This window comes from Hyperolius riggenbachi, chromosome 2, assembly GCF_040937935.1.
Source record: "Hyperolius riggenbachi isolate aHypRig1 chromosome 2, aHypRig1.pri, whole genome shotgun sequence".
In the NCBI taxonomy this organism is placed as follows: Eukaryota; Metazoa; Chordata; class Amphibia; order Anura; family Hyperoliidae; genus Hyperolius; species Hyperolius riggenbachi.
Window position 1 is genome coordinate 9,359,382 of NC_090647.1, and position 72,089 is coordinate 9,431,470.

The window sequence follows — 72,089 nt, forward strand, 5'->3', positions numbered from 1 at the left end:
GTATTGTGGTACACATAGCATCTCTCGCCCTCCTCTCTGACACTCGCCCTCTTTCCTCACACATCACCTGGGGGAGGGATGGGTGGTAATGTTGTGTATGGAGTGTAGTATTGTGGTACACATAGCATCTCTCCCCCTCCTCTCTGACACTCACCCTCTCTCCTCACACATCACCTGGGGGAGGGGTGGGTGGGAATGTTGTGTATGTAGTATTGTGGTACACATAGCATCTCTCGCCCTCCTCTCTGACACTCGCCCCCTTTCCTCACACATCACCTGGGGGAGGGGTGGGTGGGAATGTTGTGTATGTAGTATTGTGGTACACATAGCATCTCTCGCCCTCTCTTTCCTCACACATCACCTGGAGAGGGGTGGGTGGGAATGTTGTGTATGTAGTATTGTGGTACACATAGCATCTCTCGCCCTCCTCTCTGACACTCGCCCTCTCTCCTCACACATCACCTGGGGGAGGGATGGGTGGTAATGTTGTGTATGGAGTGTAGTATTGTGGTACACATAGCATCTCTCGCCCTCCTCTCTGACACTCGCCCCCTTTCCTCACACATCACCTGGGGGAGGGGTGGGTGGGAATGTTGTGTATGGAGTATTGTGGTACACATAGCATCTCTCGCCCTCCTCTCTGACACTCGCCCCCTTTCCTCACACATCACCTGGGGGAGGGGTGGGTGGGAATGTTGTGTATGGAGTATTGTGGTACACATAGCATCTCTCGCCCTCCTCTCTGACACTCGCCCCCCTTCCTCACACATCACCTGGGGGGAGGGGTGGGTGGGAATGTTGTGTATGGAGTGTAGTATTGTGGTACACATAGCATCTCTCGCCCTCCTCTCTGACACTCACCCCCTTTCCTCATACATCACCTGGGGGAGGGGTGGGTGGGAATGTTGTGTATGGAGTGTAGTATTGTGGTACACATAGCATCTCTCGCCCTCCTCTCTGACACTCGCCCTCTCTCCTCACACATCACCTGGGGGAGGGATGGGTGGGAATGTTGTGTATGGAGTGTAGTATTGTGGTACACATAGCATCTCTCGCCCTCCTCTCTGACACTCGCCCCCTTTCCTCACACATCACCTGGGGGAGGGGTGGGTGTGAATGTTGTGTATGGAGTATTGTGGTACACATAGCATCTCTCGCCCTCCTCTCTGACACTCGCCCTCTCTCCTCACACATCACCTGGGGGAGGGATGGGTGGGAATGTTGTGTATGGAGTGTAGTATTGTGGTACACATAGCATCTCTCGCCCTCCTCTCTGACACTCGCCCCCTTTCCTCACACATCACCTGGGGGAGGGGTGGGTGTGAATGTTGTGTATGGAGTATTGTGGTACACATAGCATCTCTCGCCCTCCTCTCTGACACTCGCCTTCTTTCCTCACACATCACCTGGGGGAGGGGTGGGTGGGAATGTTGTGTATGGAGTGTAGTATTGTGGTACACATAGCATCTCTCGTCCTCCTCTCTGACACTCGCCTTCTTTCCTCACACATCACCTGGGGGAGGGGTGGGTGGGAATGTTGTGTATGGAGTATTGTGGTACACATAGCATCTCTCGCCCTCCTGTCTGACACTCGCCCTCTTTCCTCACACATCACCTGGGGGAGGGGTGGGTGGGAATGTTATGTATGTAGTATTGTGGTACACATAGCATCTCTCGCCCTCCTCTCTGACACTCGCCCTCTTTCCTCACACATCACCTGGGGGAGGGGTGGGTGGGAATGTTGTGTATGTAGTATTGTGGTACACATAGCATCTCCCGCCCTCCTCTCTGACACTCGCCCTCTTTCCTCACACATCACCTGGGGGAGGGGTGGGTGGGAATGTTGTGTATGGAGTGTAGTATTGTGGTACACATAGCATCTCTCGCCCTCCTCTCTGACACTCGCCCTCTCTCCTCACACATCACCTGGGGGAGGGGTGGGTGGGAATGTTGTGTATGGAGTATTGTGGTACACATAGCATCTCTCGCCCTCCTCTCTGACACTCGCCCTCTTTCCTCACACATCACCTGGGGGAGGGGTGGGTGTGAATGTTGTGTATGGAGTGTAGTATTGTGGTACACATAGCATCTCTCGCCCTCCTCTCTGACACTCGCCCCCTTTCCTCACACATCACCTGGGGGAGGGGTGGGTGGGAATGTTGTGTATGGAGTATTGTGGTACACATAGCATCTCTCGCCCTCCTCTCTGACACTCGCCTTCTTTCCTCACACATCACCTGGGGGAGGGGTGGGTGGGAATGTTGTGTATGGAGTGTAGTATTGTGGTACACATAGCATCTCTCGCCCTCCTCTCTGACACTCGCCCTCTTTCCTCACACATCACCTGGGGGAGGGGTGGGTGTGAATGTTGTGTATGGAGTGTAGTATTGTGGTACACATAGCATCTCTCGTCCTCCTCTCTGACACTCGCCCTCTTTCCTCACACATCACCTGGGGGAGGGGTGGGTGGGAATGTTGTGTATGGAGTGTAGTATTGTGGTACACATAGCATCTCTCGCCCTCCTCTCTGACACTCGCCCTCTTTCCTCACACATCACCTGGGGGAGGGGTGGGTGGGAATGTTGTGTATGGAGTATTGTGGTACACATAGCATCTCTCGCCCTCCTCTCTGACACTCGCCCTCTCTCCTCACACATCACCTGGGGGAGGGGTGGGTGTGAATGTTGTGTATGGAGTATTGTGGTACACATAGCATCTCTCGTCCTCCTCTCTGACACTCGTCCTCTTTCCTCACACATCACCGGGGGGAGGGGTGGGTGGGAATGTTGTGTATGGAGTATTGTGGTACACATAGCATCTCTCGCCCTCCTGTCTGACACTCGCCCTCTTTCCTCACACATCACCTGGGGGAGGGGTGGGTGGGAATGTTGTGTATGGAGTATTGTGGTACACATAGCATCTCTCGCCCTCCTCTCTGACACTCGCCTTCTTTCCTCACACATCACCTGGGGGAGGGGTGGGTGGGAATGTTGTGTATGGAGTGTAGTATTGTGGTACACATAGCATCTCTCGCCCTCCTCTCTGACACTCGCCCTCTTTCCTCACACATCACCTGGGGGAGGGGTGGGTGGGAATGTTGTGTATGGAGTGTAGTATTGTGGTACACATAGCATCTCTCGCCCTCCTCTCTGACACTCGCCCTCTCTCCTCACACATCACCTGGGGGAGGGGTGGGTGGGAATGTTGTGTATGGAGTATTGTGGTACACATAGCATCTCTCGCCCTCCTCTCTGACACTCGCCCTCTTTCCTCACACATCACCTGGGGTAGGGGTGGGTGTGAATGTTGTGTATGGAGTGTAGTATTGTGGTACACATAGCATCTCTCGCCCTCCTCTCTGACACTCGCCCCCTTTCCTCACACATCACCTGGGGGAGGGGTGGGTGTGAATGTTGTGTATGGAGTATTGTGGTACACATAGCATCTCTCGCCCTCCTCTCTGACACTCGCCCTCTTTCCTCACACATCACCTGGGGGAGGGGTGGGTGGAAATGTTGTGTATGGAGTATTGTGGTACACATAGCATCTCTCGCCCTCCTCTCTGACACTCGCCTTCTTTCCTCACACATCACCTGGGGGAGGGGTGGGTGGGAATGTTGTGTATGGAGTGTAGTATTGTGGTACACATAGCATCTCTAGTCCTCCTCTCTGACACTCGCCCTCTTTCCTCACACATCACCTGGGGGAGGGGTGGGTGGGAATGTTGTGTATGGAGTGTAGTATTGTGGTACACATAGCATCTCTCGCCCTCCTCTCTGACACTCGCCCTCTTTCCTCACACATCACCTGGGGGAGGGGTGGGTGGGAATGTTGTGTATGGAGTATTGTGGTACACATAGCATCTCTCGCCCTCCTCTCTGACACTCGCCCTCTCTCCTCACACATCACCTGGGGGAGGGGTGGGTGTGAATGTTGTGTATGGAGTATTGTGGTACACATAGCATCTCTCGCCCTCCTCTCTGACACTCGCCCTCTTTCCTCACACATCACCTGGGGGAGGGGTGGGTGGGAATGTTGTGTATGTAGTATTGTGGTACACATAGCATCTCTCGCCCTCCTGTCTGACACTCGCCCTCTTTCCTCACACATCACCTGGGGGAGGGGTGGGTGGGAATGTTGTGTATGGAGTATTGTGGTACACATAGCATCTCTCGCCCTCCTCTCTGACACTCGCCTTCTTTCCTCACACATCACCTGGGGGAGGGGTGGGTGGGAATGTTGTGTATGGAGTATTGTGGTACACATAGCATCTCTCGCCCTCCTCTCTGACACTCGCCCCCTTTCCTCACACATCACCTGGGGGAGGGGTGGGTGGGAATGTTGTGTATGGAGTGTAGTATTGTGGTACACATAGCATCTCTCGCCCTCCTCTCTGACACTCGCCCCCTTTCCTCACACATCACCTGGGGGAGGGGTGGGTGGGAATGTTGTGTATGGAGTGTAGTATTGTGGTACACATAGCATCTCTCCCCCTCCTCTCTGACACTCGCCCTCTTTCCTCACACATCACCTGGGGGAGGGGTGGGTGGGAATGTTGTGTATGGAGTGTAGTATTGTGGTACACATAGCATCTCTCGCCCTCCTCTCTGACACTCGCCCTCTTTCCTCACACATCACCTGGGGGAGGGGTGGGTGTGAATGTTGTGTATGGAGTATTGTGGTACACATAGCATCTCACGCCCTCCTCTCTGACACTCGCCTTCTTTCCTCACACATCACCTGGGGGAGGGGTGGGTGGGAATGTTGTGTATGGAGTATTGTGGTACACATAGCATCTCTCGCCCTCCTCTCTGACACTCGCCCCCTTTCCTCACACATCACCTGGGGGAGGGGTGGGTGGGAATGTTGTGTATGGAGTGTAGTATTGTGGTACACATAGCATCTCTCGCCCTCCTCTCTGACACTCGCCTTCTTTCCTCACACATCACCTGGGGGAGGGGTGGGTGGGAATGTTGTGTATGGAGTGTAGTATTGTGGTACACATAGCATCTCTCGTCCTCCTCTCGGACACTCGCCTTCTTTCCTCACACATCACCTGGGGGAGGGGTGGGTGGGAATGTTGTGTATAGAGTATTGTGGTACACATAGCATCTTTCGCCCTCCTCTCTGACACTCGCCCCCTTTCCTCACACATCACCTGGGGGAGGGGTGGGTGTGAATGTTGTGTATGGAGTGTAGTATTGTGGTACACATAGCATCTCTCGCCCTCCTCTCTGACACTCGCCCTCTTTCCTCACACATCACCTGGGGGAGGGATGGGTGGTAATGTTGTGTATGGAGTGTAGTATTGTGGTACACATAGCATCTCTCGCCCTCCTCTCTGACACTCGCCCTCTCTCCTCACACATCACCTGGGGGAGGGGTGGGTGGGAATGTTGTGTATGGAGTATTGTGGTACACATAGCATCTCTCGCCCTCCTCTCTGACACTCGCCTTCTTTCCTCACACATCACCTGGGGGAGGGGTGGGTGGGAATGTTGTGTATGGAGTGTAGTATTGTGGTACACATAGCATCTCTCGCCCTCCTCTCTGACACTCGCCTTCTTTCCTCACACATCACCTGGGGGAGGGGTGGGTGGGAATGTTGTGTATGGAGTGTAGTATTGTGGTACACATAGCATCTCTCGTCCTCCTCTCTGACACTCGCCCTCTTTCCTCACACATCACCTGGGGGAGGGGTGGGTGGGAATGTTGTGTATGGAGTGTAATATTGTGGTACACATAGCATCTCTCGCCCTCCTCTCTGACACTCGCCCTCTCTCCTCACACATCACCTGGGGGAGGGGTGGGTGGGAATGTTGTGTATGGAGTGTAGTATTGTGGTACACATAGCATCTCTCGCCCTCATCTCTGACACTCGCCCCCTTTCCTCACACATCACCTGGGGGAGGGGTGGGTGGGAATGTTGTGTATGTAGTATTGTGGTACACATAGCATCTCTCGCCCTCCTCTCTGACACTCGCCCTCTTTCCTCACACATCACCTGGGGGAGGGGTGGGAATGTTGTGTATGGAGTGTAGTATTGTGGTACACATAGCATCTCTCGCCCTCCTCTCTGACACTCGCCCCCTTTCCTCACACATCACCTGGGGGAGGGGTGGGTGGGAATGTTGTGTATGTAGTATTGTGGTACACATAGCATCTCTCGCCCTCCTCTCTGACACTCGCCCTCTCTCCTCACACATCACCTGGGGGAGGGGTGGGTGGGAATGTTATGTATGTAGTATTGTGGTACACATAGCATCTCTCGCCCTCCTCTCTGACACTCGCCCTCTTTCCTCACACATCACCTGGGGGAGGGGTGGGTGGGAATGTTGTGTATGGAGTGTAGTATTGTGGTACACATAGCATCTCTCGCCCTCCTCTCTGACACTCGCCCTCTCTCCTCACACATCACCTGGGGGAGGGGTGGGTGGGAATGTTGTGTATGGAGTATTGTGGTACACATAGCATCTCTCGCCCTCCTCTCTGACACTCGCCCTCTTTCCTCACACATCACCTGGGGGAGGGGTGGGTGTGAATGTTGTGTATGGAGTGTAGTATTGTGGTACACATAGCATCTCTCGCCCTCCTCTCTGACACTCGCCCTCTTTCCTCACACATCACCTGGGGGAGGGGTGGGTGTGAATGTTGTGTATGGAGTGTAGTATTGTGGTACACATAGCATCTCTCGCTCTCCTCTCTGACACTCGCCCTCTTTCCTCACACATCACCTGGGGGAGGGGTGGGTGTGAATGTTGTGTATGGAGTGTAGTATTGTGGTACACATAGCATCTCTCACCCTCCTCTCTGACACTCGCCCTCTCTCCTCACACATCACCTGGGGTAGGGGTGGGTGGGAATGTTGTGTATGGAGTGTAGTATTGTGGTACACATAGCATCTCTCGCCCTCCTCTCTGACACTCGCCCTCTTTCCTCACACATCACCTGGGGGAGGGGTGGGTGGGAATGTTGTGTATGTAGTATTGTGGTACACATAGCATCTCTCGCCCTCCTCTCTGACACTCGCCCTCTTTCCTCACACATCACCTGGGGGAGGGGTGGGTGGAAATGTTGTGTATGGAGTATTGTGGTACACATAGCATCTCTCGCCCTCCTCTCTAACACTCGCCCTCTTTCCTCACACATCACCTGGGGGAGGGGTGGGTGGGAATGTTGTGTATGGAGTGTAGTATTGTGGTACACATAGCATCTCTCGCCCTCCTCTCTGACACTCGCCCTCTTTCCTCACACATCACCTGGGGGAGGGGTGGGTGGGAATGTTGTGTATTGAGTATTGTGGTACACATAGCATCTCTCGCCCTCCTCTCTGACACTCGCCCTCTTTCCTCACACATCACCTGGGGGAGGGGTGGGTGTGAATGTTGTGTATGGAGTGTAGTATTGTGGTACACATAGCATCTCTCGCCCTCTTCTCTGACACTCGCCCTCTTTCCTAACACATCACCTGGGGGAGGGGTGGGTGGGAATGTTGTGTATGGAGTATTGTGGTACACATAGCATCTCTCGCCCTCCTCTCTGACACTCGCCCCCCTTCCTCACACATCACCTGGGGGAGGGGTGGGTGGGAATGTTGTGTATGGAGTGTAGTATTGTGGTACACATAGCATCTCTCGCCCTCCTCTCTGACACTCGCCCCCCTTCCTCACACATCACCTGGGGGAGGGGTGGGTGGGAATGTTGTGTATGGAGTGTAGTATTGTGGTACACATAGCATCTCTCGCCCTCATCTCTGACACTCGCCCTCTTTCCTCACACATCACCTGGGGGAGGGGTGGGTGGGAATGTTGTGTATGTAGTATTGTGGTACACATAGCATCTCTCGCCCTCCTCTCTAACACTCGCACTCTTTCCTCACACATCACCTGGGGGAGGGGTGGGTGGGAATGTTGTGTATGGAGTGTAGTATTGTGGTACACATAGCATCTCTCGCCCTCCTCTCTGACACTCGCCCTCTTTCCTCACACATCACCTGGGGGAGGGGTGGGTGGGAATGTTGTGTATGGAGTATTGTGGTACACATAGCATCTCTCACCCTCCTCTCTGACACTCGCCCTCTTTCCTCACACATCACCTGGGGGAGGGGTGGGTGGGAATGTTGTGTATGGAGTGTAGTATTGTGGTACACATAGCATCTCTCGCCCTCCTCTCTGACACTCGCCCTCTCTCCTCACACATCACCTGGGGGAGGGGTTGGGTGGGAATGTTGTGTATGTAGTATTGTGGTACACATAGCATCTCTCGCCCTCCTCTCTGACTCTCGCCCTCTCTCCTCACACATCACCTGGGGGAGGGGTGGGTGGGAATGTTGTGTATGTAGTATTGTGGTACACATAGCATCTCTCGCCCTCCTCTCTGACACTCGCCCCCCTTCCTCACACATCACCTGGGGGAGGGGTGGGTGGGAATGTTGTGTATGGAGTGTAGTATTGTGGTACACATAGCATCTCTCGCCCTCATCTCTGACACTCGCCCTCTTTCCTCACACATCACCTGGGGGAGGGGTGGGTGGGAATGTTGTGTATGTAGTATTGTGGTACACATAGCATCTCTCGCCCTCCTCTCTGACACTCGCCCTCTTTCCTCACACATCACCTGGGGGAGGGGTGGGTGTGAATGTTGTGTATGGAGTGTAGTATTGTGGTACACATAGCATCTCTCGCCCTCCTCTCTGACACTCGCCCTCTCTCCTCACACATCACCTGGGGGAGGGGTGGGTGGGAATGTTGTGTATGGAGTGTAGTATTGTGGTACACATAGCATCTCTCGCCCTCCTCTCTGACACTCGCCCTCTTTCCTCACACATCACCTGGGGGAGGGGTGGGTGGGAATGTTGTGTATGGAGTGTAGTATTGTGGTACACATAGCATCTCTCGCCCTCCTCTCTGACACTCGCCCTCTCTCCTCACACATCACCTGGGGGAGGGGTGGGTGTGAATGTTGTGTATGGAGTGTAGTATTGTGGTACACATAGCATCTCTCGCCCTCCTCTCTGACACTCGCCCTCTTTCCTCACACATCACCTGGGGAAGGGGTGGGTGGGAATGTTGTGTATGGAGTATTGTGGTACACATAGCATCTCTCGCCCTCCTCTCTGACACTCGCCCTCTTTCCTCACACATCACCTGGGGGAGGGGTGGGTGGGAATGTTGTGTATGGAGTATTGTGGTACACATAGCATCTCTCGCCCTCCTCTCTGACACTCGCCCCCTTTCCTCACACATCACCTGGGGGAGGGGTGGGTGTGAATGTTGTGTATGGAGTATTGTGGTACACATAGCATCTCTCGCCCTCCTCTCTGACACTCGCCTTCTTTCCTCACACATCACCTGGGGGAGGGGTGGGTGGGAATGTTGTGTATGGAGCGTAGTATTGTGGTACACATAGCATCTCTCGCCCTCCTCTCTGACACTCGCCCCCTTTCCTCACACATCACCTGGGGGAGGGGTGGGTGTGAATGTTGTGTATGGAGTGTAGTATTGTGGTACACATAGCATCTCTCGCCCTCCTCTCTGACACTCGCCCTCTCTCCTCACACATCACCTGGGGGAGGGGTGGGTGTGAATGTTGTGTATGGAGTGTAGTATTGTGGTACACATAGCATCTCTCGCCCTCCTCTCTGACACTCGCCCCCTTTCCTCACACATCACCTGGGGGAGGGGTGGGTGGTAATGTTGTGTATGGAGTGTAGTATTGTGGTACACATAGCATCTCTCCCCCTCCTCTCTGACACTCGCCCTCTTTCCTCACACATCACCTGGGGGAGGGATGGGTGGTAATGTTGTGTATGGAGTGTAGTATTGTGGTACACATAGCATCTCTCGCCCTCCTCTCTGACACTCGCCCTCTTTCCTCACACATCACCTGGGGGAGGGATGGGTGGGAATGTTGTGTATGGAGTGTAGTATTGTGGTACACATAGCATCTCTCGCCCTCCTCTCTGACACTCGCCCTCTTTCCTCACACATCACCTGGGGGAGGGGTGGGTGGGAATGTTGTGTATGGAGTATTGTGGTACACATAGCATCTCTCGCCCTCCTCTCTGACACTCACCCCCTTTCCTCACACATCACCTGGGGGAGGGGAGGGGTGGGTGGGAATGTTGTGTATGGAGTGTAGTATTGTGGTACACATAGCATCTCTCGCCCTCCTCTCTGACACTCGCCCTCTTTCCTCACATATCACCTGGGGGAGGGGTGGGTGGTAATGTTGTGTATGGAGTGTAGTATTGTGGTACACATAGCATCTCTCGCCCTCCTCTCTGACACTCGCCCTCTTTCCTCACACATCACCTGGGGGAGGGGTGGGTGGGAATGTTGTGTATGGAGTGTAGTATTGTGGTACACATAGCATCTCTCGCCCTCCTCTCTGACACTCGCCCTCTTTCCTCACACATCACCTGGGGGAGGGGTGGGTGGGAATGTTGTGTATGGAGTATTGTGGTACACATAGCATCTCACGCCCTCCTCTCTGACACTCGCCCCCTTTCCTCACACATCACCTGGGGGAGGGGTGGGTGGGAATGTTGTGTATGGAGTATTGTGGTACACATAGCATCTCTCGCCCTCCTCTCTGACACTCGCCCTCTTTCCTCACACATCACCTGGGGGAGGGGTGGGTGGGAATGTTGTGTATGGAGTGTAGTATTGTGATACACATAGCATCTCTTGCCCTCCTCTCTGACACTCGCCCTCTTTCCTCACATATCACCTGGGGGAGGGGTGGGTGGGAATGTTGTGTATGGAGTATTGTGGTACACATAGCATCTCTCGCCCTCCTCTCTGACACTCGCCCCCTTTCCTCACACATCACCTGGGGGAGGGGTGGGTGGGAATGTTGTGTATGGAGTGTAGTATTGTGGTACACATCGCATCTCTCGCCCTCCTCTCTGACACTCGCCCTCTTTCCTCACACATCACCTGGGGGAGGGGTGGGTGGAAATGTTGTGTATGGAGTATTGTGGTACACATAGCATCTCTCGCCCTCCTCTCTGACACTCGCCCCCTTTCCTCACACATCACCTGGGGGGAGGGGTGGGTGGGAATGTTGTGTATGTAGTATTGTGGTACACATAGCATCTCTCGCCCTCCTCTCTGACACTCGCCCTCTTTCCTCACACATCACCTGGGGGAGGGATGGGTGGTAATGTTGTGTATGGAGTGTAGTATTGTGGTACACATAGCATCTCTCGCCCTCCTCTCTGACACTCGCCCTCTCTCCTCACACATCACCTGGGGGAGGGGTGGGTGGGAATGTTGTGTATGGAGTATTGTGGTACACATAGCATCTCTCGCCCTCCTCTCTGACACTCGCCCTCTCTCCTCACACATCACCTGGGGGAGGGGTGGGTGGGAATGTTGTGTATGGAGTATTGTGGTACACATAGCATCTCTCGCCCTCCTCTCTGACACTCACCCCCTTTCCTCATACATCACCTGGGGGAGGGGTGGGTGGGAATGTTGTGTATGGAGTGTAGTATTGTGGTACACATAGCATCTCTCCCCCTCCTCTCTGACACTCGCCCTCTTTCCTCACACATCACCTGGGGGAGGGATGGGTGGTAATGTTGTGTATGGAGTGTAGTATTGTGGTACACATAGCATCTCTCGCCCTCCTCTCTGACACTCGCCCTCTCTCCTCACACATCACCTGGGGGAGGGATGGGTGGGAATGTTGTGTATGGAGTGTAGTATTGTGGTACACATAGCATCTCTCGCCCTCCTCTCTGACACTCGCCCTCTTTCCTCACACATCACCTGGGGGAGGGATGGGTGGTAATGTTGTGTATGGAGTGTAGTATTGTGGTACACATAGCATCTCTCGCCCTCCTCTCTGACACTCGCCCTCTTTCCTCACACATCACCTGGGGGAGGGGTGGGTGGGAATGTTGTGTATGGAGTATTGTGGTACACATAGCATCTCTCGCCCTCCTCTCTGACACTCACCCCCTTTCCTCACACATCACCTGGGGGAGGGGTGGGGTGGGTGGGAATGTTGTGTATGGAGTGTAGTATTGTGGTACACATAGCATCTCTCGCCCTCCTCTCTGACACTCGCCCTCTTTCCTCACATATCACCTGGGGGAGGGGTGGGTGGTAATGTTGTGTATGGAGTGTAGTATTGTGGTACACATAGCATCTCTCGCCCTCCTCTCTGACACTCGCCCTCTTTCCTCACACATCACCTGGGGGAGGGGTGGGTGGGAATGTTGTGTATGGAGTATTGTGGTACACATAGCATCTCACGCCCTCCTCTCTGACACTCGCCCCCTTTCCTCACACATCACCTGGGGGAGGGGTGGGTGGGAATGTTGTGTATGGAGTATTGTGGTACACATAGCATCTCTCGCCCTCCTCTCTGACACTCGCCCTCTTTCCTCACACATCACCTGGGGGAGGGGTGGGTGGGAATGTTGTGTATGGAGTGTAGTATTGTGGTACACATAGCATCTCTTGCCCTCCTCTCTGACACTCGCCCTCTTTCCTCACATATCACCTGGGGGAGGGGTGGGTGGGAATGTTGTGTATGGAGTATTGTGGTACACATAGCATCTCTTGCCCTCCTCTCTGACACTCGCCCTCTTTCCTCACATATCACCTGGGGGAGGGGTGGGTGGGAATGTTGTGTATGGAGTATTGTGGTACACATAGCATCTCTCGCCCTCCTCTCTGACACTCGCCCCCTTTCCTCACACATCACCTGGGGGAGGGGTGGGTGGGAATGTTGTGTATGGAGTGTAGTATTGTGGTACACATAGCATCTCTCGCCCTCCTCTCTGACACTCGCCCTCTTTCCTCACACATCACCTGGGGGAGGGGTGGGTGGGAATGTTGTGTATGGAGTGTAGTATTGTGGTACACATCGCATCTCTCGCCCTCCTCTCTGACACTCGCCCTCTTTCCTCACACATCACCTGGGGGAGGGGTGGGTGGGAATGTTGTGTATGGAGTATTGTGGTACACATAGCATCTCTCGCCCTCCTCTCTGACTCTCGCCCCCTTTCCTCACACATCACCTGGGGGAGGGGTGGGTGGGAATGTTGTGTATGGAGTATTGTGGTACACATAGCATCTCTCGCCCTCCTCTCTGACACTCGCCCCCTTTCCTAACACATCACCTGGGGGAGGGGTGGGTGGGAATGTTGTGTATGGAGTATTGTGGTACACATAGCATCTCTCGCCCTCCTCTCTGACACTCGCCCTCTTTCCTCACATATCACCTGGGGGAGGGGTGGGTGGGAATGTTGTGTATGGAGTATTGTGGTACACATAGCATCTCTCGCCCTCCTCTCTGACACTCGCCCCCTTTCCTAACACATCACCTGGGGGAGGGGTGGGTGGGAATGTTGTGTATGGAGTATTGTGGTACACATAGCATCTCTCGCCCTCCTCTCTGACACTCGCCCTCTCTCCTCACACATCACCTGGGGGAGGGTTTGGGTGGGAATGTTGTGTATGGAGTGTAGTATTGTGGTACACATAGCATCTCTCGCCCTCCTCTCTGACACTCGCCCCCTTTCCTAACACATCACCTGGGGGAGGGGTGGGTGGGAATGTTGTGTATGGAGTATTGTGGTACACATAGCATCTCTCGCCCTCCTCTCTGACACTCGCCCTCTCTCCTCACACATCACCTGGGGGAGGGTTTGGGTGGGAATGTTGTGTATGGAAGGTGCATATTGTCTTCCAGGGGTTTCCTGTATCTCCGATGGGATGGGATGTATCTTGTAGAGCTTCAGAGGGGAGACCGGCCCGGCTGGACATACCAGCTACAGGAAGTCCATGTTTGGTTGTCTCCATAACACCACAAAACAATCGAGGACAAAACTTGTCATTAGTATGAATAGGAGGAAGGCTTATATCAGCTTCTGGAGGAGTCGGGAAAGTGCTGGGTTATCTGATACCTTCTCTTGCCCAACTCAGCAGATTACAGCAACTGCTCCTCAGACTGTTCAAGTCTCGCCATCAGAGGCCATATTCACTGACGGCCACATACAGGCAGAGAACGGCCCAATCTGGAGAATGAACCAACTGATCGGAACTGAAAGCAGAGTACCACAATCTCTACTCACTGACCTTTGCAGAACCCTGCCCTGTATTCTGATAGAGAATGTTCTGTCTACAGTTCCCCCTCATAAGATGTAGGAGAAAATCAGAGAAGAGCAGATGAGGAGTGGTGGGAGGAGCAAGTGTAGAGAGGAGGAGTCAGTGTAGAGATATGTAGAGAGGAGCAGCAGATGAGGAGTGGTGGGAGGAGCCAGTGAAGAGATTTGCAGAGAGGAGCAGCAGATGAGTGGTGGGAGGAGCCAATGTGGGAATTTGCAGAGGAGCAGCACGTTAGGAGTGATGGGAGGAGCCAGTGTGGAGATTTGCAGAGAGGAGCAGCAGATGAGGAGTGGTGGGAGGAGTCAGTGTAGAGATTTGCAGAGGAGCAGCAGATGAGGAGTGGTGGGAGGAGCCAGTGTAGAGATTTGCAGAGAGGAGCAGCAGATGAGGAGTGGTGGGAGGAGCCAGTGTAGAGATTTGCAGAGAGGAGCAGCAGATGAGGAGTGGCGGGAGGGGGCAGTGTAGAGATTTGCAGGTAGGAGCAGCAGATGAGGAGTGGTGGGAGGAGTCAGTGTAGAGATTTGCAGAGGAGCAGCAGATGAGGAGTGGTGGGAGGAGCCAGTGTAGAGATTTGCAGAGAGGAGCAGCAGTTGAGGAGTGGTGGGAGGAGCCAGTGTAGAGATTTGCAGAGAGGAGCAGCAGATGAGGAGTGGCAGGAGGGGAAAGTGTAGAGATTTGCAGGGAGGAGCAGCAGATGAGGAGTGGTGGGAGGGGGCAGTGTAGAAATTTGCAGAGAGGAGCAGCAGATGAAGAGTGGTGGGAGGGGCAGTGTAGGGATTTGCGGGAGGAGCAGCACATGAGGAGTGGTGGGAGGAGCCAGTGTAGAGAGTTGCAGAGAGGAGCAGCAGATGAGGAGTGGTGAGAGGGACAGTGTAGAGATTTGCAAAGAGGAGCAGCAGATGAGGAGTGGTAGGAGAAGCCAGTGTAGAGATTTGCAGAGAGGAGCAGCAGGTGAGAAGTAGTGGAAGGAGCCAGTGCAGAGGTTTGTAGAGGGGCAGCAGATGAGGAGTGGTGGGAGGAGCAAGTGTAGAGATTTGCAGAGATCAGCAGCAGATGAGGAGTGGTGAGAGGGGCAGTGTAGGGATTTGCAGAGAGGAGCAGCAGATGAGGAGTGGTGGGAGGAGCCAGTGTAGGAATTTGCAGAGAAGCAGCAGATGAGTGGTGGGAGGAGCCAGTGTAGAGAATTGTAGAGAGAAGCAGCAGATGATCAGTGGTGGGAGGAGCCAGTCTAGAGATTTGCAGAGTAACAGCAGATGGAATGGTGGGAGGAGCCAGTGTGGAGATTTGCAGAAAGGACCAGAAGATGTGGTGGGAGGGGCCAGTTTAAATATTTCCAGAGAAGCCGCTGATAGAATTGGGAGGAGCCAGTGCAGAAATCTGCAGGGAGGAGCATCAGGGGAGTGGTGGGAGGAGCCAGTGTAGAAATTTGCCAGGAGCAGCAGCAGAGGAGGAGCCAGTGTAGCGATTTGCAGAGAGGAGTAGCAGGTAAGAAGTGGTGGGAGGAGCCAGTATTCAGATATACAGAGTGGAGCTCCATCCTGGCTGCCTTACCTTCAGAACTGCCAGATTTGCCCCTGCCACCCACCTTCCCCAACAAGCCACAGCCCCCCCACCTCACCCCATGTGACTTTCCAGAATGAGTCTATAACTCGCACTCTAAACACATCAGACATGTGCGAAAGTCCTTTATAGAAAAAGTGAGAAATGACAATTTCTGTAAACAACTGATAAATATCCATAACAGGAGGCGGCATGATGGGTAATATGGCGCCCTCTGCAGGTAGGTAGATGTCATAACACGTCACAGTCCGAAGATGACCCCCACAAGGAGGGCAGTGACAGTGATTGGTCCAGGGTAAATAGCGCCACCTCTCTACAGACAATGTCTCTGCTCCTCCAATCACATGGCCGGCGGCCATCTTATTCCCATGATGCTCGGAGCTGCAAGATCCCTGAGGTTACAGTACAGAGCTCAGATTGGCTGCATCTGTCCCGGAACAGGACGACCTGGAAATAGACAATAGAGTGTCAGGGGGAAATCTGGTTTATTCAAGTGTTTTGCAAAACAAAAACAAAAAAACATGCTCCAAATGAAGTAACGAGTAACAAAACCCACATCTACAATAAGAAGCAATAACTCTATTAACTGCTGACTGCAGGTATAACAGGAAAGATTCAGAAAACAGAAGAAGTCTAAAGCTAAACTGTGAAGTATGGTGGTGAATTCTTCTATCTCTCAGGGATCTGGTGGTGAGATCTCTGTGCACCTGAGTTCCCAGCTCTGCACACCTGCTGCACCCATTACCAGAGGCTCCTCCCCCTGCTGGATCCTTCTATCTGGTGGTGAGATCTCTGTGCACCTGAGTTCCCAGCTCTGCACACCTGCTGCACCCATTACCAGAGGCTCCTCCCCCCTGCTGGATTCTCCTATCTCTCAGGGACTCTGGTGGTGAGATCTCTGTGCACCTGAGTTCCCAGCTCTGTACACCTGCTGCACCCATTACCAGAGGCTCCTCCTCCTGCTGAATTCTCCTATCTCTCAGGGGCTCTGGTGGTGAGATCTCTGTGCACCTGAGTTCCCAGCTCTGCACACCTGCTGCACCCATTACCAGAGGCTCCTCCCCTGCTGGATTCTTCTATCTCTCAGGGGATCTGGTGGTGAGATTTCTGTGCCCCTGAGTTCCCAGCTCTGCACACCTGCTGCACCCATTACCAGAGGCTCCTCCCCTTGCTGGATTCTCCTATCTCTCAGGGATCTGGTGGTGAGATCTCTGTGCACCTGAGTTCCTAGCTCTGCACACCTGCAGCTCCCATTACCAGAGGCTCCTCCCCTTGCTGGATTCTTCTATCTCTCAGGGGATCTGGTGGTGAGATTTCTGTGCCCCTGAGTTCCTAGCTCTGCACACCTGCTGCACCCATTACCAGAGGCTCCTCCCTCTGCTGGATTCTCCTATCTCTCAGGGATCTGGTGGTGAGATCTCTGTGCACCTGAGTTCCCAGCTCTGCACACCTGCTGCACCCATTACCAGAGGCTCCTCCCCCTGCTGGATTCCTCTATATCTCAGGGGCTCTGGTGGTGAGATCTCTGTGCACCTGAGTTTCCGGCTCTGCACACCTGCTGCATCCATTACCAGAGGCTCCTCCCCTTGCTGGATTCTTCTATCTTTCAGGGGATCTGGTGGTGAGATCTCTGTGCACCTGAGTTCCCAGCTCTGCACACCTGCTGCATCCATTACCAGAGGCTCCTCCCCCTGCTGGATTCTCCTATCTCTCAGGCACTCTAGTGGTGAGATCTCTGTGCACCTGAGTTCCCAGCTCTGCACACCTGCTGCTCTCATTACCAGAGGCTCCTCCCCCTGCTGGATTCCTCGATCTCTCAGGGATCTGGTGGTGAGATCTCTGTGCACCTGAGTTCCCAGCTCTGCACACCTGCTGCACCCATTACCAGAGGCTCCTCCCCTTGCTGGATTCTTCTATCTCTCAGGGGATCTGGTGGTGAGATTTCTGTGCCCCTGAGTTCCCAGCTCTGCACACCTGCTGCACCCATTACCAGAGGCTCCTCCCCCTGCTGGATTCTATCTCTCAGGGGATCTGGTGGTGAGATCTCTGTGCACCTGAGTTCCCAGCTCTGCACACCTGCTGCACCCATTACCAGAGGCTCCTCCCCCTGCTGGATTCTCCTATCTCTCAGGGGATCTGGTGGTGAGATCTCTGTGCACCTGAGTTCCCAGCTCTGCACACCTGCTGCACCCATTACCAGAGGCTCCTCCCCTTGCTGGATTCTCCTATCTCTCAGGGATCTGGTGGTGAGATCTCTGTGCACCTGAGTTCCCAGCTCTGCACACCTGCTGCACCCATTACCAGAGGCTCCTCCCCCTGCTGGATTCTCCTATCTCTCAGGGGCTCTGGTGGTGAGATCTCTGTGCACCTGAGTTCCCAGCTCTGCACACCTGCTGCACCCATTACCAGAGGCTCCTCCCCCCTGCTGGATTCTCCTATATCTCAGGGATCTGGTGGTGAGATCTCTGTGCACCTGAGTTCCCAGCTCTGCACACCTGCTGCACCCATTACCAGAGGCTCCTCCCCCTGCTGAATTCTCCTATCTCTCAGGGGCTCTGGTGGTGAGATCTCTGTGCACCTGAGTTCCTAGCTCTGCACACCTGCTGCACCCATTACCAGAGGCTCCTCCCCCTGCTGAATTCTCCTATCTCTCAGGGGCTCTGGTGGTGAGATCTCTGTGCACCTGAGTTCCCAGCTCTGCACACCTGCTGCACCCATTACCAGAGGCTCCTCCCCCCTGCTGGATTCTCCTATATCTCAGGGATCTGGTGGTGAGATCTCTGTGCACCTGAGTTCCCAGCTCTGCCCACCTGCTGCACCCATTACCAGAGGCTCCTCCCCCTGCTGAATTCTCCTATCTCTCAGGGGCTCTGGTGGTGAGATCTCTGTGCACCTGAGTTCCTAGCTCTGCACACCTGCAGCTCCCATTACCAGAGGCTCCTCCCCCTGCTGGATTCTCCTATCTCTCAGGGGATCTGGTGGTGAGATCTCTGTGCACCTGAGTTCCCAGCTCTGCCCACCTGCTGCACCCATTACCAGAGGCTCCTCCCCCTGCTGGATTCTTCTATCTCTCAGGGATCTGGTGGTGAGATCTCTGTGCACCTGAGTTCCCAGCTCTGCCCACCTGCTGCACCCATTACCAGAGGCTCCTCCCCCTGCTGGATTCTATCTCTCAGGGGATCTGGTGGTGAGATCTCTGTGCACTTGAGTTCCCAGCTCTGCACACCTGCTGCACCCATTACCAGAGGCTCCTCCCCCTGCTGGATTCTCCTATCTCTCAGGGATCTGGTGGTGAGATCTCTGTGCTTCTGAGTTCCCAGCTCTGCACACCTGTTGCACTCATTACCAGAGGCTCCTCCCCCTGCTGGATTATATCTCTCAGGGGATCTGGTGGTGAGATCTCTGTGCACCTGAGTTCCCAGCTCTGCCCACCTGCTGCACCCATTACCAGAGGCTCCTCCCCCTGCTGGATTCTATCTCTCAGGGGATCTGGTGGTGAGATCTCTGTGCACCTGAGTTCCCAGCTCTGCACACCTGCTGTACCCATTACCAGAGGCTCCTCCCCCAGCTGGATTCTCCTATCTCTCAGGGACTCTGGTGGTGAGATCTCTGTGCACCTGAGTTCCCAGCTCTGCACACCTGCTGCACCCATTACCAGAGGCTCCTCCCCTTGCTGGATTCTCCTATCTCTCAGGGATCTGGTGGTGAGATCTCTGTGCACCTGAGTTCCCAGCTCTGCACACCTGCTGCACCCATTACCAGAGGCTCCTCCCCCCTGCTGGATTCTCCTATCTCTCAGGGGCTCTGGTGGTGAGATCTCTGTGCACCTGAGTTCCCAGCTCTGCACACCTACTGCACCCACTACCAGAGGCTCCTCCCCCTGCTGGATTCTTCTATCTCTCAGGGGATCTGGTGGTGAGATTTCTGTGCCCCTGAGTTCCCAGCTCTGCACACCTGCTGTACCCATTACCAGAGGCTCCTCCCCCAGCTGGATTCTCCTATCTCTCAGGGGCTCTGGTGGAGAGATCTCTGTGCACCTGAGTTCCCAGCTCTGCACACCTGCTGCACCCATTACCAGAGGCTCCTCCCCCTGCTGGATTCTTCTATCTCTCAGGGATCTGGTGGTGAGATCTCTGTGCACCTGAGTTCCCAGCTCTGCACACCTGCTGCACCCATTACCAGAGGCTCCTCCCCCTGCTGGATTCTCCTATCTCTCAGCCACTCTGGTGGTGAGATCTCTGTGCACCTGAGTTCCCAGCCCTGCACACCTGCTGAATGCATTAGCAGGCCTACCTGCTGGGATTATTGGCAGTGAGCAGTAGTTAGACAATTTCTGTACCAGGGACACTGACAGCAATATAACACAGATTGGGAGGAGGAGATTTGCTAGGAGGGTTTATGGCTATCTGTGCCTCGCTGATAACATTCCCATCAGTTCCTCCTGAGGACACAACAGGCAGGAAGTCTGAATCTCTGCAGCAGGGCTATAGACAGAAACAGTAGCTTCAACTCCACCAAGATGTGAACAAATGAAAAGACTGAGTTCATGTTTACTTTCAAAAGCAGATAATGTGGAAGTCAAGCCAAAGACTGTACTATATTCATATCTTTAATTAGAACCGCCGTTAATATTTTATTGCCATTCATGACTTGTGGCCAATGGTCCCCTGTATATCCTGTCTGCTGTATTTCCTGTTCCCTGCCCTGTATGTTCTGTCTACTATATTTCCTGTCCCCTGTATGTCCTGTCTACTATATTTCCTGTCCCCTGTATTTCCTGCCCCCATCTTTCCTGTTCCCTGTACATGTATCTACTGTTCCCTGTATTTGCTGTCCCCTGTATTTTCTGCACCCTGTATTTCCTGTCCCCTGTACCTCCTATCCTCTGTATTTTCTGTCCACTTTATTTCCTGCTCCCTGTATTTCCTGTCCCCCGTATTTCCTGCTCCCTGTATTTCCTGTCCCCTGTATTTCCTGTCCCCCGTATTTCCTGCTCCCTGTATTTCCTGTCCCCCGCATTTCCTGCTCCCTGTATTTCCTGTCCCCCGTATTTCCTGCTCCCTGTATTTCCTGTCCCCCGTATTTCCTGCTCCCTGTATTTCCTGTCCCCTGTATTTCTGAGTGACTTGAACATCAGGAAGTGAATGAAATCTCAGTGAGGGCAGAAATGGCAGAAACCTCACATATCCTCCCCTGCTCAGGAGTCTCTATCGCCCTCTGTGTCCCCATGGAGAGGTTTTACCTCACGTCTTGCTCCTGGTGACCAGGGAGAGAGGAGGCTTTCCTCCAAACTCAACGGCAACTCACTCTGTCCAAAACTAGCATTAGGAGGTTCCACTAAGGGAATCCAAAGGTGAGAGGTGTATGGAGGTGCCATATTTATTTCCTGTTAAACAATTACAGATGCCTGGCAGTCCTGCTGATCTCTTTGGCTGCAGTAGTGGCTGAATCACACACCTGAAACAAGCATGCAGCTAACCCAGTCTGACTTCAGTCACTTGATCTTCATGCTTGTTCAGAGTCTACAGCTAAATGTATTAGAAGCAGGGCTATGGAGTCGGTACAAAAATCTTCCGACTCCAACTCCGACTCCTCAGTTTATGAAACCACCAACTCAGACTCCAACTCCGGGTACCCAAAATGGCCCCGACTTCGACTCCTCGACTCCGTACTCTAATACTTAACAGGACTGTGGATTTTAAACAAAAATCATCCGACTCCTCAGTTTATGAAATAAACGACTCCGACTCCAACTCCGGGTGCCCAAAATTGCCCCGACTCCTCGACTCCGACTCCACAGCCCTGATTAGAAGCAGTTCATCTGCAGGACTGCCAGGTAATCTGCATTGTTAAAAGGAAATAAATATGGTAGCCTCCATATGACATTCACCTCGAGTTGCCTTTTAGTTTCTATGTGCCTGAGGGGGGCATCAATCTACAAACGAGCACCTGAGAACAGACATGAAACACGACCACTAGTACCCACCTCACAGTGGAGTTTCTTTTCTGTAGTTAAACCCACATGTGCGGCCCTCAAACTGCAGCTTAATGGCCTGCTTGAGGTGGAGCTGGGGGTCCATGGTGGTGATGGAGATGACTGGAGAGCCTTCTTGGCTTGGTGAAGAAGTCTGGTCACCAGTCTTATGTGGGGAGAACTGGGGGGGTTCCTTAGTGATTTTACTTGGTGAAGACACCCCATGGGATAGTCTCTTAGGAGAGTAAGTAAACTCCACAGGCATTTTGGCAACATAGTCACAACGCTGAGGGGAGGAGACGGGGCTCTGAGTCTTTTTCAGAAGATAAGCAGGTTCCACAGTTTTCTTGGATGGGGAGAAAGGAGCAGGACATTTTTGCACTGGTGTCCCAATGATTTGAGGTGAGGTCACAGGTTTACCAGTTTTTATTGGGGATTGCACCCTTTTTTTGGCTTTCTCTGCAGAGTCCAGGCTCTTTTTGTGGTTCAGGTCCCTTTCTGTGCCAGGTTGGCTGGAGTATCCGGAGCTGCTGGTCTTATTTTGGCTGTCACCATAGTCTGGTGTCCTGCTATATGAAGGAATGGGATTGGCAGTCCTGTCCTCGTGGCGGGCGTTATCTCCCGCCTTGTAACGTGAATAGGTGGGACTTGTGTATTTGGGGTTGGTAAGTATTCCGTTCCTCTTTAGCTCATGGTCGGGAGAGTTTGGGTTTGAAGAATGAGGAGTCATCACCTCCAGTGTATCCAGTTCATGATGTGGGCTGGGGCTATGACTCAGCGCAGACAGAGCCAGCATTGGTGTGGGACTGGAACCAGAAGCAGGTTGGATGCTGAGGACACCAGTGAGGACCATGGCTTGGCGAGAGCGTGAACGAGGAAGAGAGTGTTGCTGTACCTGTTGAGTGAATGTCAGGCTATCTGCTGGCACAGTGGCCTGGGAATGGTAGGTGGATGAGGTTAGTATGGACCCCTTTGAACTCTTCAGAGAGTTTTCCAGTGATTGGCTACCAGTGGAGACAGGAGAGAGGGTAGACCAGCTACCCCTGGTGCCTTCCACCATCTCTTTACGAACCGTGTCTTTCTCGGGAGGCCTTCCCATTATGCCATGGTATGGTGGAACGCCGTGTTTCTCCATAAGATTCACAATGGCAATGTGACCGCCTTTTGCTGCAACTCTTATTGGAGTCCGCCCATAGTGGTCGGCATGAAAGGGGCTGGCCTTTCCCTCCTCCAACAGTACTCTGGCTAGTTCTTCATGCCCCTCCTGGGCAGCGATACAGAGAGGAGTGGCTCCCTGTGAGCACTGAGCATCGACGTATGCCCCATTCTCTAAAAGAAGGTGGGCGATGTTGACATGGCCTCTCCATGCAGCACAGTGTAACGGGGTCCTCTTCTCCTTGTCAAAAGCATTGCAATTCGATTTACCCTTCAGAAGAAGAGTCCGGGCCACTTCCCCATCTCCTTGCCAGCAGGAGGCATGTAAGGCCGTGCGTTCATCGGGGTCTCGCCCCTCGGGGTCGGCTCCGTGCTCTAGCAGAATCTCCACCATGTCAGTCAGTCCTTGCAGGGCAAGCAGGTAGAGCAGTGGTTTTCCTTGACTTGACGTAATATCAGGGTTTGCACCTTTTTTCAGTAGTAGTTTGGCTGTGGCCCTGTGGCCCCCAAGTGCGGCATAGCATAATGCGGTCATGCCATCCCTACCCTGCTGCTCTATGGGGGAGCCGCGATTTATCAGTAACTCCACACAGCCAGTGTGCCCCTCTTGTGCTGCCAGGAGGAGAGAGGTGTACCCCTCATTGTCTCTGATGCCCAACTTAGCTCCACCTTCTATGAGTGTACGACAGACATTCCTCCGACCCTCACAGGCTGCCCAGTGCAGTGCCGTCCACCCCAGGAGGTCCTGGTGATTCTCATTAAGCCCCCTATCCAGTAACACCCTACAGGCCTCCTCTCCTCCAGGGGCAGCAGCTGCTAGCACAAGTGCTGACCTTCTTTCTGAGTCTCTTACATCGGTGGAGGCCCCCCACAGAAGCAGGACTCTGATGGTTTCAGCATGGCCTCCCGATGCAGCTGCCAGAAGTGGTGTCATCTGACCTTTGCCAGATGTGTCTGGGTGGGCACCGGCCTCGAGAAGAAGTTCTGCCACTTCTTCTTTCCCCTCATAAGCGGCTACTAGTAGCGGCATGATGCCCTCCTTATCTCCCAGTTCCGGATTGGCACCGTGTTCCAGCAGCAGAGATACCATTTCTGGATAGGCACGTCCAGTGGGGACACACAGACAGGCTACGGCAAGGGCAGTGCGGCCTTCTGAATCACACTTATTCACATCAGCTCCAGATTCCAGCAAGAGTCTAGCCACGCCACGGTGACCCATGTAGGCTGCAGCCATAAGAGGAGTGCGGCCTTCCATGTCAGCATGGTCTACTGCCGCTCCAGCTCTGAGCAGGGCTTTTACGGGGCCCTCATGTCCACCCCAAGCTGCTGCTCTCAGGGCAGTACGTCCATCGGGGCCAGAGACATCAGGCAGAGCTCCTGCAGCAAGAAGGGCTTCTACTACGTCCGTGTGGCCTCCCCAAGCAGCAGATCTTAGTGGGGTCCACCCCCGACCATCGGTGTGATCGTAGCGGGCATTGTGTTGGAGGAGGAACTCTACCACCGAGAGGTGGCCACGGTGAGCTGCCAGTGCTAGAGGCGTTTGCCCATCATCATCTATGGCCTCGAGATTAGCTCCTCTGGAAATCATGAGGGTCACTGCTTCTAAATTGCCAGCGTGGGCCGCAGCAGCCAGCAGGGTACGCCCAGCCCGGTCCCTTTTGTTCAAACTTCCACCACCGTCCAAAAGCATTTCAACAGAGCCTCCTCGTTCCAGTGTCCTTCTCAAAGCTCCAGAGTCCTCCACAACTGAAATGTCATCTACCGTAGCCCTGGCCAGGATAAGTAGCTGCAGAGCATCTAGCTCTAGAGGAATGTCAGAGGCCAGGCAACTAGATACAGGCACCCCCATCCACAATAGCCACAGAGCCAAATGGGGAGGCGCAAGTCCTCGGAGGTCAGAGAGCAAGAGGTGTCTGGCTAACTGGTGTACCTCGGCCGGTGAAAGGTTGGGTGCTTGTGTGGATAAGCTCATGGCCAGCATGCTGTGACCCTCAGCAACGCTGCAGAGATACTTCTGAGTGCAATATTTCACATCCAGCAGCCACTCCGAGAAACTATGGTGGAAGAGCACCAGTAGGTTTTGGTGGCCGCCTGCTGGGCGAAGCAGTGAGGAAATGGACTCCAGGACCTTGTTGAAATCTTCGGAGCTCCAGCCTTTCATTTGTTTGGTCCACACAGCTTTGTGCAGCTGCAGTGGGGAGAGCGGGGAGGGAGAGGCCAGGATGGCGTTCAGCAAGGTTTGCACCTGGCAGAACTGGCGTCCGGAGAACAAGCGCTGGCAAAGCCACAGGTAGAGCCCATTCAGCGTGCCGGGGATGTGCCGTATCTCTCGGAGAAGGATGGAGCCCTCCGACACCCCATCTAGCACCCGCTCTAGGTAGAGAAAGCAGCCGTTGCTCTTAATGTGGAGTTGGTTCAGCATCTCGGCCGTGTCCAGGGTTAGGTGTTGCCGGAGAGTCTCCTGGCTATCCAGCCGGCACAGGATGTACTGCTGGACGTCCCGTACGATGTGAGCTTTCCGGAGATCATCCAGGCACAATCGGCGGAATCCTGCAAAGATAAGAGGAGGTGATCAACTCACAGGAGAATCCGGAGTCTTCTACACTCATTCTCACACAGGGCAGTAAACTAACCCGAGTCTTCTACACTCATTCTCACAAAGGGCAGTACACTAACCCGTGTATGCTACACTCATTCTCACACAGGGCAGTACACTAACCTGACTCTTCTACACTCATTCTCACACAGGGCAGTACACTAACCTGAGTCTTCTACACTCATTCTCACACAGGGCAGTACACTAACCCGTGTATGCTACACTCATTCTCACACAGGGCAGTACACTAACCTGAGTCTTCTACACTTATTCTTACACAGGGCAGTACACTAACCCGAGTCTTCTACACTCATTCTTACACAGGGCAGTACACTAACCCGTGTCTTCTACACTCATTCTTACACAGGGCAGTACACTAACCTGAGTCTTCTACACTCATTCTCACACAGGGCAGTACACTAACCCGAGTCTTCTACACTCATTCTCACACAGGGCAGTACACTAACCCGAGTCTTCTACACTCATTCTTACACAGGGCAGTACACTAACCCGAGTCTTCTACACTCATTCTCACACAGGGAAGTACACTAACCTGAGTCTTCTACACTCATTCTCACACAGGGCAGTACACTAACCCGTGTATGCTACACTTATTCTTACACAGGGCAGTACACTAACCCGAGTCTTCTACACTCATTCTTACACAGGGCAGTACACTAACCCGAGTCTTCTACACTCATTTTTACACAGGGCAGTACACTAACCCGAGTCTTCTACACTCATTCTCACACAGGGCAGTACACTAACCCGAGTCTTCTACACTCATTCTTACACAGGGCAGTACACTAACCCGAGGCTTCTACACTCATTCTCACACAGGGCAGTACACTAACCCGAGTCTTCTACACTCATTCTTACACAGGGCAGTACACTAACCCGAGTCTTCTACACTCATTCTTACACAGGGCAGTAAACTAACCTGAGTCTTCTACACTCATTCTCACACAGGGCAGTACACTAACCCGAGTCTTCTACACTCATTCTCACACAGGGCAGTACACTAACCCGAGTCTTCTACACTCATTCTTACACAGGGCAGTACACTAACCCGAGTGTTCTACACTCATTCTTACACAGGGCAGTACACTAACCCGAGTCTTCTACACTCATTCTCACACAGGGCAGTACACTAACCCGAGTCTTCTACACTCATTCTTACACAGGGCAGTACACTAACCCAAGTCTTCTACACTCATTCTCACACAGGGCAGTACACTAACCCGAGTCTTCTACACTCATTCTTACACAGGGCAGTACACTAACCCGAGGCTTCTACACTCATTCTCACACAGGGCAGTACACTAACCCGTGTATGCTACACTCATTCTTACACAGGGCAGTACACTAACCCGAGTCTTCTACACTCATTCTTACACAGGGAAGTACACTAACCTGAGTCTTCTACACTCATTCTTACACAGGGCAGTACACTAACCCGTATATGCTACACTCATTCTCACACAGGGCAGTACACTAACCCGAGTCTTCTACACTCATTCTTACACAGGGCAGTACACTAACCCGAGGCTTCTACACTCATTCTTACACAGGGCAGTAAACTAACCTGAGTCTTCTACACTCATTCTCACACAGGGCAGTACACTAACCCGAGTCTTCTACACTCATTCTCACACAGGGCAGTACACTAACCTGAGTCTTCTACACTCATTCTCACACAGGGCAGTACACTAACCCGAGGCTTCTACACTCATTCTCACACAGGGCAGTACACTAACCCGAGGCTTCTACACTCATTCTTACACAGGGCAGTACACTAACCCGTATATGCTACACTCATTCTCACACAGGGCAGTACACTAACCCGAGTCTTCTACACTCATTCTTACACAGGGCAGTACACTAACCCGAGGCTTCTACACTCATTCTCACACAGGGCAGTACACTAACCCGTGTATGCTACACTCATTCTTACACAGGGCAGTACACTAACCCGAGTCTTCTACACTCATTCTTACACAGGGCAGTACACTAACCCGAGTCTTCTCCACTCATTCTTACACAGGGCAGTACACTAACCCGTATATGCTACACTCATTCTCACACAGGGCAGTACACTAACCCGAGTCTTCTACACTCATTCTTACACAGGGCAGTACACTAACCCGAGGCTTCTACACTCATTCTCACACAGGGCAGTACACTAACCCGAGTCTTCTACACTCATTCTTAGGCCCGGTTCACATTAGCGGTGGCCATCCGGAATCGCCGTGCCGGAGCCGGACCGCTTGCAGAACGGACGGAACGGACGCACGGCAATAGCAATGAAAGCCTATGCGTCCGTTCACATGCGTCCGTTCTGCCGGACCGGATCCGGACTCCGGCGTCCGTTCCAACATGCGCTATTTTTTGGTCCGGCTCCTCCGGCAGCCGTATCCGGGGCGGAGCCGGACTGCACCATCCGGCCAATACAAAGTAATGAGAACCGGAGAGCGCACAACACACTGGCTACAAAAACCGGACGTTCTACCCCACTTCCTATGCATTTTGGATGGGGACCACATGGAGTTCACAGAGTGGGGCAGCAGCGATTTCATGCTGGAGCTCTAGGCAGCAACATGTCTGATATAAGTTTGATAACGAGGAGGCGAACAACAGAGAATTCCCAGGTATACGAAAAATGCCTGGATCCATGGTCCCAACAGCAGTCTCTGTATCCACGGATGGTCTCCACACGTCCACCTGTCTCCAACAATGACCCCAGACCCTTCTGCTGACCTCCCAGACCCCAGGTATTTACAGGTTGTTATCTCCTTAAGAAACCGGATCCGGACCGCAACCGTGTTCACACCGCACGGAAACCGGATGCAAACGGACCGGATCCGGACCGGATCCGGATAGGAACCGTACGGATCAGGTCCGGTCCGGATACGGTGCGGTCCGGACATCCGGTGCGGTTTTGACAAAACCGCAAGTGTGAACGGGGCCTTACACAGGGCAGTAAACTAACCTGAGTCTTCTACACTCATTCTCACACAGGGCAGTACACTAACCCGAGTCTTCTACACTCATTCTCACACAGGGCAGTACACTAACCTGAGTCTTCTACACTCATTCTCACACAGGGCAGTACACTAACCTGAGTCTTCTACACTCATTCTCACACAGGGCAGTACACTAACCCGAGTCTTCTACACTCATTCTTACACAGGGCAGTACACTAACCCGAATATGCTACACTCATTCTCACACAGGGAAGTACACTAACCCGTGTATACTACACTCATTCTCACACAGGGCAGTACACTAACCCGAGTCTTCTACACTCATTCTTACACAGGGCAGTACACTAACCCGAGTCTTCTACACTCATTCTTACACAGGGCAGTACACTAACCCGAGTCTTCTACACTCATTCTCACACAGGGCAGTACACTAACCCGAGTCTTCTACACTCATTCTTACACAGGGCAGTACACTAACCCGAATATGCTACACTCATTCTCACACAGGGAAGTACACTAACCCGAGTCTTCTACACTCATTCTCACACAGGGCAGTACACTAACCCGAGTCTTCTACACACATTCTTACACAGGGTAGTACACTAACCCGTGTATACTACACTCATTCTCACACAGGGAAGTACACTAACCTGAGTCTTCTACACTCATTCTCACACAGGGCAGTACACTAACCCGAGTCTTCTACACTCATTCTCACACAGGGCAGTACACTAACCCGAGTCTTCTACACTCATTCTTACACAGGGCAGTACACTAACCCGAGTCTTCTACACTCATTCTTACACAGGGCAGTACACTAACCCGTGTATGCTACACTCATTCTCACACAGGGCAGTACACTAACCCGTATATGCTACACTCATTCTCACACTATCAGGTTGCAAATACGAAGTCATACTGCTCAATTCACAAAGCATTACCCTTTCTAAAGGTGGCCACACACATAACAATATATGGGAAGATTGACCAAGAGACAGATCTTTCTCTGATTGAATTGATTTAGGGGGGGGGGGGCATATTGGAACATAGTTAGAGCCCCTCCCTCCGGGCCATACTGGAACATAGTGGTGGTTACAGCATATTTAGTAACATAGAAGTCATGTGATTATAGCTACTGCAGACCCCTGAAGGATACGGGCACTAATTCTCCCACCTCTCAGCACCCCTCGCTGTGTTCTGATACAACCCAGGCTGCCCCCAACTGCTGATGCTGCAACCACACAAACACCAATTCACAGTTCTTTCAGCACTTCCCACTATGACATGATATGACTCAGGACGGCCTCTACCTTCATATGTTTCAGCTGCAATCACCAACGAAATGCTAACATGTGTACTGCACTTTTCTCCTGTGATTCAAACTATTTGAGGGCTGGAGCCACTAGGGGGCGCTCAGATACCCCTCTGGAGTGTTATTTATTACGTAATCTCCTCCATCCTGATATGACCAAGGTGCAGGATGCAAACCTTTCACACCTCATAGCAGACAACGGTTATAGGGAACTCGAAGTGAGAGGTATACGGAGGCTGCCATATTTATTTTCTTGTAAGCATTACCAGTTGCCTGGCAGCCCTGCTGGTCTTCTAGCATAAGTAGTGTCTGAGTCAGAACCCTGGAACCAGCATATGGCTAATCCAGTAAAACTTGAGTCAGAGCGTACCTGATCTGCTGCATGCTTGTTCTTGGTCTATGGCAAAAAATATTAGAGGCAGAGGATCAGCAGGACAGCCAGGCAACCAGTATTGTTTAAAAAGGAAATAAATATGGCAGCCTCCATATTTCTGTCATCTCGGGTTCCCTTTAAGCAATGCAGCTGTTTTCTTAGGAATATATCGCAGACAGGAGCAGTAACAGATTAACTGGGAGAGTCTGGGGACTTCAGTGCTACAGAAATATCCCATTTTGACAACAGTTATTGAGTTTTTTTTATTTTCATGTTTCAGAATTTCTAGTTCATCCTTTACAGAGATATATTTTAGTTCATCCTGTGCTGTGCAGGTTCCCTGCTGCCCTCTGGTGGACATTAGTATTCTTGTGTATAGTTCTGCTGTGGATTGCTTTGGGATTACACTTGAGGCCCCTTGTACACGAGGCTGGCATCATTGCGGTGCGTTAACCTTTCTGCACAGCCATGATGAGGCCCGGCACACTAACCCCTCCGCGATGGAAGTTCCCGATCGTACGCCATCCCGCCTCAGAGTCACCCGCGCGTTACCGGAGGACGTCCACGGCGGCGGAAAACATGCAAGTCAATGGGCAACACAGAAAATGTAAATAAGTTTGCGGTGTGGCGCAGAACAGTGCTACTGCGAGGGGGAAACTTGCAGGAAGACCGCCACTGAGCGAGGGGTGGAGGCGGGCAGCGGAGGGCGTGTGTAGGGGCAGCGCTATGCATATAATGAGGCAAAGGCCCCCCAATATACCGCCTGAGATCTTCAGATAAGTCACAATGCCACCGCTGAATATGTCCTGATATTCCACAGAAACAGGTCATCTAGAATGATACAGCGCTGATGACTACATCCCAAAGTATGCAGCACATTCCACTCACAGAGGCTCCCAGTGCAGAACCTCATAGCCTGCATATGCACTCTGTGCAAACAGGAAAACAGATGCTCTCTCTTAGAGCAATGTACACTCACAATGGCCTCAATTCTGGTAGGGTTATCAAACAAATAACCTCATGGCCTCGATTCATAAAAGTGCTGTCGGGAAGGTAACGTCGAGCGGGGAAACACCGCTGTCGGTATTTCAGCCTTCAGGGTGGTGATTCATAAAAATGTAGCTAGATGTGACAGGCGTGCGGAGATATTCCGCTGTAGGCTGTCGTTAGGCTGTCGGTAGGCATGCGGAAACAGGAGAAGCTGGCCGAGTCCCTCCATGCAGTGTTCTCTCTGCAGCTGCTTGGGAGGTCTGTCCCATTCACCGCACTGTATTCCGCACGCTTCTCGCCACATCAGAGGTAGCGGTAATACCCGTCCGCATACCGCTACCTCTAATCTTTATAAATTGACTACTTGTTACTTTTGCTATGATAATCACCGCACAAGGCGGTGATTTATCACTCTGCTCGCGAATGTCGGCTTTTTATGCGGAAAAAGCCTTTATGAATACAGATTTTGCTGTGTGGTCGGTAAAGTGAGCCGTTTTCAGCATTTCCGAATGCGGGAATGCTTTATGAATCGAGGCCCATGTACGGTAATTTACCTCATGAGGTAATGACAATTAGCAATTCTGGTAGGTTTTAGTCATGTTTTACCTCATGTGGTAATTCATGAGGTAATTTGCATTAATTTTACCCAAAATAGCTATTCTCATGGGAATTAGGGGGCATGTTAGCACATGATTTACCGATCAGTTTAAAGAGACTCTGAAGCGAGAATAAATCTCGCTTCAGAGCTCATAGTTAGCAGGGGCATGTGTGCCCCTGCTAAACCGCCGCAATAGCGCCGCTAAACGGGGGTCCCTTCACCCCCAAACCCCCCACTGCAACACTTGGTAGACTGGGTCGCTCCTGGAGGCAGGGCTAACGGCTGCAGCCCTGCCTCCAGTCGCGTCTATCAGCGGCGCATCGCCGCCTCTCCCCCGCCCCTCTCAGTGAAGGAAGACTGAGAGGAGAGGCGGAGATACGCGCTGACAGACGCGTGTGGGGCAGGGCTGCGGAGGTTAGCCCTGCCCCAACCAGGAAGCGCTTCTCCGCTGCACCGAGGGGATTTGGGTGTGAAGGGACCCCCGTTTAGCGGCGGGATAGCGGCGGTTTAGCAGGGGCACACGTGCCCCTGCTATCTATGAGGTCTGAAGCGAGATTTATTCTCGCTTCAGACTCTCTTTAAGGGCTGGTGCACACCAGAGCGGTTCTGGAGCGTTTTTTAAAACCCTTGCAGGGGGGAAAACCGCTTGGCTAATGGAAGTGAATGGGATGGCGCACACCAGAGCGGCTGGTTTTTCCACAAACACAAACTCGAGGGCTGCAGCATTTTTTAGATTTCTGAGGCGTTTCTGCCTCAATGTAAAGTATAGGAAAGTGGAAAACCGCTCTGAAAAACACTACATCAGAGCGGTTTTCCAGGGGTTTTTGTTACAGAAGCTGTTCAGTAACAGCTTTACTGTAACAATATATGAAATCTGCTACACAAAAACGCTCCACAAAACGCTACGTATGAATGTAGTTTTTAGCGCTGTGGCACGATACGATAGGGGTGGAGTATGGCACCACAACGCCATGGCCAGGTGCAAAACTGGCCCACAGGACAACTATTGAGAAAATTGTACAATTTAGAATACATACACATAAGTGTAGATTTCTCCCGGAGTAAAACGTACTGTATATTACTTTTTTCCTATGTTGCTGTCACTTACAGTCGGGCAGCACGGTGGGTAGTGGTTAGCGCTCTTGCCTTACAGCGTTGGGTTCCTGGTTTGAATCCTAGCCAGGGCACTATCTGCAAGGAATTTGTATGTTCTCCTTGTGTCTGTGTGGGTTTCCTCCCGACACTCCAGTTTCCTCCCACACCCCAAAAAACATACAGATAAGTTAATTGGCCCTAGACTACAATGGACTTATGACCATAGTAGGGATTAGCCCCTCTGAGGGACAGATAAGGGGCAAGACTACAGTATGTACTCTGTACAGGGCTGCAGAAGATAGCGGCGCTATATAAATACTAAATAATGATAATTATAGTGAAAATCTGACAAGTTTTGGACTAGTCCATGACCTCATGGGGGATTCTCAGTTATTTCTTTATTTACAAAAGCACTTACTGAGCTACAGTTGCTCAGCCCAACCACCAAAATAGTGTGCCTTCAAGTAGGGAAGCTGGATGACACGTCTGTATAGACGCTTTTTCCAGGGAGTGTGTTTGTAAAGAATATTATTATTATTATTATTTATTGGATTTATATAGCACCAACATACCATGCAGAAAAAAAAGTTAATGCTGAGAATACCCCATGAGGAGATGGCCTAGTCCAAATTCTGCCAGGTTTTTAGTTCCTACTCTAAGTGGCAGCAACATAGGAAAAAGTTATTATAGTGCATTAGTAGAACTGTACGCTTTATATGTAGGCGTTTTAGAGAGAGACACTGGGGTGGATTCACTAAGACCAATAGCAGGCGTCACCTCCTGTTACTCGCGCTATTTCATTCTGTGCGCCTTAATTCTGCCTCTCTGCACGGTACGCGCGCCAATGGTAGCCTAGCGTGCGCAGTTAAGTCTAGTCAGAGGATCGGTCGCTATGCTGTGCATGCTGTGCATAGTAACTTACGCCGGCTACATCCCAATAACGGCCGCTCTGCTCGTCCCGCCCTGAGCCCCTTCGGGTCCAGGGGTTTCAACGGACAAGATCCCTGCACTCTGATTGGCCCAATAGGCTGCCTGTCATCTGGGTCAATCAAAGTGCAGGATCACATCCCCGAAGGGGCTCAGGGCGGGACGAGCAGAGTGCCCGTTATTGGCGAATAGCGGGCGTAAAATTACTAGTGCTCACTATGCTAGTGCAGCAGCACTGAGGTTAAAGTGAACTTCCAGACTAAAAATCAACTCAGCAGCACTGAAAAGGCCTGGTGTTTCTTTAACAGTTTCACAGAATCAGAACTTTGTTTTTCTTACCAAAGCCTCATTTTTAGCTGCACAGAAGCCAAGCTCCGCCCCATCACGGAAAACTACCCGGGCATTTTTCCCCTGATGCTGTGCAAAGCATGATGGGATTTCTGATGTTGTTGTTCTCGTTGCTTAGCGACTGGGAGGGGTGATCAGCACACAGGACAGTTGGAACTGTGTCTCATGCTCCCTGTCACCTCCTTTCAACCAAAAAGATGGCTGCCATCATGAAATCAAACATTTGCCTGTTGTTTTAAAACAGGGTGGGTAAGAGATTATATTACCTATCTATTTTAATTAACATAACTAATTTAACTTAATGACAGTATGTTTGTTAGGCTGGAGTTCCTCTTTAATTATCCACGCTATGCTGCCACTACTGCGCGTAGCATGCTGACTCTTATAATTAAGGCACGCTGAGAAAACAGTGCGAATTACAGGAGGTTACTTGCGCCATTTCTGTTCATCACCCCCATTGCTCTGTGCCGTATGTTCTGCAGAAGAGATGTGAGGGATTCTGGGAGAAATGTGACAGCAGTCATGTGGGTGGACCTTCAGCCATGTCTATCCTCTGCGTCACCTGTAAACATCCTGGTGACGGTCTTGTTCTGACGCCGGGCGGAGCACACCAGTAACAGCCATGGGGGGAGGAGCTCGTGGTGATCAGCCAGCAGCTCAGCGATGGTACAGCTCGACTCCGCCCCAAATCCATCCGAATGACAACAGCAGCACGTCTCGTCCACCGAGTCCACCAGCAACAAGAGGTTCTGAGAGGGAGGAGGCAGCTCAGCCAATGGCAAGATGACCACCCTGCAAGAAGAGGACATGTCAGTCAGGAGGACCACCCTGCAAGAAGAGCACATGTCAGTCAGTAGGACGACCCTGCAAGAAGAGGACATTGTCAGTCAGGAGGACCTCCCTGCAAGAAGAGCACATGTCATTCAAGAGGACCTCCCTGCAAGAAGATAAGAACTCAAACAGGAGGACCACCCTGCAAGAAGAGGACAACTCAACCAAGAGAACCACCCTTCAAGAAGAGGACATCGTCAGTCAGGAGGAGCACCCTGCAAGAAGAAGACAACTCAACCAAGATGACCACCCTGCAGGAAGAGGACATGTCAGTCAAGAGCACCACCCTGTAAGAAGAGGACATGTCAGCCAAGAGGACCACCCTGTAAGAAGAGGACATGTCAGTCAGGAGCACCACCCTGCAAGAAGAGGACATGTCAGTCAAGAGGACCGCCCTGGAAGAAGAGGACATGTCAGCCAAGAGCACCACCCTGTAAGAAAAGGACATGTCAGCCAAGAGCACCACCCTGTAAGAAAAGGACATGTCAGCCAAGAGAACCACCCTGTAAGAAGAGGACATGTCAGTCAGGAGCACCACCCTGCAAGAAGAGGACATCGTCAGTCAGGAGGACCTCCCTGCAGGAAGAGGACAACTCAACCGAGAGGGACACCCTGGAAGAAGAGGACATGTCAGTCAGAAGGACCACCCTGCAAGAAGAGGACATGTCAGTCAAGAGGACCACCCTGCAAGAAGAGGAAAACTCAACCAAGAGGGACACCCTGGAAGAAGAGGACATGTCAGTCAGAAGGACCACCCTTCAAGAAGAGGACATGTCAGTCAAGAGGACCACCCTGCAAGAAGAGGACATTGTCAGTCAGGAGGACCACCCAACAAGAAGAGGACATGTCAGTCAGGAGGACCACCCTGCAAGAAGAGGACATGTCAGTCAAGAGGACCGCCCTGCAAGAAGAGGACATTGTCAGTCAAGAGGACGTCCCTGCAAGAAGAGGAGAACACAACCAAGAAGACCACCCTTCAAGAAGAGGACATGTCAGTCAGGAGGAACACCCTGAAAAAAGAGGACAACTCAACCAAGAGAACCACCGTACAAGAAGATGACATATCAGTCAAGAGGACCACCCTGTAAGAAGAGGACATGTCAGCATAGCTAGCTTACCTATACTGTGGGACCTATAGTTGGCTGAATTATACTGGGGCACAACTATACGTGGCTACCTATATTGGGGGAACGCCTACTCACCATCGGTGTGCTGACCTATCGTTTATTGAAAATCTTGAATCGAATTGAAATTCAATCTCTTCCTATAATCGTCCAGGCCTGCCCTATGGGAGGAACACACATAGCCGATTCCCTGGAGGACCCAAAGGGCTGGCAGTTTATCAGCTTATTGAGGAATAGATCCTCATGGGAGGGATAGCTCATTCAACATCAAGCAAGCAGAGGACAAATCAGTCAAGAGGACCACCCTGCAGGGAGGAGACAATTCTCTCAAGACAACCTATCACAAACACCAACCTGCATCACATAAGCAGTCAGCAACGCCATACCACCACACAAACAATATAAACCATCTCAGGGCTACACTGCCTATAAAGAGGAACACTACAAACATCTGGGCTAGATACGCACAGCTATCGAAACCAGTGCTGGGTCGCATGGAGAGTAGTTTAGGGCGGCACGATTTTAGGAAAAATTTGAAATTGCGATTTTTCTCTCAGAAATTGGAATTTAGATTTTTTTCATGATTAAGCATCAAATTAAGCTTTTAGCACTAAATTCACAATGTCCCCAGTATAGGTTAGCCAGGTTGGTGCCGTTAGTATAGTTGCCCCCAGCATAGGTTAGCTATGTAGGTGCCTCCAGTGTAGGTAGCCAGTATAGTTGCAACAAGTAAACATTAGTTAGGTAGGTAGGTACCGCCAGTATAGCTGCCCCATGGGTTAGCTAGGTAGGTGCCTTCAGTATAGGTAGCCAGGCAGCATAGATGTAGCGGCAGGGGGGAGAGCAGGCATAGTAACCACTTTCCTTCTGGGAGGACACTGGCGGCTTCCACCTTCTTCCTCTCCCAGCCACCTATCTCGTTAGCACCAGCACCCCGTGTTGACATGCGGTTACGTCAACACAGGGGGCGCTGTTACCAACGTGACTGACAGAGGAAGTAGAAAAAGGCTGCGGGGGATCCCAGAAGGTGAATTGCGCTACCATTATACGCGTGGAACGCAGTGGGTAATGTCGGGTTGGGGCGGACGCGGGAAAAATATACACATTTTCAAAAATCGCCACCTTCGCGATTACGTAATCGTCGTGCCCAACATCGTGATTTCAATTTTAAATCGATATACATTGTGCAGACCTAGTACTGTTACATCTTAGAATCAGGGTGGGGAGGGAACAATGCCACATGTCAGATGGTTGAAATGGAGCATACACTCTACAAATGGACAGACTGCAGATCTTTAGGGGAGGAGCTCAGTGACCGTCTGAGAGCAAACAATCAAAAGAATAATGCAATACAAAATCCCTGGAGGGTGAAACATGAATCAAAGACACAGGCACAAATCCTTTGGGGCGGGCTGGTCTACAACTGGATACATAAGAGATCCTCGTGGGAGGGTCTCAACCCATGCAGTGATACGACTACAGATTGTTTACAGAACCTTTTAGGAGACAGCTGCTGCGATTACAAATCCTCAGGGTGGAAGATCAGGATTAGGGATTGGAGATACAGTCCAGAGCGGCTCTTAGGAGGCAGACACTGAAATGGTAGATCCTCAGGGGAGGGGCATGCAGAGATAATTACACTACCTATGCTCTATAGATAGGTAACACACAGAACCTCCTCACCTTTTGAATATCTCTCTCAGATCCCCTTTACAGGCGCTGGTGTCGACCTCCCCATGGTAGCCTCGGATGAGGGGGCTGTGGCGGAGCTGGCGGGCGAGGCTTTGTATGAAATGTAGCGGGTCCAGGCTGGTGTGTGTGTGGGCCTGGCAGAAGTGGTATGCCAAGACACGGGAGCTCAGCCTGGAGTTCTTCCCGGCCTCTGAGGATGGCCAGAGGACCTCTGTACACAGGGCTGTCTTCCCTGCCCCAGGGGCCCCTGTAATCATGATGCCGGGGGCCCGGGCTCCCCCCAGCCCTTCCAGGCAGTGCTGAAGTCTCTGAATGGCCCATTCTCGGCAGTAGAAGGGTTGTCCCTGCAGGTCGCTGCTTGTCATCTCTGCGGGTGGGGAGGGAGACTTGCCATCAGTGGACCAGTGGACATCACGGGGACAAAGGATCGGCTCCCACTGAGTATATTACCAAGTCCAGGAAGAGGGGGCATAGAGACTGCAGGAACTGGTAGATCCAGAAAACCTATAAAACGGAGAAAATAAAAACAATGAAAAACTAAACAAGGGACATATAAGCCTGGTACAAACATCCAGTTTTGATCATTAGTCAATTATATCACTACCACAAAGTATAAAAGCTTATTTTTACAATCTGTTGATAGTATTGAAAAATCCTGTTGTCTCTCATACTACACGGAGGAGGTAACACTGTCCAGTCATTGACCAATCAAAATTGGCTGTGTGTACTAAGCTTAAAGGACATTCAAGGTTCAGCTCAGGAACAGCGACAGTTAAATATAAAAGCCTTCAAAGACAAACACCAGGAGTGGACAGATTAGTATCAAATAGTCGGTCTGCAGGGATGCTCGGGTAGTGCTTTTTATTACCCGTCCGGATCCGGGTACCCAGATATCCGGATCCGACCAAATTACCCGCGGGTACCCGACCTATTTGGGTATCCGGATAGAAAACCCGGAAGTGCCCTTTAAATAGCTTAAAAATGGTTTTTAGGGTAAATGATGTATGTAGCATCATGTTTTTTTAAAGGGAAATACTAATTCATTATTTGGTAGACATAAAATGAAAAAAAAAAACAAAAAAAAGCTGTCAATTAACATCAGGCCTAGGTTCCAGACAGCGGTCGTGCAGCCCACATTGTGTCCAAAGTCCAATCGCACAACTGGGACATGGCAGTTCTCCCAAAAAATGACACCGCAATTGTGTTTTGGGTTGAATATAGGTGGCGGTATCAGCAGCAGTGGCCTGTGGCACCGTGGCAGCCAGATTGGGGAGGTGAAGATTCCCCTGCGGCCTGAATGGGATGCTGCGGCTTTTCTCCCTGTGGCGGTTGGAGGTTGAGTGGTGCGGCTGGTGGCAGCGGCAGAAGGATGTGGTGGGTCCCGCATTCCACGGCCACTGTCTGCAATGCTGATCCTCCGTGCCAAACCCACCGACGCATCCTCCTCCTCAGTCAGAGCTGACATTCCCATCCTGTGGATGGTAGTCACGGTCCTTCATCCCATCATCAACATCATACCCCCCCTCCTCAAAACCCAGAACATCCTCCTCAAACTCCTTGCGGCTAACAGCCCTGATTTTAATCGCGGCGCCTGGAGCGAAAAGCTCGCTGACTGAGGGTGGGCTCTGGGCTGCCCGCTGGGGTCGGCACTGACACGGCACACCTTCTGAGGGTGGCTGTAATGTTGCTCCCTGTCCTCTTGCCCTTGCTGCTCCTCCCCCAGCTGCCTGTGTCAGCAGACATAGTACAACTTTTACGTGATGATGTCACCAGATGATGTGGGGTACTTTTACTTTAATAAAATCGGGGTTGGACTTTACATCAAATCAGCACGGAGTGACAGACCGCAGAGTAGAGGACAGACAGTGCACACTGTGTTATGGTGGCGGCCTGGCGGGTACACGCGGTGCATTCCTGCACTCGATTTCCCGCTCGATTCCCGTCGACTCGTCCGATTTGCGTTTTGATGGATTGTTAGGTCAGTTTGGCATACTTTACATGCGAATCGACCTAACGATCCATCGAAACGCAAATCGGACATGTCGGAAATAATCGAGTCGACGGGAATCAAGCAGGAAATCGAGTGCGGGAACGCACCGTGTGTACCCGCCAGGCCGTCGCCATAACAACTAACTGCAGTACTAACTACAATACAATAACACAGTAATCGTCCTATTCCCTATACTGTCCTGCTGGCCTGCACAGCACACACAGACACGACCTAACTGAGTGAATGAAATCAAACAATTACACTAGCTAGCTAAAAACACAATAGAACAATAGTGTAGTGAAGGTGTTTAGCACCCAAAGCTTTAGGTTTATCACTGTATAAAGCACTTGCTAAGCTAGCAGCACTGGAGAATGTCTCTCAGTGACAAGCCAGCCACACAAGCCAGGACGATCTGTCTCATCATGCCAGCCCTCCTTGCTATACAGGGGGGCTGGCCAGGGTTCCCTTCTGTGATTGGGTGCAAGGGCTTAGGCTGGGAGGCCTCTGATTGGCTCAATGAGGTCAGGTGGGGCTGGCCAGAGTTCCCCTCTGTGATTGGTTGCTAGGGCTTCTGCTGGGAGCCCTCTGATTGGCTGAATGAAATCATCTCCTTACTAGTTACACTATCCGGATCCAGATATCTGGATGGATACCCGCGGGTATCCGGATTATGCAGCTAGCTACCCGGATGGCCCAGGTATCCGGATCCGACCCAGATAGCGGAAAAATGGTCAGATACCCGGGTTTACCCGGGTACCCGGATCCGGATGAGCATCCCTGTCGGTCTGTCCAATCCAGTTGCAAGACAAACGATTTTAGGAGCTTCTCCACTCACAAGAGTCGGCGACACCGCAAAGATTATTTTCAAGAATACCCGACTCTGGGATTGGACGAGCCACGATGTAAACAACACCATAAAAAACGCCAAATATTGTCATTGGGCCCCTAGTGACTGACAAAGTGCAGGTGGACTCTGGTAGAATGGCCTAGAAACGGTAACGATATATACTGCTCCGATATACTGGCCTAGGAACGGTTCCGATATACTGGCCTAGGAACGGTACCGATATACTGATCCAATGTACTGGCCTAGGAACGGTACCGATATACTGATCCAATGTACTGGCCTAGGAACGGTACCGATATACTGATCCGATATACTGGCCTAGGAACGGTACCAATATACTGATCCGATGTACTGTCCTAGGAACGGTACTGATATACTGATGCAATGTACTGGCCTAGGAACGGTACCAATATACTGATCCGATATACTGGCCTAGGAACGGTACCAATATACTGATCCGATATACTGGCCTAGGAACGGTACCAATATACTGATCCGATATACTGGCCTAGGAACGGTACCGATATACTGATCCGATATACTGGCCTAGGAACGGTACCGATATACTAATCCAATGTACTGGCCTAGGAACAGTACCGATATACTGATCTGATGTACTGGCCTAGGAACGGTACTGATATACTGATCCAATGTACTGGCCTAGGAACGGTACCGATATACTGATACAATGTACTGGCCTAGGAACGGTACTGATATACTGATCCAATGTACTGGCCTAGGAACGGTACTTATATACTGATCCGATATACTGGCCTAGGAACGGTACTTATATACTGATCCAATGTACTGGCCTAGGAATGGTACCGATATACTGATCTAATATACTGGCCTAGGAACGGTACCGATATACTGATCCGATATACCGGCCTACGAACTGTACCAATATACTGATCCGATGTACTGGCCTAGGAACGGTACCGATATATTGATCCGATATACTGGCCTAGGAACGGTACCAATATATTGATCCGATATACTGGCCTAGGAACGGTACCAATATATTGATCCGATATACTGGCCTAGGAACGGTACCAATATACTGATCCAATGTACTGGCCTAGGAACGGAACTTATATACTGATCCAATGTACTGGCCTAGGAACGGTACTTATATACTGATCCGATGTACTGGCCTAGGAACGGTACCGATATACTGATCCAATGTACCGGCCTAGGAACGGTACTTATACACTGATCCGATATACTGGCCTAGGAACGGTACTTATATACTGATCCGATATACTGGCTAAGGAATGGTACCAATATACTGATCCGATATACTGGCTAAGGAACGGTACTGATTTACTGATCCGATATACTGGCCTAGGAACGGTACTTATATACTGATCCAATGTACCGGCCTAGGAACGGTACTTATATACTGATCCAATGTACTGGCCTAGGAACGGTACTTATATACTGATACAATGTACTGGCCTAGGAACGGTACCGATATACTGATCCGATGTACTGGCCTAGGAACAGTACCGATATACTGATCCGATGTACTGGCCTAGGAACGGTACTTATATACTGATCCGATATACTGGCCTAGGAACGGTACTTATATACTGATCCAATGTACTGGCCTAGGAACGGTACCGATATACTGATCTAATATACTGGCCTAGGAACGGTACCGATATAACTGATCCGATATACCGGCCTACGAACTGTACCAATATACTGATCCGATGTACTGGCCTAGGAACAGTACCGATATATTGATCCGATATACTGGCCTAGGAACGGTACCAATATATTGATCCGATATACTGGCCTAGGAACGGTACCAATATATTGATCCGATATACTGGCCTAGGAACGGTACCAATATACTGATCCGATATACTGGCCTAGGAACGGTACCAATATACTGATCCGATATACTGGCCTAGGAACGGTACCAATTTACTGATCCAATGTACTGGCCTAGGAACGGTACCAATATACTGATCCGATGTACTGGCCTAGGAACGGTACCGATATACTGATCCAATGTACTGGCCTAGGAACGGTACTTATACACTGATCCGATATACTGGCCTAGGAACGGAACTTATATACTGATCCAATGTACTGGCCTAGGAACGGTACTTATATACTGATCCGATGTACTGGCCTAGGAACGGTACCGATATACTGATCCAATGTACCGGCCTAGGAACGGTACTTATACACTGATCCGATATACTGGCCTAGGAACGGTACTTATATACTGATCCGATATACTGGCTAAGGAACGGTACCAATATACTGATCCGATATACTGGCTAAGGAACGGTACTGATTTACTGATCCGATATACTGGCCTAGGAACGGTACTTATATACTGATCCAATGTACCGGCCAAGGAACGGTACTTATATACTGATCCAATGTACTGGCCTAGGAACGGTACTTATATACTGATACAATGTACTGGCCTAGGAACGGTACCGATATACTGATCCGATGTACTGGCCTAGGAACGGTACCAATATACTGATCCGATATACTGGCCTAGGAACGGTACTGATTTACTGATCCAATGTACTGGCCTAGGAACGGTACTTATATACTGATCCGATATACTGGCCTAGGAACGGTACTTATATACTGATCCGATGTACCGGCCTAGGAATGGTACCAATATACTGATCCAATGTACTGGCCTAGGAACGGTACTTATATACTGATCCGATATACTGGCCTAGGAACGGTACTTATATACTGATCCAATGTACTGGCCTAGGAACGGTACCGATATACTGATCCAATGTACTGGCCTAGGAACGGTACCAATATACTGATCCGATATACTGGCCTAGGAACGGTACTGATTTACTGATCCGATATACTGGCCTAGGAACGGTACTTATATACTGATCCAATGTACCGGCCTAGGAACGGTACCAATATACTGATTCAATGTACTGGCCTAGGAACGGTACTTATATACTGATACAATGTACTGGCCTAGGAACGGTACCGATATACTGATCCGATGTACTGGCCTAGGAACGGTACCGATATAATGATCCGATGTCCTGGCCTAGGAACGGTACCGATATACTGGCCTAGGAACTGTACTGATCCGATATACCGGCCTAGGAACGGTACCAATATACTGATCCGATATACTGGCCTAGGAACGGTACTTATATACTGATCCGATATACTGGCCTAGGAACGGTACCAATATACTGATCCAATGTACTGGCCTAGGAACGGTACCAATATACTGATCCGATGTACTGGCCTAGGAACTGTACCGATATACTGATCCGATATACTGGCCTCGGAACGGTACCGATATACTGATCCAATGTACTGGCCTAGGAACGGTACCGATATACTGATCCAATGTACTGGCCTAGGAACGGTACCGATATACTGATCCGATATACTGGCCTCGGAACGGTACCAATATACTGATCCAATGTACTGGCCTAGGAACGGTACCGATATACTAATCCATTGTACTGGCCTAGGAACGGTACCGATATACTGATCCAATGTACTGGCCTAGGAACGGTACCGATATACTGATCCAATGTACTGGCCTAGGAACGGTACCGATATACTAATCCATTGTACTGGCCTAGGAACGGTACCGATATACTGATCCAATGTACTGGCCTAGGAACGGTACCAATATACTGATCCAATGTACTGGCCTAGGAACGGTACCGATATACTGATCCGATATACTGGCCTCGGAACGGTACCGATATACTGATCCGATATCCCGGCCTAGGAACTGTACCAATATACTGATCCAATATACCGGCCTAGGAACGGTACCGATATACTGATCCGATGTACTGGCCTGGGAACGGTACCGATATACTGATCCGATATACCGGCCTAGGAACTGTACCAATATACTGATCCGATATACCGGCCTAGGAACAGTACTTATATACTGATCCGATATACCGGCCTAGGAACGGTACCGATATACTGATCCAATGTACTGGCCTAGGAACAGTACTTATATACTGATCCAATATACTGGCCTAGGAACGGTACCGATATATACTGATCCAATGTACTGGCCTAGGAACGGTACCGATATACTGATCCGATGTACTGGCCTAGGAACGGTACTTATATACTGATCCGATATACTGGCCTAGGAACGGTACTTATATACTGATCCAATGTACTGGCCTAGGAACGGTACCAATATACTAATCCGATATACTGGCCTAGGAACGGAACCAATATACTGATCCGATATACTGGCCTAGGAACAGTACCAATATACTGATCCGATGTACTGGCCTAGGAACGGTACCGATATACTGATGCAATGTACTGGCCTAGGAACGGTACTTATATACTGATCCGATGTACTGGCCTAGGAACGGTACCAATATACTGATCCGATATACTGGCCTAGGAACGGTACTTATATACTGATCCGATATACTGGCCTAGGAACGGTACCAATATACTGATCCGATATACCGGCCTAGGAACGGTACCAATATACTGATCAAATATACAGGCCTAGGAATGGAACCAATATACTGATCCGATGTACTGGCCTAGGAACGGTACTTATATACTGATCCAATGTACTGGCCTAGGAACCCTACCAATATACTGATCCAATGTACTGGCCTAGGAACTGTACCGATATACTGATCCGATGTACTGGCCTAGGAACGGTACTTATATACTGATCCGATATACTGGCCTAGGAACGGTACCGATATATACTGATCCAATGTACTGGCCTAGGAACGGTACTTATATACTGATCCGATATACTGGCCTAGGAACGGTACTAATATACTGATCCGATATACTGGCCTAGGAACGATACCGATATACTGATCCAATGTAATGGCCTAGGAACGGTACCGATATACTGATCCAATGTACTGGCCTAGGAACGGTACCAATATACTGATCCGATATACTGGCCTAGGAACGGTACTTACATACTGATCCGATATACTGGCTTAGGAACAGTACCGATATACAGATCTGATATACCGGCCCAGGAACGGTACCAATATACTGATCCGATATACTGGCCTAGGAACGGTACTTATATACTGATCCGATATACTGGCCTAGGAACGGTACTTATATACTGATCCGATATACTGGCCTAGGAACGGTACCAATATACTGATCCGATTATACTGGCCTAGGAACTGTACCAATATACTGATCCAATATACTGGCCTAGGAACGGTACCAATATACTGATCCGATATACTGGCCTAGGAACGGTACTTATATACTGATCCGATATACTGGCCTAGGAACGGTACCAATATACTGATCCGATTATACTGGCCTAGGAACTGTACCAATATATTGATCCAATATACTGGCCTAGGAACGGTACCAATATACTGATCCAATATACTGGCCTAGGAACGGTACCAATATACTGATCCAATGTACTGGCCTAGGAACGGTACCGATATACTGATCCAATGTACTGGCCTAGGAACGGTACTTATACACTGATCCGATATACTGGCCTAGGAACGGTACTTATATACTGATCCAATGTACTGGCCTAGGAACGGTACTTATATACTGATCCGATATACTGGCCTAGGAACGGTACCAATATACTGATCCAATGTACTGGCCTAGGAACGGTACTTATATACTGATCCGATGTACTGGCCTAGGAACGGTACCGATATACTGATCCAATGTACTGGCCTAGGAACGGTACTTATATACTGATCCGATATACCGGCCTAGGAACGGTACCGATATACTGATCCAATGTACTGGCCTAGGAACAGTACTTATATACTGATCCAATATACTGGCCTAGGAACGGTACCGATATATACTGATCCAATGTACTGGCCTAGGAACGGTACCGATATACTGATCCGATGTACTGGCCTAGGAACGGTACTTATATACTGATCCGATATACTGGCCTAGGAAAGGTACTTATATACTGATCCAATGTACTGGCCTAGGAACGGTACCAACATACTAATCCGATATACTGGCCTAGGAACGGAACCAATATACTGATCCGATATACTGGCCTAGGAACAGTACCAATATACTGATCCGATGTACTGGCCTAGGAACGGTACCGATATACTGATGCAATGTTCTGGCCTAGGAACGGTACTTATATACTGATCCGATGTACTGGCCTAGGAACGGTACCGATATACTGATCCAATGTACTGGCCTAGGAACGGTACTTATATACTGATCCGATATACTGGCCTAGGAACGGTACCAATATACTGATCCGATATACCGGCCTAGGAACGGTACCAATATACTGATCCGATATACTGGCCTAGGAATGGAACCAATATACTGATCCAATGTACTGGCCTAGGAACGGTACCAATATACTGATCCAATGTACTGGCCTAGGAACGGTACCAATATACTGATCCGATATACTGGCCTAGGAACGATACCGATATACTGATCCAATGTAATGGCCTAGGAACGGTACCGATATACTGATCCAATGTACTGGCCTAGGAACGGTACCAATATACTGATCCGATATACTGGCCTAGGAACGGTACCGATATACTGATCCGATATACTGGCCTGGGAACGGTACCGATATACTGAGTCGATATACCGGCCTAGGAACTGTACCAATATACTGATCCAATATACCGGCCTAGGAACGGTACCGATATACTGATCCAATGTACTGGCCTGGGAACGGTACCGATATACTGATCCGATATACCGGCCTAGGAACTGTACCAATATACTGATCCGATATACCGGCCTAGGAACAGTACTTATATACTGATCCGATGTACTGGCCTAGGAACGGTACCGATATACTGATCCAATGTACTGGCCTAGGAACGGTACCGATATACTGATCCAATGTACTGGCCTAGGAACGGTACTTATATACTGATCCGATATACTGGCCTAGGAACGGTACCAATATACTGATCCAATGTACTGGCCTAGGAACGGTACCGATATACTGATCCGATATACTGGCCTGGGAACGGTACCGATATACTGAGTCGATATACCGGCCTAGGAACTGTACCAATATACTGATCCAATATACCGGCCTAGGAACGGTACCGATATACTGATCCAATGTACTGGCCTGGGAACGGTACCGATATACTGATCCGATATACCGGCCTAGGAACTGTACCAATATACTGATCCGATATACCGGCCTAGGAACGGTACCGATATATACTGATCCAATGTACTGGCCTAGGAACGGTACCGATATACTGATCCGATGTACTGGCCTAGGAACGGTACTTATATACTGATCCGGTATACTGGCCTAGGAACGGTACTTATATACTGATCCAATGTACTGGCCTAGGAACGGTACCAATATGCTAATCCGATGTACTGGCCTAGGAACGGAACCAATATACTGATCCGATATACTGGCCTAGGAACAGTACCGATATACTGATCCGATGTACTGGCCTAGGAACGGTACCGATATACTGATGCAATGTACTGGCCTAGGAAGGAACGGTACTAATATACTGATCCGATGTACTGGCCTAGGAACGGTACCGATATACTGATCCAATGTACTGGCCTAGGAACGGTACTTATATTCTGATCCGATATACTGGCCTAGGAACGGTACCAATATACTGATCCGATATACTGGCCTAGGAACGGTACCAATATACTGATCCGATATACTGGCCTAGGAATGGAACCAATATACTGATCCGATGTACTGGCCTAGGAACGGTACCAATATACTGATCCAATGTACTGGCCTAGGAACGGTACTTATATACTGATCCAATGTACTGGCCTAGGAACGGTACCAATATACTGATCCAATGTACTGGCCTAGTAACTGTACCGATATACTGATCCGATGTACTGGCCTAGGAACGGTACTTATATACTGATCCGATATATTGGCCTAGGAACGGTACTTATATACTGATCCGATATATTGGCCTAGGAACGGTACCAATATACTGATACAATGTACTGGCCTAGGAACGGTACCGATATACTGATCCGATATATTGGCCTAGGAACGGTACCGATATACTGATCCAATGTACTGGCCTAGGATTGGTACCGATATACTGATCCGATATATTGGCCTAGGAACGGTACCAATATACTGATCCGATATATTGGCCTAGGAACGGTACCAATATACTGATCCAATGTACTGGCCTAGGAATGGTACCGATATACTGATCCGATGTACTGGCCTAGGAACGGTACTTATATACTGATCCAATGTACTGGCCTAGGAACGGTACCGATATACTGATACAATGTACTGGCCTAGGAACGGTACCGATATACTGATCCGATATACTGGCCTAGGAACGGTACTTATATACTGATCCAATGTACTGGCCTAGGAACGGTACCGATATACTGATACAATGTACTGGCCTAGGAACGGTACCGATATACTGATCCGATATACTGGCCTAGGAACGGTACAGATATACTGATCCGATATACTGGCCTAGGAACGGTACTTATATACTGATCCGATATACTGGCCTAGGAACGGTACCGATATATACTGATCCAATGTACTGGCCTAGGAACGGTACCAATATACTGATCCGATATACTGGCCTAGGAACGATACCGATATACTAATCCAATGTAATGGCCTAGGAACGGTACCGATATACTGATCCAATGTACTGGCCTAGGAACGGTACCAATATACTGATCCGATATACTGGTCTAGGAACGGTACTTACATACTGATCCGATATACTGGCCTAGGAACGATACCGATATACTGATCCAATGTAATGGCCCAGGAACGGTACCAATATACTGATCCGATATACTGGCCTAGGAACGGTACTTATATACTGATCCGATATACTGGCCTAGGAACGGTACCAATATACTGATCCGATTATACTGGCCTAGGAACTGTACCAATATACTGATCCAATATACTGGCCTAGGAACGGTACCAATATACTGATCCGATTATACTGGCCTAGGAACTGTACCAATATACTGATCCGATTATACTGGCCTAGGAACGGTACTTATATACTGATCCGATATACTGGCCTAGGAACGGTACCAATATACTGATCCGATTATACTGGCCTAGGAACTGTACCAATATACTGATCCAATATACCGGCCTAGGAACGGTACCAATATACTGATCCAATGTACTGGCCCAGGAATGGTACTTATATACTGATCCGATATACTGGCCTAGGAACGGTACCGATATACTGATGCAATGTACTGGCCTAGGAACGGTACTTATATACTGATCCGATATACTGGCCTAGGAACGGTACTTATATACTGATCCGATTATACTGGCCTAGGAACTGTACCAATATACTGGCCTAGGAACGGTACCAATATACTGATCCAATATACTGGCCTAGGAACGGTACCAATATACTGATCCAATGTACTGGCCCAGGAACGGTACTTATATACTGATCCGATATACTGGCCTAGGAACGGTACCGATATACTGATCCGATGTACTGTCCTAGAAACGGTACTTATATACTGATTGGTATGATATGGTTGTGGCAATACGAGAGGGTCGAGGCAGATTGAGCAATAGATCTAGGCAGGACAGTGCAGAAGATAAAGCAATACATATGATCAGTAGATGTGGGAGCGAGTACTGGAGGGGTAATGATATACTGACTGGCTGCAGCGTCAGGACCCTGGATCACATCTCACCCCAGACACACTTCCTCCATGCAATGCTATACTACAACACCCCAAAAACATACAGATAAGTTAACAGGCTCTCCCCCAAATTGGGCTTAGCCTACAGTAGGGACATTAGACTATGACTATGGTAGGATTAGATTGTGAGCTCCTCTGAGGACAGTCAGTGACATGGCTATGTACTCTGTAATGTGCTGCAGGAGATGTCAGTGCTATATAAATACATAATAATAATATGGCAGGACATTAGACTATGACTATGGTAGGATTAGTTTGTGAGCTCCTCTGAGGACAGTCAGTGACATGACTATGTACTCTGTAATGTGCTGCAGGAGATGTCAGCGCTATATAAATACATAATAATATGGTAGAACATTAGACTATGACTATGGTAGGATTAGAGTGTGAGCTCCTCTGAGGACAGTCAGTGACATGACTATGTACTCTGTAATGTGCTGCAGGAGATGTCAGCGCTATATAAATACATAATAATAACAATATGGTAGGACATTAGACTATGGTAGGATTAGAGTGTGAGCTCCTCTGAGGACAGTCAGTGACATGACTATGTACTCTAATGTGCTGCAGAAGATGTCAGTGCTATATAAATACATAATAATAATATGGTAGGACATTAGACTATGACTGTGGTAGGATTAGAATGTGAGCTCCTCTGAGGACAGTCAGTGACATGACTATGTACTCTGTAATGCGCTGCAGAAGATGTCAGTGCTATATAAATACATAATAATAATATGGTAGGACATTAGGCTATGACTATGGTAGGATTAGAGTGTGAGCTCCTCTGAGGACAGTCAGTGACATGACTATGTACTCTGTAATGTGCTGCAGGAGATGTCAGTGCTATATAAATACATAATAATAATATGGTAAGACATTACACTATGACTATGGTAGGATTAGAGTGTGAGCTCCTCTGAGGACAGTCAGTGACATGACTATGTACTCTGTAATGTGCTGCAGGAGATGTCAGTGCTATATAAATACATAATAATAATATGGTAGGACATTAGGCTATGACTATGGTAGGATTAGAGTGTGAGCTCCTCTGAGGACAGTCAGTGACATGACTATGTACTCTGTAATGTGCTGCAGGAGATGTCAGTGCTATATAAATACATAATAATAATATGGTAGGACATTAGACTATGACTATGGTAGGATTAGATTGTGAGCTGTTCTGAGGACAGTCAGTGACATGACTATGTACTCTGTAATGTGCTGCAGGAGATGTCAGTGCTATATAAATACATAATAATAATATGGTAGGACATTATACTATGCCTATGGTAGGATTAGAGTGTGAGCTCCTCTGAGGACAGTCAGTGACATGATTATGTACTCTGTAATGTGCTGCAGAAGATGTCAGTGCTATATAAATACATAATAATAATATGGTAAGACATTACACTATGACTATGGTAGGATTAGAGTGTGAGCTCCTCTGAGCACAGTCAGTGACATGACTATGTACTCTGTAATGTGCTGCAGGAGATGTCAGTGCTATATAAATACATAATAATAATATGGTAGGACATTAGTCTATGACTGTGGTAGGATTAGATTGTGAGCTCCTCTGAGGACAGTCAGTGACATGACTATGTACTCTGTAATGTGCTGCAGGAGATGTCAGTGCTATATAAATACATAATAATAATATGGTAGGACATTAGACTATGACTATGGTAGGATTAGAGTGTGAGCTCCTCTGAGGCCAGTCAGTGACATGACTATATATTCTGTAATGTGCTGCAGAAGATGTCTGTGCTATATAAATACATAATAATAATATGGTAGGACATTAGACTATGGCTATGGTAGGATTAGAGTGTGACCTCCTCTGAGGACAGTCAGTGACATGACTATGTACTCTGTAATGTGCTGCAGGAGATGTCAGTGCTATATAAATATATAATAATAATACTATGGCAGGACATTAGGCTATGACTGTGGTAGGATTAGATTGTGAGCTCATCTGAGGACAGTCAGTGACATAACTATATACTCTGTATACTGCTGCAGAAGGTGTCAGTGCTATATAAATACATAATAATAATATGGTAGGACATTAGACTATGGCTATGGTAGGATTAGAGTGTGAGCTCCTCTGAGGACAGTCAGTGACATGACTATGTACTCTGTAATGTGCTGCAGAAGTTGTCAGTGCTATATAAATACATAATAATAATATGGTAGGACATCCGACTATGACTATGGTAGGATTAGATTGTGAGCTCCTCTGAGGACAGTCAGTGACATGACTATGTACTCTGTAATGAGCTGCAGAAGATGTCAGTGCTATATAAATACATAATAATAATAATAATAATAATAATAATATGGTAGGACATTAGACTATGACTATGGTAGGATTCCATTGTGAGCTCCTCTGAGGGCAGTCAGTGACATGACTATGTACTCTAATGTGCTGCAGGAGATGTCAGTGCTATATAAATACATAATAATAATATGGGAGGACATTATACTATGACTATGGTAGGATTAGAGTGTGAGCTCCCCTGAGGACAGTCAGTGACATGACTATGTACTCTGTACAGTGCTGCAGAAGATGTCAGTGTTATATAAATACATAATAATAATATGGTAGGACATTAGACTATGACTTTGGTAGGATTAGATTCTGAGCCCCTCTGAGGACAGTCAGTGACATGACTATGTACACTGTAATGTGCTGCTGAAGATGTCAGTGCTATATAAATACATAATAATAATATGGTAGGACATTAGACTATGACTATGGTAGGATTAGATTGTGCGTTCCTCTGAGGACAGTTAGTGACATGACTATGTACTCTGTAATGTGCTGCAGAAGATGTCAGTGCTATATAAATACATAATAATAATAATAATAATAATAATAATAATAATAATATGATAGGGCATTAGACTATGACTATGGCAGGATTAGATTGTGAGATCCTCTGAGGACAGTCAGTGACATGACTATGTACTCTGTAAAGTGCTGCAGAAGATGTCAGTGCTATATAAATACATAATAATAATATGGTAGGACATTAGACTATGACTATGGTAGGATTAGATTGTGAGCTCCTCTGAGGACAGTCAGTGACATGACCATGTACTCTGTAAAGTGCTGCAGAAGATGTCAGTGCTATATAAATACATAATAATAATAATATGGTACGCCATTAGACCATGACTATGGTAGCAATAGTTTGTGAGCTCCTCTGATGACAGTCAGTGACATGATATGTACTCTGTAAAGTGCTGCAGAAGATGTCAGTGTTATATAAATACATAATAATATGGCAGAACATTTGACTAGGACTATGGTAGGATTAGATTGTGAGCTCCTCTGTGGACAGTCAGTGACATGACTATGTACACTGTAATGTGCTGCTGAAGATGTCAGTGCTATATAAATACATAATAATAATATGGTAGGACATTAGACTATGACTATGGTAGGATTAGATTGTGCGTTCCTCTGAGGACAGTTAGTGACATGACTATGTACTCTGTAATGTGCTCCAGAAGATGTCAGTGCTATATAAATACTTAATAATAATATGGTAGGACATTAGACCATGACTGTGGTAGGATTAGAGTGTGAGCTCCTCTGAGGATAGTCAGTGACATGACTATGTACTCTGTAATGTGCTGCAGAAGATGTCAGTGCTATATAAATACTTAATAATAATATGGTAGGACATTAGACCATGACTGTGGTAGGATTAGAGTGTGAGCTCCTCTGAGGATAGTCAGTGACATGACTATGTACTCTGTAATGTGCTGCAGAAGATGTCAGTGCTATATAAATACTTAATAATAATATGGTAGGACATTAGAGGATGACTATGGTAGGATTAGATTGTGAGCTGCTCTGAGGACAGTCAGTGACATGACTATGTACTCTGTAAAGTACTGCAGAAGATGTCAGTGTTATATAAATACATAATAATAATATGGTAGGACATTAGACGATGACTGTGGTAGGATTAGATTGTGAGCTGCTCTGAGGACAGTCAGTGACATGACTATGTACTCTGTAATGTGCTGCAGAAGATGTCAGTGCTATATAAATACATAATAATAATATGGTAGGACATTAGACTATGACTATGGTAGGATTAGAGTGTGAGCTCCTCTGAGGACAGTCAGTGACATGACTATGTACTCTGTACAGTGCAGCAGAGGATGTCAGTGCTATATAAATACATAATAATAATAATAATATGGTAGGACATTAGACTATGACTATGGTAGGATTAGAGTGTGAGCTCCTCTGAGGACAGTCAGTGACATGACTATGTACTCTGTGCAGTGCTGCAGAGGATGTCAGTGGTATATGAATACATAATAATAATATGGTAGGACATTACACTATGACTATGGTAGGATTAGATTGTGAGCTCCTCTGAGGACAGTCGGTGACATGGCTATGTACTCTGTAAAGTGCTGCAGAAGATGTCAGTGCTATATACAGTAAATACACAACAATGATAATACTACAGAAGAGGCATTGCTACATGTATTGGTAGTATAGGACATGGCGTAGCAGGGTATATGGTATATACTGATCACTAGGTATGCGTAGGCGAGGCCTATGCAGAGGGTACAGAGTCGGGGGTCTGGGTGGGCTGCAGTCAGTCGCTGTGGCGCCAGCATTTTGCTGTAATATATGATTTTATAGTCTCGGCAGATGTTTTTGGTCACCTTTGGGGTCATAAATGGCAGGGAAGGCAGCAGGGTGAGAGCAGGAAGCTGGAGGCAGACATGACCAGACCCGTCCTGCACACACATGTCAGGGCCAGAGGGTGAGGGGGCGAGCAGGATGTGTAAGGCTGGGTGACACGCATGTCACCCAGAAATCTATACCTGCAGGTATGGGGATGTGGTGATAGCATGGAGGAGACCCCAGAAGGAAGGGGGGCTGCCAGGTGTCACCCAGAAATCTATACCTGCAGGTATGGGGATGTGGTGATAGCATGGAGGAGACCCCAGGGGAGAAGGAAGGGGGGCTGCCAGGTGTGACCACCGCTCAGAGCTGTCACCTGAATGCCACCAATCTCTAACTCTCCGCCAGAACAGCTGCCCACTGACTGGCTGACGGGACAAGAGGACGGGGGGGGGGGGGGGGAGTGGGTGGCATTCATGGGGGCACTGTGTCACAAGGGGGGGGGGGGGGGGTGACAGATCACACATGGGCGATGAAACATGAGGGGGCACTATGACACACACAGGAGGGACACATGGGTGGTGATGCACAATGGGGGAAGGGGGGGCACTGTGACAAATGGGGGGTTATTGGGGGAGTGTCAGGGATAAGGGTACAGGGGGCAGGGAAGGGGGTAATACTGGGGGAGGGGTGGTTACAGTGGTTGTGGGGCAACAACAGCAGGATAACCGAGTGGGGTAAATATTTGTGGAGGGGCAAGAGGGGGGACTCACCTGTGTGCTGGGGGTCTCTCCTCTGTCACTCCTCTCCTGATATCCACATCTTCTGTGTCCCCATGGCTGTCTCTCCTGCCCCCAGCTGTGTCTCTCCTGCCCTGCCTCTACCCCCAGCTGTCTCTGCTGCCCTCCCTCTGCCCACAGCTGTCTCTCCTGCACTCTGTGTGTCTCTCCTGCCCTCTCCCTGCCCCCAGGTGTCTCTCCTGCCCACAGCTGTCTCTCCTGCACTCTGTGTGTCTCTCCTGCCCTCTCCCTGCCCCCAGGTGTCTCTCCTGCCCTCTCCCTGCCCCCAGCTGTCTCTCCTGCACTCTGTGTGTCTCTCCTGCCCTCTCTCTGCCCGCAGCTGTCTCTCCAGCACTCTGTACCTCTCTCCTGCCCTCCCTCTGCCCACAGCTGTCTCTCCTGCACTCTGTGTCTCTCCTGCCCTCTCCCTGCCCCCAGGTGTCTCTCCTGCACTCTCCCTGGCCCTAGCAGTCACTTTTCCTGTACTCTCTCTCTCTCTCTGTGTGTCTCTCTGCCCCAGCTGTCTCTCCAGCACTCTGTGCCTCTCTCCTGCCCTCCCTCTGCCCCCAGCTGCCTCTCTCTGTGTGTCTCTGGGTCAGCCACTGGGAGGGTCCGGCCGGCCTCTCTCTCATTCCTGTACAACCAGCTCTGACTCAGCGCCCGGGGGCCCCTCACCCTGCACCGCCCATTCCCTCCGCCAGAGGGCGCCCGGCCGCCTCCAGCGCTGGTCTCAGCCTGTATGATACAAAGTATCAGCTGCACGTCCATTCCCGCCAGCAGAGGGCGCCCACCCGCCAAGAATGACACCCTGTAACATAACATACAAGAGATATTATAATAATAATAATAATAATAATAATAATAATAATAATAATAATAATAATAATAATAAGTGGTGAGGAATGACATGCTAACAGTTCTGGCTTGCATGAAAAGTTCATGCAAATTATATGCAGCTCAGCACTGAGCCAATCAAATGCATTTCCTGACATGTGTGAGTGGCCTGAGCTGCATACACTTCCCATGTAAGCCTTACCAGCATCTGGTTTAGTGTCTTTCACCGAAGCTCGCTACACACATCCAATTTTGATTGGCCAATCACAAAAAAGCACTGACCCACTTTACCCCATCCATGTAGTACAAGGCCATCAGATGAATATTATGAGCAGATCTTATACTACACAGAGGTGGTAACATTGGTCAGTGATTGGCCAATCATAATTGAGCATGTGTGCCATTACTATCAGTTCACATACAACCGATGTTAAGCTTACACATCTGCAGCTTTCTGGCTCTGATTTCTTTCATTCCTTAAAGGAGAACTGTAGTGAGAGGTATATGGAGGCTGCCATATTTATTTCCTTTTAAGCAATACCAGTTACCTGGCTATCCTGCTGATCCTCTGCCTCTAATACTTTCAGCCATAGCCCCGGAACAAGCATGCAGCAGATCAGGCGTTTCTGACATTATTGTCAGATCTGATAAGACATTGCTTGTTTCTGATGTAATTCAGACACTACTGCAACCGAATAGACCAGCAGGGCTACCAGGCAACTGGTATTGTTTAAAATGATATAAATATGGCCTCCACATACCTATCACTACAGTCATCCTTAAAATAAAGGAAACATTAGCTTTACGCTAGTCATAGGGAACTGAACATTCTGCAAATAGGAATAGAAGTATTTCCACATGAATATACTGCAGAGTGCTCCGCTCCTACTATTACTATATTATTACTATTACTATTATTAGCTTCCTCATTATTATAATTATTACTATGCATTCATGTGGCACACAGACTATTTGTGCTGCACTGTACAGAACTCCGCATGTCACTGCTCCTACTGATTAATATGAGATAATATGTATGATTCAATGCAAGGGATACCTGAAGGATTTTGTTATAACTGCCTCACCCCTCCCACAACCTCACATCAACAGGCTCTAACAACATGACCACTCCCAGAGTCCCAACTAAAAACCTATGCAGCCAGATCCTTCTGTCATGCCGCCCCTACCCTTTGGAACGCCTTGCCACTCCCAATCAAGACAGCTCCAACCCTGGAGGCGTTCACGTCAAAAATGAAAAAGCCACCTATATAGTCTGGCATTTCTGATCACATAACTTTCCCCTGTACACATCACTATGTACTGATCTGAGACACGCTTATGCGCTTTGGGTCCTTCGGGAGAGAAGCGCTTTACAAATGTCCCGTCGTTGTCTTCCCCTCCCCCACAAGCTAATGCTATGCGGTAAGATACAGTGGCAGCATGTGTAAAGTGTAAAGGTCCATACACACGCCGGACTGCTGGCAACGACGGGTCTGTCGTCACCTCACGCTGGGTGGGCGTTCCAGCGACAGTCCGGCGTGTGTACAGTCTGTCTGCAGACTGATACAGCTGGTCTGTCGTCACCTCCCGCTGGGTGGGCGTTCCAGCGACAGTCCGGCGTGTGTACAGTCTGTCTGCAGACTGATACGGCTGTTTCTGAGTGATGCGCCTGGCGGATCACTCAGAAACAGCCGTATCAGTCCGCCGACAGACTGTACACACGCCGGACTCTCTGCTGAAACCCCGCCCAGCGGGAGGTGACGACAGACCCGTCGTTGCCAGCAGTCCGGCGTGTGTACAGTCTGTCTGCAGACTGATACGGCTGTTCCGCCCGGCGGATCACTCAGAAACAGCCGTATCAGTCCGCAGACAGACTGTACACACGCCGGCAGGCCCGGATTTCTGCAAAGGCCACAGAGGCCACGGCCTAGGGCGATAAAATCAGATAAGATCAGAAGGGCGGCATGACTTGGAGAGAGAAGAGGTCATATGTCAAAGTAAATCATCTCCTCTGTTCCCACAGCGCAGCCAGCCAGCGCCCTGCTCTGCACTAATAGAGGAATTCCAGAGTTCCCCAATCCCTGCACCTCTCACTTCTTAATGTGTTATAACAATCAGGATCAATCATAACTGTCACCTGATGATCCAATTATTTATATGGATCAACATACAGTACAAGTGGATGTGAGAAATACCAGGGATTTACATTACAAAGCAGATAAAACTAAGTTCCGCTGAGTTCTAATGCAGGCATTCACAAACATTTCTGCTAGTTTCTTCGCCTTCTCTTTTAGAGCTGTGACACTGTCTGACCCCGGCAGTTGTAAATTACACTTTCTTATCTAGCCGTAATTTATTGCTTTTTTTTCTTCCTAGCCAGTGATCGCCTCTCTGCTTAAGTTAACTCTTTCCTGACTCATTTTCTGTCCTTCATCTCCGACCATCTATGAGAACTGCTGCAGCCTGGAATAAAAATGCTGTATGCTTCCCTTTCATTGCTAAACTGTCACTGTCACCTGAGATGTTACTACCTCAATGCTAGTGTGTATGAATTGGCATCCTTCTGCTTTCCTGTAGCATTAGAGCATTGTACCATCTTAGCCATCAGCAAAAGCAGAGAGTTTTGAATCAGGGTGATACCATTTATTGACTTAAAAGAAAAAGAGTAATCTTTCTGCTAATAAGCCTTCTTCAGACTTTGTTCCTGTATACTGCCTATATGTGAGGGCTGGAACCCACAAGAGCGTTTTTTTGAGCATTTTGGCAGCGCTGCGATACGCTAGCGTTTTGCCAAAACGCTCAGCTGATGTTAATGGATGGGGCAACTTCCACAGGAGCGTTTGCGTTTCCCAGAAACGCAAACGCAGGACATGCAGCATTTTGGGAGCGTTAGCGCTTCAATGTAAAGTATTGAAACGCTAGCAGAAACGCTCAGCAAAACCTAAACTGAGCGGTTTTGCTAGCGTTTTGCGGTTCAGCACACTGTAACAAAATTAAAAATAATTCACAGGACCAATCAGGATAAAAACGCAAAACGCAAAACGCTACACAACCGCTGAGCAAAAAAATACAATGTTGCAAAACGCGACCGCAAACGCGCATGAATCCGCTTGCAAACCGCTCAGACAAAACTCTAGCGGTAGCGTTTTGCGTTTGCTGTTTTCAGTGGGTTCCAGGCCTTAGAGCACACCACCATATGTACATTCAGCATTCAAAAGAGATACGTAGATTTTTCAGCAAATATAAATAAATGTCATTCAGATGCTTTAAAGTGGAGCTGAACTCTTGCACAGGACAGAAGGAAACCATGCAGAGACATGCACCATGTATGTATTTAGAGAGCCTTTCGAATTCTTCCACATCTGTGTCTAATCACAAATTTGATATCTTCCCTGTGTCACCTGACTGCCACAGCATATAAGCTTATTTTAAAGCACAATATGTTAATATATTTGCTTCCATGAAAGTAGGAATTAGAAACACTGTCTATTTATTGCAGGTTTTGTATCAGCTGTAACTAAGAAATGTTTTTTCTTTAAAGGTTATGTTGTTGAGTATCTTTTAGAGCAGAGAGGAAGTTCTGAGTTCAGGTCCACACTAATTACAACCAAACATCCAAAGTGGGTCTTGACAGGATGTTTGCTACTTACCTGTTCTCTGTTTTGTTTGGGCTTTTCTCCATTGCACTGCCCTGCCACCTGTCTGTGGCTGTGACTGCAGCCAGTCGCACAGAGGACAAAGAAGCAGCGCATGCTCTGGCCACTCGCGCTCCCTGTCACCTGTCTGTGACTGCAGCCAGTCGCACAGAGGACAAAGAAGCAGCGCATGCTCTGGCCACTCACGCTCCCTGTCACCTGTCTGTGGCTGTGACTGCAGCCAGTCTCACAGAGGACAAAGAAGCAGCGCATGCTCTGGCCACTCACGCTCCCTGTCACCTGTATGTGGCTCTGACTGCAGCCAGTCGCACAGAGGACAAAGAAGCAGCGCATGCTTTGGCCACTTGCGCTCACTGTAATTTCTCGCTCCTGCCCAGATGTGCACAGCAACCGAGGCTGGTACAGTGTTATGCATTCTTGACGAGTACCAATCATACATCAGCGTAATTTCTCAAGTATGCATTCCCAGAACACTATCGGCTGCTGTGCACATTCGGGCAGGAGCGCAAATTTCCATCGTGAGAGGACAGAGCATCCACTGATTCTTTGTTCAATGAGGGGCACAGCAGCACAACTGAAATGAGCCCATTTCAGTTGTGATCGCTACTTTCAGTTGTGATCAGTGATCGCTAGTCAGATAGTTGGACAGAATGTTTTTTGGTGGTGGTGGCGGGGGGGGGGGGGGGGGCGCTTGGTGACAGCAGGCCTAGGGCACTGGTAAGTACAAATCCGGCCCTGCACGCCGGACTGTCTGCTGAAACCCCGCCCAGCGGGAGGTGACGACAGACCCGTCGTTGCCTCCAGTCCAGCGTGTGTACAGTCTGTCTGCAGACTGATACGGCTGTTCCGCCCGGCGGATCACTCAGAAACAGCCGTATCAGTCTGCAGACAGACTGTACACACGCCGGACTGTCTGCTGAAAACCCGCCCAGCGGGAGGTGACGACAGACCCGTCGTTGCCTCCAGTCCAGCGTGTGTACAGTCTGTCTGCAGACTGATACGGCTGTTCCGCCCGGCGGATCACTCAGAAACAGCCGTATCAGTCTGCAGACAGACTGTACACACGCCGGACTCTCTGCTGAAAACCCGCCCAGCAGGAGGTGACGACAGACCCGTCGTTGCCTCCAGTCCGGCGTGTGTACAGTCTGTCTGCAGACTGATACGGCTGTTCCGCCCGGCAGATCGCTCAGAAACAGCCGTATCAGTCTGCAGACAGACTGTACACACGCCGAACTCTCTGCTGAAAACCCGCCCAGCGGGAGGTGACGACAGACCCGTCGTTGCCAGCAGTCCGGCATGTGTACGGACCTTTATGGTGAGCGAGGCGTTTCTTCTTATTTTTTCTATTTAGGTAAAGGATTACATTTAGTAGACTAGGGCAGAATGTTTTGCTTTGTAGAATACTGGGTTTGTCTGATAATGGAGTAAAAGTAATGCTAGTTACACTCCATACAATTTTGTGTTAGATGGTCCGATAGATCATTTCCGACATGTCCAAACTTATTTTTGATTGTTCTTCTGATCTATTTCTCATAGAAGTGAATAGACTGTTAGCTCGCAAGGGCAGGACTCTCACCAGTGGCGTAGCTAAGGAGCTGTGGGCCCCGATGCAAGTTTTACATTGGGGCCCCCCAAGCACTCTATACATAACAATTTATACGGTGCACCAAAACCATACAAGAAGGTACAAGGTGCAAGAAGGGGATGGGGAACAGCTTGTTAATGATTTTCACTATTCAAAGCATCTATAGAGGTGATTATTATCAGCACAGGACCAATAGAGAGATAATACTGCAGTTGAGGGAGGGCCCTTCAGGGCCCCTCTGGCCCAAGGGCCCCAATGCGGTCACAACCTCTGCAACCCCTATTGCTACGCCCCTGCCTCTCACCCCTTTTGTGTCATGGAATGTTATTCATGTAATTGCTTGCACTCTGTTAGACATTTATACATTTTAGTCATCATGTTAAGTTTGCAATTGTAATCAACAGTGCTGTATCTTGTATCAGTGTTCATATTTGATGTATATCATTGTCTGTATCATTATGTATCCCTTGTTTGTTTTCTTACATTGTACAGCGCCACGGAATATGTTGCCGCTTTATAAATAAATAATAATAAATAGATAAGAAAAGATAACTGAATTGAATCGGAAATTAATCGGAAAATCAAATTGGAAATAAATCGGATAGAAAAATCGACCGAAAAAACGCATTGTGTGTACCCAGTATAACACAGACATATTTTATCCAGGGGAACAAGATACAGTTATGGTACCCATACATCTATCGATTTGGTGAGGAACGACCAGCCAATTCGATTGGACATGCTGCAAGATGTCGGGCCGTTGTGGTCGATCGGGTGTGCGGCAGTAATGGCGAGTGATATTGGGACGAGCAATGAACACGACAAAACCCCCGACGCTGCCCCCCCCTAATGTGTACGGTCCCCCCCGGTGCTCAGTGCAGTATACATTACCTGTCCGTGGCCACCGCTGGCTCCACCCTCCATCCATACACACGCCCCATACGTGGTTGCCAGCGTACACGTGGGCATAAGTGTGACATCACTCGTGTGCCCTTGTTACTCCGGCAACCACGTGGGGTGCGTGTATGGACGAAGGGTGGAGCCTGGAGCCAGCGGTGCCCACGGACAGGTAATGTATACTGTGCTGAGCACCGCGGGGGACCGTCGGGGCAGCGAGGCAGCAGATGTGGTGTCACAAGGCCGATTCTGGATCGATTTCAGCATGAAGTTGATTGGGAATCATCCTGCGGTGTATGGTCAGCCGGCAGATCTCTCTCACATCGGATTAGAGATTTGTCTCTTGGAATCTGCCCATCAGATGTATGGCTGCCTCTGGTTATGTGAGTTCCACTGTGTTAGGCAACTGAGAGGGACTTTACTTCAAAGATAGTCAGAAGCAGCTGCTCATGTAAGCAGATCGCTCTTGATTGATTAATTGATTTGTGTCTGGACTACCTGAATGTTCTACATGAGACCAGATCACTACTGCACAGCTCCCAACTGTCCCTCTTTAGGAGCTCTGTCCCTCTTTCCTCCTCATTTGTCCCTCTTTCAGGACTGTCTCTTTTTCTATGTAAATATATATATATATAGGTCTCTACTAAAAATATGTATTGGACTTTATTCCCATCCTTTACATTGATATTTTACTCATTTTAAAATGTTACTAAGAAGGAACATTAACCAGGATCGAAAGGACCAGTGTGGTTTGAGTTATAAAACAACATATTTTTCTTATGAAATCTTTATGGTATGCGTGCCTAGGGGTGTGACGGGCGTGATCAGGGGTGTGGCTTAAGTGTCCCTCTTATCTCAAAAAGTTGGGAGTTATGCTACTACTACCAATCTGAACATCACACGTCTGAGCAGACTGGCACCCTGCTGAGAGCAACCTCTGGGACTCCAGTGCTGCAAGACAAGTCTGGTGACCAGAGAAAGCAGCACATCACACCGCACAGCCCATAATTCACAGCGAATACGCACAACACAGATGTCTCCCGGGCGACTGCAGGAACCGCACATAGACCACGCTGGATGTAAATGGGGACACAAGCCCCCGCTCCTGCATTGTTCATATCCTGTCCTATGGCGGGGGAGGGGGGTGATATCTATACAATAAGACAATGATGTGAGGATATCATCGTCCCGGCGGGATAGACCCGACCATTCCCAGATACAGAACAATGCGGGCCCTGGAGGTTCCGGATCATTCCAGGAGATGGGGGGGGGGGGGGGGGGAGGAAGTGTCTTCACCGACAAACTATTCCTCGTCTATTGTCCGCCGCGAGCGTTTAACTCTTTACTATTCCTGGGATGACATGCGAGGATGTTTACCCCCCTCGCCCCGTAACATGCAACGGAAACATGCATTTAACAATTCACAAGTCTTACATTTAATTAGACCTCAAACCACAAAAACGTATTATGTATTTATATAGCACTGACATCTTCTGCAGCACATTACAGAGTACATAGTCATGTCACTGACTGTCCTCAGAGGAGCTCACAATCTAATCCTGCCATAGTCATAGTCTAATGTCCTACCAAATTATTATTATTATGTATTTATATAGCACTGACATCTTCTGCAGCACATTACAGAGTACATAGTCATGTCACTGACTGTCCTCAGAGGAGCTCACAATCTAATCCTACCATAGTCATAGTCTAATGTCCTACCATATTATTATTATGTGTTTATAAAGCACTGACATCTTCTGCAGCACATTACAGAGTACATAGTCATGTCACTGACTGTCCTCAGAGGAGCTCACACTCTAATCCTACCATAGTCATAGCCTAATGTCCTACCATATTATTATTATTATGTATTTATATAGCACTGACATCTTCTGCAGCACATTACAGAGTACATAGTCATGTCACTGACTGTCCTCAGAGGAGCTCACAATCTAATCCTACCATAGTCATAGTCTAATGTCCTACCATATTATTATTATGTATTTATATAGCACTGACATCTTCTGCAGCACATTACAGAGTACATAGTCATGTCGCTGACTGTCCTCAGAGGAGCTCACACTCTAATCCTACCATAGTCATAGTCTAATGTCCTACCATATTATTATTATGTATTTATATAGCACTGACATCTTCTGCAGCACTTTACAGAGTACATAGTCATGTCACTGACTGTCCTCAGAGGAGCTCACACTCTAATCCTACCATAGTCATAGTGTAATGTCCTACCATATTATTATTATGTATTTATATAGCAGTGACATCTTCTGTAGCACATTACAGAGTACATAGTCATGTCACTGACTGTCCTCAGAGGAGCTCACACTCTAATCCTACCATAGCCATAGTCTAATGTCCTACCATATTATTATTATGTATTTATATAGCAGTGACATCTTCTGCAGCACATTACAGAGTACATAGTCATGGCACTGACTGGCTTCAGAGGAGCTCACACTCTAATCCTACCATAGTCATAGTCTAATGTCCTACCATATGATTATGTATTTATATAGCACTGACATCTTCTGCAGCACATTACAGAGTACATAGTCATGTCACTGACTGTCCTCAGAGGGGCTCACACTCTAATCCTACCATAGTCATAGTCTAATGTCCTACCATATTATTATTATTATTATGTATTTACACTGACATCTTCTGCAGCACATTACAGAGTACATAGTCATGTCACTGACTGTCCCCAGAGGAGCTCACACTCTAATCCTACCATAGTCATAGTGTAATGTCCTACCATATTGTTATTATGTATTTATATAGCACTGACATCTTCTGCAGCACATTACAGAGTACATAGTCATGTCGCTGACTGTCCTCAGAGGAGCTCACACTCTAATCCTACCATAGTCATAGTCTAATGTCCTACCATATTATTATTATGTATTTATATAGCACTGACATCTTCTGCAGCACTTTACAGAGTACATAGTCATGTCACTGACTGTCCTCAGAGGAGCTCACACTCTAATCCTACCATAGTCATAGTGTAATGTCCTACCATATTATTATTATGTATTTATATAGCAGTGACATCTTCTGTAGCACATTACAGAGTACATAGTCATGTCACTGACTGTCCTCAGAGGAGCTCACACTCTAATCCTACCATAGTCATAGTCTAATGTCCTACCATATGATTATGTATTTATATAGCACTGACATCTTCTGCAGCACATTACAGAGTACATAGTCATGGCACTGACTGTCCTCAGAGGGGCTCACACTCTAATCCTACCATAGTCATAGTCTAATGTCCTACCATATTGTTATTATGTATTTATATAGCACTGACATCTTCTGCAGTACTTTACAGAGTACATAGTCATGGCACTGACTGTCCTCAGAGGAGCTCACACTCTAATCCTACCATAGTCATAGTCTAATGTCCTACCATATTATTATTATGTATTTATATAGCACTGACATCTTCTGCAGCACTTTACAGAGTACATAGTCATGTCACTGACTGTCCTCAGAAGAGCTCACACTCTAATCCTACCATAGTCATAGTGTAATGTCCTACCATATTATTATTATGTATTTATATAGCAGTGACATCTTCTGTAGCACATTACAGAGTACATAGTCATGTCACTGACTGTCCTCAGAGGAGCTCACACTCTAATCCTACCATAGTCATAGTCTAATGTCCTACCATATGATTATGTATTTATATAGCACTGACATCTTCTGCAGCACATTACAGAGTACATAGTCATGGCACTGACTGTCCTCAGAGGGGCTCACACTCTAATCCTACCATAGTCATAGTCTAATGTCCTACCATATTATTATTATTATTATTATTATTATGTATTTATATAGCACTGACATCTTCTGCAGCACATTACAGAGTACATAGTCATGTCACTGACTGTCCCCAGAGGAGCTCACACTCTAATCCTTACCATAGGAGGAGGACGTGTGTTAGGAGAGCTCCTGGACTTCCAGGGGAGGTCTTTGATCTGCAGAGCCGAGTCCAGCCTTGGAGTGCTTTTCTTGGGCACAGTTTTCACCTGAAGTCCCTGCTCCGGGCCTTGCCGGGCAGGAGCTTGGCCTAGGCTAACTGGCCGCTCCAGCCATGGAGCGGCCAGCTCATTCCCCCCCTACTACTTCACCAACTCACCTGGGGGATGAGGAAGTTTCCTCGGGAGAGGACATCGTGAACAATGTCGTGGCCTGGGTCAAGGCTGTGAAAGCCTGTGAGGAGGCCTTAGGAGAGCTGAGATATAGCTTTGGGAGAGCAAGATTCCGTTACGGCATCAAATGGAAACCTGACTTGCTATGGCAGGACAAGGAGATGGTGGACCTAAGGAGAGAGATTATAAAACAGAAATTGAAGTTAGCAGAACTCGAGAGGGTTGGCGGTCCCTTTGCCGAGCAACTAAAATACAGAAAAAGGTTCAAGCAAATGCTTATGCCTGAGCAGGATGTGGACGACAGCGACACAGAAGATGACTGTGTAATCATTGAGGATGAGTGCACCCCCCCGGAGAGGCCACCGTGGATGAAGGAGGAGGTGTCCCAGTCCCCCATCCCACCCGGGCAGAGGGTGCACGCTGAAGACCCCATGGAGGGAAAGAGTGGAAGTGAGGTACAGGGGATGCTGGTACCGGGCCCTGTGGCGAGCATCCAGGTGAGTGCTGATGGTGCTGGTGCCGCTGCCCCTGCTACTGGGGGTCCTGGTGGCGTGGGTGCTGCTGGGGTCCCCGGTGAGGCAGTGGGTGGCGGTGCTAGTGCTGTCTCCGCTGTGGCTGGCATGCTCCCCTCTGACTTACCTGGAGGTGGTGGTGTGGCCGCAGCTGCAGTGGCCTCCCTGGGCGTTCGCACGGTCTCTGCTTCTGGTGGATCTTTGGACCTGACATCAGAGTCACCTATGGTGGCTGGTGTGGGGTCTGGGGTGAAGCTGGGAGCAGGGCTGTGCGCCCAGGATCAATGGGAAAGCTCCCTGCCTCAGAAGACGTCCCAGCAAGATGGCGCTGGCCTGCCGCGAGGTGCCCTGTCCACGCCAGGCCAGCTTCCGGTGAGCGGGGCAGAAGTGACGCCAGCGGTGCCCTTTCCGCCTGAATGCGGGAACGCCATTGGTGGCAATGCGGGAGGAGGCGGAAACTCAGTCTCCATTGATGTAGCGGTAATTCCGCGTCAATGCGGAGGTTCTGAAGCGGTCAATGCGACCAAAGACCCGCAGGAAGGCGGAACTGCTAGCAATTCTGATGGTGGTGAAGGCGGAAACCTTTCTATTAAAACTGATGGCGGAATTCCTATAGAAGAGAGTGGAGGAGAAAACGGAATGCAGTATGGTGATGCAGGGGATGCATCCCCACTCTTGCTGGAGGCTGAGGATGCGGAAAAACAGTTACCACAGGGCAAGATGGCCGCTGAAGGGGGGGAATATGCAGATGAGAAGGATGGTGGAATCGGGGTCCAGAGAAGGCAACCTGGAGCTACACAAATCGCCGTGGCAACCACTACTGCAATGTTGCAAGAAGATTTGGAAGGAAATGGGGCAGCTTTCCTGGGACTCGTGGATTCGTCTCTTAGCGAAGAACAAAGTAAGGAAATATTGTGTTTGGCCATGCAACCAAGCCTGGACATGGACTTATCTGTTGAAGAGTTCATAGATGGGAATGTTTCCCAAGGTAATGGGTCTGAGCAGTCTGAGCCTGCTAATCATATGGATGTCGTTGAAAGTGACGGTGACCAGCCTGCTCAGGAGTTCCTTCCATCCTCTGCTGAGGAAGGAAATACAAGTTCTCCTGAGGACCACAGTGGAGTAGAGGACGCTGAACACCTGGAGGGTGAGACTAAACGTGTATTTTCTGATAAATTGCCAAAAAAAAGAATTAAGAAAAAAGGGAAAAATAGAGAGAGCAAATTAAGAAAATTAAGTATTAATGTTGGTAAAAGAAGGAGAAAGTGTGGAAAATTGTCTGTGGTGGAGGAGACGGACGTATCCTCTCAGGGTACTCAAGGTGGGGAGGGTGTCCAGGGTGAAGAGGGTCCCCCTGCCTTTGTACAGGAGTGTGAGGGAGGAGAGATCCTGATGGTACAAAAAGGGGGTGGAGGTGCCCCTGGGGGGGAGGGTAGAGGGTATAGAGACCTTGACCCTCTCTTTAAGAGAAACCTTCTCTCAGACTTCATAACTGAGGATAGAGAGGGGAGTAAAAAAGGGGGGAGGAAAAAGAAAAAAAAAGATAAACACCCAGAACCACCCCCGTTGATAATTGACGATATCGTCACAGAATTTAAGACAATTGATCTTACATACAGGCTAGAAAAGACCAAATTAGTGGTTATAGACGAACACTCTGGTGAGGCTGTAGTGTTGGCAGTGGAGCCGGGGGGATATTATGGAGGCCTGCACCTGGTAGGCTCGGGTGACCCCGGATGTGGCCTCCAGCTCGAGTTTCGAGCAGACGGCAAGAAATTTACAGTACGTAATGAAACCATTACGAGATTTTCCTTTTCAGGAGAGACGGAGTGGATGGAGACCATATTCGGGCTCGGGCCGAATGCCCCCAGGTGTGGGCCTCCCCCTCCCCCCGCCTCCACTGCAGTCAGCCCCGACCAGACAGATGCTGTAATCTCTGCAGCTGGAATAGGTGCTGCCAGGGAAGGTGTGGGTACGAACACTAACACTGATGGTGGTGTTGTGGTGGGTACCAGTGAGAGCGCTGTGGAGGAGCCGAGGTTGCCAGAGTTAGAAAGTGTGATGAGAGTCGGTTTTCCCGAACTCGGTCCTGCCCGGAATCCCGGGGCCCTTGCTCCTCTGGCAGCCTCGGCCCAAAGTACTTCAGCGGCTCGTCCGGTAACTTACTCAAGAGTGGTTAGAGGCGCTGCTCCGGGTAGGAGGGTTGTAGCTCCCCTGGAGACAGGATTGGAAGACGGCACCCCAGGTCGGAGGAATGTCATTCGGCTCAAATGGGATCATGCCCACACTCCCGTTCCGAATAGAAAGCAATTTACTAAATACCTCCTTGACATGGGAATAAGGCCGGCGGACCTCTTTGCGATCCTGGCTCCAGGGGACCCTCCGCCGTATTATGATGTGTCCTTTCTCTCCCAGCACGGTATGGAGGCCTTTCTCGAGGAACGTTTAAGACATTCGGTAAACGATGAATGGCACGGCTTTAAAGTCGTTCCCTTGTCCAGGCAGACGCTGGAGAGAAAGGCACACATTGTAGTGCAAAACGAGAGTATCCCGGTGCGGGACCTGGTGACTTGGGTCCAACATTACTCGGACATAATGTCCCCGCCGCACAGGGTCCTGGACGAGCTCGGGATCTGGTGGGGGGAGTATGAGGTGGCGATCCGACTCCGGACAAAGGAGGGGGTCGTCACCCATATTCCCCGTTCCGCCCTCATAGGGCGGGACAAAGTTATCACCTATTACCCGGGCCAACCCAGGACCTGCAATAGATGCGGCAAGAGGGGACACTTGGCCAGTGGCTGCCCAGATCCGAGGTGTAGTCGCTGCCAGGAGTTCGGGCACTCCGCGTCTTCCTGCAAAAGAATCAAGTGCAATTTTTGCTTCGAATTTGGCCATCCCTATACGGAGTGCCCGATCTCCTGGGCGACGATGCCCTCGGATCTGAAGGTCGCCCTGCTGACAACTATGGTAGAGGACCAGGATGTCTCTGTGGCTGACCCTAATGTGTGTGTTGAGTCTGTTCCAGCTCCTAACGTGTCAACGTCCAGCGTGAACCCGTCCTCTGTAGTACCCTCCTCTGGTTCTCTTCCAGTCAGCATGGCCTCTGATAGGCAGCCTGGGCCTGAGTCACTGGCTCCCGCTCGGGGTGCTGCTCGGGGCGGAGGTGGCCCTGCTCCCAAGGAGCAGCGACTCAAACCTGTCAGGAGTAGGGGTGGAGGTGGCCTTCGGCCCCTTACTGCCGCTCCTATAGGTCCACCTCTAGCCCCCAAGCCTCTTCCTAGGAAGACAAAGGCTTCCCCTGCCACCACTCCCCCTGCAGGTGGTCCTAACCTGCCCCCTCCTGTTACTGTCTCCCCAGCCCCTACAGTGTCCCTTCCCCCTCCCATCCTTTCTGCCCCGGAGATGTCCCTTCCACCTCCCACCTTCCCAGTCCCTGCAGTTTCCCCTTCCCTTCCCAGCCCTGTAGTTTCTAGTGTCCCCCCTGCACCTCCTGTCATTGTCCCGCCCCTTCCTTCTGCTTGCCCCACCGCGCCAGCTAGCGGTAGTGGGTTTGTTTTGTCTGGATCCGTCCCTTCTGGCTATGCCTTCTCGGCCCCTTGCCCCACGGATGCAGCCCTTGCCCCTTGGAAGAGGGAGCATCTCTCGCAGGAGGACAAGTCCTACTTAGAGGAACGTTTCAAAACAAAGAAGAGGAGAGGTGTTAAGCCTTTGAGTAGGGGTCTTCCTGAGGACCCGAGGGTAGCAAGCAGGATGGCTGCCCACCAAAGGAGGCAGAAGGAGAAAGAGATAAATCTGGCTAACAGATTTGAGGTTCTGGCCACATCTCCCCTTGTCTCTGAAGAGGAGGAGATGGTGGCAGAAAGTTCTGCTTCCATTGGGGAGGCATTGTGATTAGTGTTTTTGTCTGTTTACTTTTTGTAATGTTGTCTTTTGTTTTATCTTTTTGTCTTTGTCTGAAGAAAGATAAAGGGAAACCTTGAATCACCCTAATGGCGGTTCCCCCACCACTTATACTGGCAACGATCAACGTTGCCAGTATCAAAACGACCAAGGCTCGAAAATTGGCTTTTTCAATTTTGGCTGCCCATGAGGCGGATGTTTTTTTCCTGCAGGAGACCAGACTCACCTCTGCAGCTGACCTTTGGTTGGCTGAGAGGGATTGGGTGTCCGGTCCGAGTTTTTGGTCCCTTGCGGGAGAGTCTGGTAGTGGTGTGGCGGTCCTTTTTAGGGCCGACATGGCAACTTGCCGGCGGGTTATTGAGGTGGAGATGGGTAGGTGTCTGGTCCTAGACGTCTGTGTGAGGGGGCAGGATCTCAGGCTTATTAACATCTATGCCAACCCCAGGTTTAAAGGGGAGAGAAAACGCCTTCTTACACGGATCAGGCCATACCTTTTTTCAGCCTATCCAGTGATCCTGGGCGGTGATTTTAACACCATCACTAGGGCCATGGACAGGGCAAGTGCCCAGGTCCGGATAGGTGTAGATAGCAGGTTTCTAGTTAGATTAGTTAATGAGTCCGACCTGGTAGATGTGCACGTTCGTCACTCCCCAGGTCTCACGGGTTTCACTTTTCAGAGAGGTAATAGTAGGTCCAGGATAGATAGATTTTTTGTTTCAGAGAGCCTCATCACTTCAACTCCTAAGTTGTTGGCGGTGGAGTTCTCGGATCACCTTATTCTGTCGGTAGGCTTAAATGCTTCGGATGCTCCTCCCAGAGGTCGGGGTATCTGGAGAATGAATTCGT

The 72,089-nt window shown here is 49.5% G+C and overlaps 1 protein-coding gene across 1 annotated transcript; it reads right to left on the reverse strand.

Moving 5' to 3' along the window:
• Positions 1 to 15,796: 15,796 nt before the first annotated feature.
• Positions 15,797 to 56,348, reverse strand: LOC137545347 (ankyrin repeat domain-containing protein 50-like). The gene is made up of 5 exons (XM_068266474.1): positions 55,670 to 56,348; positions 37,677 to 38,189; positions 34,601 to 34,830; positions 21,673 to 25,365; positions 15,797 to 16,133 (listed from the first exon to the last, which is right to left on the reverse strand). The coding sequence occupies exons 2-4, from the start codon at positions 38,048 to 38,050 to the stop codon at positions 21,674 to 21,676; spliced, it is 4,296 nt and encodes a 1,431-aa protein (XP_068122575.1). The 5' UTR covers positions 38,051 to 38,189; positions 55,670 to 56,348; the 3' UTR covers positions 15,797 to 16,133; position 21,673.
• Positions 56,349 to 72,089: the final 15,741 nt, after the last annotated feature.

What these genes read in the sequence shown, in the direction of transcription:
- LOC137545347 (XM_068266474.1), bottom strand. Translation starts at nt 38,050, where the DNA reads ATGACAAGCAGCGACCTGCAGGGACAACCCTTCTACTGCCGAGAATGG. An exon ending in CTGAGAGAGATATTCAAAAG is followed by an intron (nt 34,831 to 37,676) that starts GTGAGGAGGTTC and finishes CTCTTCTTGCAG; the next exon opens with GGTGGTCATCTTGCCATTGG. An exon ending in CGTCACCAGGATGTTTACAG is followed by an intron (nt 25,366 to 34,600) that starts GTGACGCAGAGG and finishes TTATCTTTGCAG; the next exon opens with GATTCCGCCGATTGTGCCTG.